Source organism: Notamacropus eugenii, chromosome 1 (assembly GCF_028372415.1).
Source record: "Notamacropus eugenii isolate mMacEug1 chromosome 1, mMacEug1.pri_v2, whole genome shotgun sequence".
Taxonomy (NCBI): domain Eukaryota; kingdom Metazoa; phylum Chordata; class Mammalia; order Diprotodontia; family Macropodidae; genus Notamacropus; species Notamacropus eugenii.
The window spans coordinates 383,753,438-383,825,526 of NC_092872.1; the positions used below are offsets into that span (position 1 = coordinate 383,753,438).

Genomic DNA, 72,089 nt, shown 5'->3' on the forward strand with positions numbered 1-72,089 from the left:
TGCTTTGTTTATGATGTGACCTTTCACACATGATTCCTGTTTCTACTTGTAGATTATTTTAGTAGATGGTGTTAGATATCAGTCTGAATCTAATTTTTGCCAAACTGATGTCTAATTTTCCTAAAAGATTTTGTTGAATAGAAAGTCCTTATCCTAGTTATTTGGGTCCTTGGATGTATTGAACATTAAGCTACATTGTTCATTTTTTTTTGATCTTAGGCTCACAATATATTTTACTGATTAACTTTTCTATTTTTAACCAGTTCCCAAATTGTTTTTCCTTTTTTAAAATGGTTACTGACATTCCTAAGGCTTCTTCTTTCTGTTTATATTAATTACTCCCCTTGAAATTTTTGACCTCTTGTTTTTCTTGATGAATTTGACTATTTTTTTTAGTTTCTTTAAAAAACCTTCATGATAGTTTGATTGGTATGATATTATTAATTAATATTAAAGTTAACTGATATAATTTAATTGATATAATTAATTAATTGATATATTAATTGATATAGTTTAGAAGAAAAATTAAATTGATATAATTTTATTATGTTGAAACAGCCAAATCATGAGTAATTGACGTCTCTAATTATATGTCAGTCATTATTTCTGTAAATATTGTTTTGTAGTTCTTTTCATACAGTTTATGTATATGTTTTGGTAGGTGGACACTCAAATATTATACATATTCTGTAGTTATTTTGAGTGAAGTTTCTCTCTATTCATTCTATGTTATTTTGGGTAATATATACAAAAAAGACTAATGATTTGTATGGGTTTTAGAAATATCCTGATTATTTCCTGAAGTTATTGTTTTAATTGCTATCTAGGGTACTTTATGTAGATCATATCATCTGCAAAAAGAGATTATGTAATTATTTACCTGCCATAATTATTCAGCTATTATATTTGCTTTCTTGTTATTGCTGTAATTAACATTTCCACAAATATATCAAAAAATAGTAGATGGATATGCTTATTTTATCCCTGATCTTATTGGAAAGGCCTCCAATTTATGCTACTTCTTCATTTTTTGGGGGGGATAAGTTTTTATTTACAGCATACTGCAAGATAGGAAATTCTACATAAAAATAAGAACCCCATTGAGGAGAGGGGTTTTATATAGAAAATGCTGAGTTCAAACTGCTTAAGTCTGCTTTAGTGCTACATTAAAAGTCACATTAAAAAGAAGATCTTAGTGGAGAGAGAGTATGACAAATTATACCAAGAACAAAGCATACAAGACTCGATGGAGTATAAAATCTAAAAGTTAAAGGTCGCAGGTGTGCCATATTGAATCTGGAAGTTACACACATTGGAGGTAGATTCTGGTACAACATTTCGATCTTCCTTTGTGGAAAAATATTTTTCGATTAAGCTTCAGGAAGCCTTATCTACAATTTCATTTTCAAGGGATTGCAATGCTTAATTTCTCTCTAGTCCTCCATATTCTTCAATTAGGATACAGTTTCTCAATCTCATTTAGTTTTTCAATAGCTGGAAAAATGTTTGAAATTACCTTCAAAATAACCAGATCAATTTTGCTGTCTTTTGCAGATAAGAGGCTGATTAAAGTTTCCATAATTCCATTTTGAACAAGATGCACAATCTGTTTAATTGTTCCACCACTTGTGTAGTTTGTGACAATCCATACAGCACCTTTCTGTGACTCAGTCTCCATTTCACAGAATGCCAGTCAAGTATGGAACTAGTTCATGATTTATAACTTGCTGTACCTGATTCTGATGGCCAGCTGTGATGTTTGAGATTGTCCATGCAACCTCCTTCTAGATATTGGTTTTAGGGTAGGTAAGTAGATTAGGAAAGACAGCAAATGCTCTTGAGTCTGTGACAATCAGAGTTTGTTCATTTGTCTCAGTGACAATGTTTCCTATAGCTTATAAGGAAGGAGACACTACTGACATTTTACAAGATCCTAGAAGTTTCACTAAGTATGGGCCACCTCCAGTTTTCACCATTACTTCAATCCAGCTATTGGAACTATCTGTGAGGTAGGAAATAACCTAATAGGCATTTATCAGAGTTTCTGGATCACTGTGAGGCAAAAGGTGAAGTGAAGTGGGAAGAATTTGCTTAATGGTTTCCATTACAGGAGCAGATTCTCGTGGTCACAAAGATTTGAAAGTGACTAGGTAAGACATCTTAAGTGTTAATGATGACATTTCAGGAACTACACATATAAAGTAAGCAGAGCTAGAATAGGGTCTGTTGCACCATGTTTGATAACCAAGTCTCTATAGGTTTAACCATTACCTGCAATGTTTACCAGAACCCTGCTCATTTCCTGTTCACTGATGTGAGACTAGGGAGAGGCCAATAGGGCAACAGCCTCAACTACAGTCTCTCTACATCTACCACAGTATTGGTTTAGTCTGATGTCTCAGAAGCAATGTTGTTTGATAAGTGACCAAGCAGATTAAAACTGAATAAGATGGCAGTTTGTCCTGCCCAAGAAGCCTACAGGTTTTGGAATCATACCAGCATCAATTGTTTGGGTGTGTATGGGGGAATGGCGGGGAAGGAGGGAAACTATTTTTCCTTAGAAAGGAGTTTCTTTGGGTAGTCTGAAGTTGAACCTCCAGAGTATTACTATTTTTGTCTTTGACAATTTCTTCAATAGACCAAAGGGCAGCTAGGTGGTGCAGTGGATAGAGCACCAGCACAGGAGTCAGGAGATCCTGAGTTCAAATCTCACCTCAGATACTTGATACTCACTAGCTGTGTGACCTTGGGCAAGTCACTTAACCCCAATTGCCTCATCTTGGGTCATCTCCAGTCATCCTGATGAATTTGTGGTCACTGGATTCATATGGCTGTGGAGGAGAAGTGAGGCTGGTGACCTGCACAGCCCTCCTTCTCTCAAAACAAAGTCAAGTGCAAGTCATGTCATTATTTCTCTGATGGCATGGTCTTCTTTGGCAATGAAGGATGAACACATACACACACACACACACACACGCACACAACAGACCAAAGCCCAGAGCCCTGCTTATTGCAGTTTACTTGCAAGAAAAAATAGTATCATCAGGAAATATGGTGATAGTTCTTTTTAGCATTTGGTCATATTTCTTAGCTTTCCTCAGTTTCACATTCATTTCAACATACTGACACCTTATTCCTGTGATGTCTTTCTATTTATTTTTCAACTACTAAGCCAGGCTGCTGGTGAATTAGCAGTTTCATCAGTGGCCTTGGTTGTGTTTAACACTGGCAGAAATGCAAGGAAGAGAGGTTGTTAGAGGTCTCCAGGCCCTGAGGGGAAGCCAGATGAGGCTGCTGCTAAGTCAAGGTTAAACTTCCAGCAGCCACTACAACTCAACCCCATAAGCTGTGTGTTTGGGTCTTCATTTTAGTTTTTAAAGACAATATTTACCATATTAAGGCAAAGTCCATTTATCCCTAGGTTTTAAAAATATTTTTTAAAAACATAACTGGGGGTTATATTTTGTTAAAAGCTTTTGAAAAAAATATAATCATGTGATTTTAATAGGTTTTTATTATTAATGTAGTCTACTGTATTTATAGTTTTCCTAATATTGAACCAACCTTGCAGTCCTGGTATAAATTTAACATGATTATAGTTAGAAGCTTTTTAATATATTGCTATAGCTTCTTTACTGACATTTAATTTACATATTAATTTCAATATTAATTAGGAATATTAGTATGTTTATATCATAGAAGGAATTTGGAGAGATCTCTTATTTTCCTCTGTTAGAAAACAGTTTATGTAATATTGGAATTAATTGTTCTTTGAATATTTGATAAAAATTTGATTGTAAATTTATCTTGCCCTAGGGTTTTTGTGTTTGGGAATTCATTTATGTCTTGTTCTTTTTCCCTGTGAGTCTGTCCCCCAAGACTGGGCTTTAAATTATTTTTTTCTTGTTTTGTCAATCTGAGCATTTTACATTTTTGTAAATATCCATCCATTTCATTGAAATTGTCAGTTTTAAAAAATGTTTATTTATTTTTAGTTTTCAACATTCATTTCCATAAGATTTTGAGTTCCAGATTTTCTCCCTGTCACTCCCACCCCAAGGCAGTATGCATTCTGATTACCCCTCCCCCCAATTTGCCCTCCCTTCTATCACATCCCTCCCTTCTCTTATCCCCATCCCCTCTATTTTCTTGTAGGGCAAGATAGATTTCTATACCCCATTGCCTGTATACTGTATATCTTATTTCCCAGTTGCATGTAAAAACTATTTTTAACATTCATTTTAAAAACTTTGAGTTCCAACTTCTCTCCCTTCCTCCCTCACCACCCATTCCCACTAAGGAAAACAATTTGATATATGTTATACATGTGCAGTTATGTAAAAAATACTTCCATAAAAGTCATGTTGTGAAAGACTAACTATATTTCCCTCCATCCTATCCTGCCCCCCATTTATTCTGTTCTCTCTTTTGACCCTATCTTTCTTCAAAAGTGCTTACTTTTAATTGTCCCCTCCTCCCACTTGCCCTTCCTTTTGTGATTCCTCCCCCCCACTTATCCCCTTCTCCACTACTTTCCTGAAGTGTAAGATGAATTTTCATATCAAATTGAGTATGCATGTTATTCCCTCCTTGAGCCAAAGGTGGTGAGAGTAAGGTTCACTTTTTCCCTCTTACCTCTCCCTTCTTCCTTTCCATTGAAAAAGGTTTTGCTTGCCTCTTTTAGGTGAGAGAGCATTTGCTCCATTCTATTTCTCCCTTTCTCCTCCCAATATATTCCTCTCTCACCTCTTAATTTTATTTGTTTTAGATGTCATCTCTTCCTGTTCAACTTGTCCTGTGCCCTCTGTCTATATGGATGTAATTCCTCCAACAACCCAAATACTGAGAAACGTCTAAAGAGATACAAATATTGTCTTTCCATGTAGGAATGTAAATAGTTCAGCTTTAGTAAGTCTCTTATAATTTCTCTTTCCTGTTTACCATTTCATGCTGCTCTTGATTCTCGTGTTTGGAAGTAAAATTTTCTATTCAGCTCTGGTCTTTTCATCATGAATGCTTGAAAGTCCTCTATTTCATTGGATGACCAGTTTTTCCCCTGAAGTATTACACTCAGTTTTGCTGTGTAGGTGATTTGTGGTATTAGTCCTTTAACTTAGTTCCTTTAACTTCTGGAACATCATATTCTAAGCCCTTTGATCCCTTAATGTAAAAGCTGCTAGATCTTGTGTTATCTTGACTGTATTTCCACAATACATGAATTGTTTCTTTCTGGCTGCTTAAAATATTTTCTCCTTGACCTGAGAGCTCTGGAATTTGGTTACAATATTCCTAGGAGTTTTCCTTTTGGGATTGCTTTCAGGAGATGATTGGTGGATTCTTTCAATATTTATTTTATTCTCTGGTTCTAGAATATCAGAATGGTTTTTCTTGATAATTTCTTGAAATATGATGTCTAGGCTCTTCTTTTGATCATGGCTTTCAGGTAGTCCTATAATTTTTAAATTGTCTTTCCTGGTTCTGTTTTTTAGGTCAGTTGTTTTTCCAATGAGGCATTTCACATTGTCTGCTATTTTTTCATTCCTTCAGTTTTGTTATATAATTTCTTTATTTTTCATAAAATCATTAGCTTCCATCTGCTCTATTCTAATCTTTAAAGAATTATTTTCTTCAGTGAGCTTTTGGACCTCCTTTTCCATCTGACCAATTCTGTTTTTTTAGAGCATTCTTCATTGAATTTTTGGATCTCTTTTGCCATTTGGGTTAGTCTATTTTTTACAGTGTTATTTTCTTCAGCATTTTTTTGGGTCTCCTTTAGCAAGCAATTGACTTGTTTTTCATAATTTTCTTGCATCATTCTTGTTTCTCCTCCCAATTTTTGCTCTACTTCTCTTGATTTTCAAAATCCTTTTTGAGCTCTTCCATGGCCTAAGACCAATTCATATGTTTTTTAGAGGCTTTGGATGGAGGAGCTTTGACTTTGTTTCCTTCTGTTTGCATGTTTTGATCTTCCTTGTTACCAAAGTAAGATTATATAGTCTGATTCTTTTTTTCAGTTTTTGCTTATTTCCCTAGCCATTTATTTGACTTTTGAGCTCTTTATCAAGGTAGATCTCTGCTTCCAGTGGGGGTGAAGAGTGTACTGTCAGTCCCTCGATTCTTCCACAATCTGTGGGCTTCCAATTCCAGAAACAGTTACTGCTGCTGCCCCTGCTCCTGCTGTGGCTGCTGCAAGTTCCTCAGCTCCCTCCCCCCTCCACCACCCTGGGACTGAGGCTAGAGCACTCTACTTTCCCACACTGGTCCCACAGGCTTTTTCCACTGACCTTCCAACTTCAGCATCTTGGGGTTGTGAAGTCTGGAAATCACCACAGGTGCCTGAGATTCACTCCCTCTGAGGCCTACTCAGGTCTCAGCTGTGCTGGTGTGGCCCACGCTGGACTGTACCCTGCCCCTACCATGGCGCGATGGACACTTGCTAAGGACCTTCCAGGCTGTCTTAGGCTGGTGATTTGCTTCACTCCATTCTGTGTCCAATTTATTGATCTGCTCTTTCTCAATTTTGTAGATGAAAGTGTATAGAGCTATAAAATTTCCCTACTGTTTGCTTTGATTGTATCAATACATTTTTAGCATGTTGCTTTGTTATCATTTTCTTTGATAGAATTATGTATTGTTTCCATGACTTGTTCTATAACTTAACAATTCTTTAGGATTAAATTATTCATATTCTCTAATTAGTTTTTCTTTAATATTTCTTGATTCCTCACAGAATCATTGACTTCTATTTGCTATATTTTAATTTTCATAAAATATATTACTTGTGAAAAGTCTTCCATCTCTTCTTCTAAGCAATTTTCTTTTAATGTTTTCTTTTATTTCTTCTCAAGTTCTTATTTCATTTATACTTTTTAAAAAAATTTCTTGCTTCATTTTTTTTTTCTGCATTCTCTTGTGATTCTAATGGCCAAGTCAGTTTTTAACTCTGAGGCTTGACTTGTAGTTATAGAGTTGTTATCTTCTCTTGAATACACTTATTGGGAATCTCTTGACCCATTATATTTTTTCATAGCATTCATATTTTTCATTTTGGCTATTCATATCTCCAGCTTCAGTTTCTGTTTTGGATTTTTGTTCTAGGTTTACCTCTTCCTGTACTCTTTGATGAGATGGTCAGGTCCTATTTGGTCCTGATCTTGATATCTTGGGTTCTGACTTCTACCTTTCCTGGAGTGTCTGTCCTCAGAGTGCTGCAGTGTTCAGCCTCCCCTGGATTTCCCAGATTCAGGGCATTGTAGTCTTAAGGGATCCCTGGAGGAACTTAGGTCATATTGCTATAGATTTATAACTGCTTGGAACAACTGCTTGGAATGAGAGCTACTGGCTCTCATTCTGGAGTATGAGGTAAGAGAGGTTAGAGGGCTGCAGGTTTCCCATAGCTCTCAGGCTATTCCCTAGTATTGAGCTCTGCAGACTTCAGGGCCCTCTGAATATCTTGGGTCTGATAGGAATTAATTTCTAGTATCTGGGTTGTCACATTTAGGGCAATGTTTGCACCTTGTCCCCAAATCTGTGGCCAGAACAGTCAGAGCACTGCAAATTTCTTCTTTCCTGGGCTTCTCTGTCCATTTACTGTGGATTTTTTTTCTCTGCTTTCCTTACAACTCCCCCTTAAAGTGATTTGGGCTTCAGGTGCCTCTTGAAACAACTCTGGTCTGATAGCTGACAGGCTTCTGGCTTATTTACCTTCTCTCCTGCTGGCTACCCTAGTCGACTGGTCCCTCAGCATTCTGCTTATCTTTTTGAATACTTTTAGACTGACTAAAGGAGCTTACTGTGGTTTCTCTTTGCATGTCTTAATTATACATTGTTTGGTGTTATTTTTAGACTTTTCTGGAGGATATTGGGGAGACCTGGGCTCCTCTGTGACTTTTTGTTCAGCCATCTTTCCCAGAATGCTTCCTAATTGACTTATTTTTTGACCTTTTTTAATGTTTAGAATATCATTTTGAATGTATTTATTTAGTGCATTTAATAGATAACTATGGAATTGAATGGAAAGCTAAGTATGTTGGGGACACATCTCCAGTCTTTTGAGGTTATAATATTTCAAAGTACTGTCTTTCTTGAGCTCAGTACTCCAGTAAGACTTAACTTCTTGCCACTGGGCAATCTTATTCTACCTCTTTTTGCCTCTGTTTCTTTGTATGCACCTACCTGGAGCTAGGAATAGATGCTCTCCACCCCATCCCCATCTCTGCTTAATGAAATTGTTCTTGCCTTTAAAACTTCAGTTCATGTGCCATCTATGCCATAAGGCATACCTTGAACCCTCCGGCTAGTGATGATGTCCCCTTCCTTGAATTTTTCAAGGTTTTCTGTTTGATTTCTCTTATGTACTTATATTGTAACTTGAATGAATAGTTATTTGCTGTTTCATTCCCTTGATAGACTATGATCTACTTGAAGTCAGGGTCTTCATGTTTCATCTTTGTTTCTCCAGTGCCTAACACAGAGTAATTTTTTATTGGCAAAAAAGTATTTATTTTCCTTACATGTACAACCACAGACTCTCTTAAGGAGGGGGAAGTTATTCCACAGAATAAGATGAAATTGGGAGGGGGAGAGAGAGAATTGCCTAGGTGGGAATGGGGATGGAGAGGAGTCCTTGGGAATGGAAATCAATAGATCAGAGTTGGAATAAGTAGAAGAGTGATAGTGATGGGCAAAAGTAGTTCAGGAAACTCAGAGCTGGGTATATCTGTCCATGTCTTGCTCATTATAAACTCCAGTTCATAAAGAAGATTTGGAGTAGGCAGAGAAAAGGAATCTAGAATAATAAATCTTAATAAACATTTGAATTGAATTGATGTTATAGAGGTCAATAGCATCAACTGACCTTTTTATCCCCAAAATTGTTTTGGAGAATATTGGACTGGGTGGACCAGTAGTCTGAACCACCATGATAGTACCTGACTTCATTCAAAGCCCCATTTACTTATTCCTTTATTTATTCAACTGTCACTTATTAAATATCTCTTATGCCCATTGCCTTTTTCTGATGAAAGGGTTCTTTGGATGACAAATGATCTCCTCACACCTCATCAGTATCTTTAGTATCGTTATCCTTCTGCTTCTCTGATAAGAGAACTGGAGGCTGAAGTAAAAGCCTCCTCCTGTGGACTCCTTTATGTCTCAAATGCCAGTCATCTCTTCACTTGTCACCAGCTCCATTATCATCTCTTCATCTCGTCCCTGTGCTGGGTATCCTCTTACAGTCTCTGTCCCTTGTTTTTCACTTTTGTTTATTGTCTTCCCCAATTAGATTGGAAGCTCCTGGAGGGCAGGAACTACCTTTTAATTTGTGTCTCCATCCCTTAGCAAAGTTCTTGACACATAGAAGGCACTTAATTAATGTTTATCACACTATATCATAGGAATTAGATTAGACATCAGAAAACCTAAGAGCTGATTGAGATTCTGCTCTATAATTTTGAACCAATAGCTTTAGTACTCTGAGTTTATTTTCTCTCTGTGACATGAGGATGAAGTCTTAGTCCTTACTTCATAAAGACTTGAGGCAGATGATGCATGTAAAGCACTTTGCAAATAACTGACATTTCTATAGCACTTTCTGTTTGCCAAAGTGCTTGCAGACATTATTTACCTGAGCCTCATAATAACTCTGTGAGGGAAGTGCTACAGGCATTATTCTTATGTTACAGATAGGAAAATTGAGGTGGAGAGGTTAAGTGGTTTCCTCTGGGTCACATTTGTGGAAGTATTTGGGGACAGAGTCAAACCCAGGTCCTTATTCTATCCACCAGGCTATTTGACCCTTTTAATAAACATGAACATGCTTGACATCAGGGGGCTGAGGTGTTTTGGTAGGGACAACAATAGTCCATAGCTTATAGAGCGATTGGGAGAATCATGAAAATAAAAATGCTTGGTCCAGCTTAGTGCTGTAATGATCTCAGGACTGAGGCATATTGGTCCGAATACAGACTTCCTCAGAGTACCATGTTTCTAAATTGAGAAAGCTTTGATAGAAAAAAATGTACCCAGTACTGTACTTCCCAAGATCCCTGAGCTCACTGGTCTGTGCATTCCTTCCATTGGTACAAAACAGAACTCACCTCCACGCCCCGACCTGTGTGATTCTTGTCAGGATCTTTCTGTAACTCCTCCACTGAGAATTTTCTTAAAGCCCCAAAGGTCTTCTGTTGGTTCTTTTAGTAATTATCCTGCAGAATTCAGGCTGTCTATCTGCTATCCTTCACTTTTACTAGATGAGGTCATCTCCACACATCCTGATCTACATCTTGCCACTGGACCCAGAAGGCTCTGGAGGAGAGAGTGAGGCTCATGACTTTGTACAGCCCTCCCTCACTTATATACAACTCACTTGCAAGTCATGACATCACAAGAGATGAAGGAGAATGAAGGAGAAATCACAACTCTTATTAGATAACATGAATACTTTTTTGTCTGGTTCTGTGTCCTGAGAAGGTTGTCCTCGTTACAGTCCTCTCCTTCTCTGACTTTCCTATATTTAAATATCTTGTCTTGGTTCATATTCATTCCCTTTACATTTATTCTGTATACTCTTAAATATGTATTTCTTGTTGTCTCCCTGTAAGAATATAGGCTCCATTCAATAGGAACTGTTTCATTTTTTGTCTTTGTATCTAAAGCACCTAGAATGGTGCTTGGCACATGGTAGGCATTAAATAAATACTTGCAGATTGATTGATTGCACATTTCCTCTCCCATTAGATTGTGAGGTCCTCGAGGGCAGGGACTGTCTTTCACTTTTGTTTGAATCTTTGGTGCTTATCACAGTGCCCGGCACATAATAGATGTTTATTGGCTGACTGATTGACTCCTATGTGTAATATACTGGGCCAAAAAGCAGGGAAGGTAGAAAGATAAGTCTTGAGTGTGACTCATTGTTTTACCAAAAGTGTGAGAGGAGGAAAAAACACATAAACATAGGGGAGGGGGAGTGAGAGAGAGAGAGAGAGAGAGAGAGAGAGAGAGAGAGAGAGAGAGAGAGGGAGGGAGGGAGGGAGGGAGGGAAGAAGAAGAAGAAGAAGAAGAAGAAGAAGAAGAAGAAGAAGAAGAAGAAGGAGAAGAAGAAGAAGAAGAAGGAGAAGAAGAAGGAGAAGGAGAAGAAGAAGGAGGAGGAAGAGGAGGAGGAGGAGGAGGAGGAGGAGGAAGCAAAGAGACAGAGACAGAGAGACAAAGAGAACAAGAATACATGTATATTGGTTCATGAAGTGTGTGGTCTTGTAATTGACGATGAGTCAGGATGAATCAGGTCCCCAAATCCAAGGTAAGAGAGATGAGGCCAATGAGCAGTTTCTTTCATAGTTTCATTGGGGGTGGGGCAGGAGGTGTGTAGGAATAAGAACCTCATCATTATCGAAACACAACACTTACATGGAGGGGTGAAATAATTTATCGTTAAATTACAGGCTGACCTATTCAGCATTGTAATTTTAACGTAAGACTAACCTTTGAAAATAGATGGAACGATATCAATTATTAAGGAGAAGACATTCATCAGTTAGATGGTGTCTATTAGTAATTTTCTGCCTGAATAGTTATCTCATGGAGTACAGTTGCTGCTGCCTCTGAGCTGGGGAAAAATGAAGGGCCCAGTTACCCTTTCATGACTTGTATGGTTCTTTTTAATCAGCTTCTCCGCTGTCAGATGAAATGAAGAGACTGAAATATGATCTAGTGTGCTGTATCGCTGTATACTCACAACTCCTTCTGACTGCAACACTAAGCATTCCCTCAGTTTGGGGGCTGAAAAGGAGCTTGTACGTTCTGAGAAGAGTTGGTTTGCCTTGGCTCAGTCAATTAAAACAGTATTTATTTAGCAGCTACCTCTCACCTGTCTCTATGTTAGGATTGTGAAGGCACTTCTCTAGTTCCAAAGCACCCACAATTTAGTTGGGGAGACAAAATTCACACCTATGAAACAAGACATATAGCTGCTACTATGCACCCAAAGTCCTAATCATTTGTAAATGGGAGAGAATAGAATGAGATGGAGTTATCAATACTGGGCAGTCATACAGGCCGAAAAAAGAATGGATCTGGAAGCAGGAGGCCTCAGTTTGAATCTTGACTTTGTCACTTAATTGTGGTGCAATGACCAGCACATCACTTTCTCTAATTGTCCCTTTCAGATCTAATATTCTGTCTTCTGAGGTCTCTTCTGGCTCTAACATTCTGTGATTCCAGTTGCAGAAGACTCCAGGTGTGACCAAACAGCGGTGACATCCTGCAAAATGAGCTACTACTAAGTATTTTTACCAGGTCTTTGTCCTTAATTCTATGAAGGCTTGTCTGAGGGTGTCACATTCCATCCCAGGCCAACTACTACTGCTCTTAGAATAAGCTTTCAATTTCTCTCTCTCTCTCTCTCTCTCTCTGTCTCTCCCTTTTTTCCTTCCTTTCCTTTCCCCCCAAGGGAGACCAGGAATGAAGGATTCATTCACAGCAGGGGAACTGTGAAGTAAGCTAGGCGAAGAAGAGCCACCTCCCTTTAGGCCCTGTGGCTCCAAGAAATGGGTTTGGCATTTCTATCTGTTTCATTTGTCCTTTTCAGTTCCAAGTACAGGGATAGGAGTCCTCAATCCAAGAGCTCAAGTCATGGTGAATCTTAGAGGCCAGGACTCCAGATCAGATGTTACCTCCAGTTCATCAGTGGAGAAAGAGAGAGAAAGAGAGAGAGAGAGAGAGAGAGAGAGAGAGAGAGAGAGAGAGAGAGAGAGAGAGAGAGAGAGAGAGAGAGAGAGACAGAGAGAGAGACAGAGACAGAGACAGAGACAGAGAGACAGAGAGACAGAGACAGAGACAGAGATGTGCTTCCTTAGGTGATATGAGCCTGCATCAAAGTTCTGTTATACAGGAAACATATGCAACCAAGAAACATTTATGGATGGAGATATGCATAGGGAACATTCATAGCGGGTCAAATCATTCCTTCAGTGTTACAGTGATCAATGCTGATTTTTTTTTCCTGATTGTATTTAGGGCTTTCTCTATTGAGCTGGGATTCTCTGCAGTTTTGTTCTTTCTGCTGGACATCTCTACTTTTTCTGCTACTTTCTGTTACTGTCTGCTGATTTTGGGTCCTTGTGTAATCTCTTCCCTCACTGGAAGAGGGGTCTGCTCACTCTATCCAGAGGTCCATCTTTTCTGTGATGCCACACTCACCCAGATGCATCTACTCAGCTAGAGAAGCCATTAGACATTTTTGTATTTGTCTTTTTAAAGTGTTTTATCTCTGGCTGTATTCAGAATTTCTGATCCCCTTCTGATACCCTGGTCATTAGTCCGCATCCTTCAGGTCCTCTTGGGGATTCTGCTCAATAAAACTAAAAAGGAGCTATGTGGAGTTAGGGTGACTCTTTTCAACTCCCACAATTCTCTGGTTGCAATGAAAATCACCTTGGGGCAAGACTCACAAGGACTCAGGGCTAGTAAGCTCTACATAAGTGCTTTTGTTCTATGTTATTTCCTTAGTTATTTATTCTGTGCCATCAATAAAATCACAAGTTTCCTTTCAAGATGAATTTTTAGAGAATATTCATTGGGCAATGCTCTTTGAATAATGCCAGGAATCTAAATCATCAATAGCTTTTCAATTTGATGTCCTTAAGACATTCCCTGAATTTTCATGTTTTAGCTCAATATTGCTTAAATTTTTACCTTGCATTCTGAATATTTGTTGAGAAGTTATAAAGTTAGGGTCTGGTAATCCCAGAATTAAGTATTTTGACAAAAACATTGGCGATAATGATGTAATGCCCCTCAAATATAAGAATAATACCTCATCTTTGTATAGGATTTTTAACTTTTGAAAGGGTATCCCTGTGTTGTGATTCTCACAATGATTCTGAGAATTGTTAACACATTTGACAGAAGAGGAAACTGAGACCTAATGAGGCCAAGTAATGAATCATGGAATATTAAGGTCAAAAATGTATTTTTCTAGTAACTTTGTGAGGTAGATAGTATTACTATCCACATTTTATAGATGGAGAAAACAAGATCCAAAGAAGGAAAATGACTTGTGTGTGCACATGAAACTAGTTAATGCCTAAGAATTAATTTTAATTTGTCTCTTCTGGCTCCAACTCAAGCACCTTTCCTACTACTCCATGCTACTCATCTATCAGCCCTAGGTTCTTTTCATTGCATTACATGTTCCCTACAGTGCTAGTCATCCATACCTTGATTAACCATGATTTCTCTTGGGGAAATATAGCCATGACTTCTAGGCTCCTAGGCCAGGGTCTCAGCAGTGCAAAATGCCCCCTGTGCTCTTCAGTTCATAATTTCTTCCTTCAATAAGGAGTTTCCCAGCATTGGGTAGGAGATGGAACAAAGACATAAAATGATCCTAAGCTTGGAGAGGTCATAATAAAAAGAAAAAAATGTTTAATAACTTAATATAAACAGGGAGCAAAGAGTATAAAGAAGAAAAAGAATAAGAGAATATAATGTAGGGAAAATAAGTATAATAACTGTGAATGTGAAAGGGATAAAGTCACTCGTAAAATAGAAGAAGTTAACAGACTAGACTAGAAAGCAAAATTCAACAATATGTTGTTTTCAAGAAACACGCTTGAAACATAACTACTCACACAGAGTTAAAATAAGGGGTTGGAGTAAAGTATGACTTATCTGGCAGCTAAAAAACAAGGTTAGCAATTATGATTTCAGACAAGGCAATAGCAAGAATAGGCAATTAAAGGAGTTAGAGGGAAACAACATTTTGCTAAAAGATAAAATCATGACAGAATGATTTCAATATTTAACGTAAATACATTCAATACCATGGTTTCTATATTTTTAAAAAGAAAAATGTATGAATTACAAGGATAAGTAGAAAACAAACTCTAATACTGAGGGATCTCAATTTACCCCTATCAGTCCTAGATAAATCTAATAAAAATGAACAAGAAAGATGTAAAAGACATGAATAGACTTAAAAAAATTAAATTTGATGGACCTCTGGCAAATATTGAATGGAAATAGAAAGCAGTATACATGTGTCCAGCTGTGCATGGCTCTTTTACACAAATTGATCATGTCTTAGGCCATAAAAACCTTAAAAATAAACAATAAAAATCAGGAATACCATCCTTTATTGATCACAATGTAATAAAATTATATTAAATAAAGTGCCAATGGACAAAAATATTGAAAATGAGTTATATAACTCAAATTAAAGAATTATTGGGTCAAAGAACAAATAATACAAATTAAATTTAATCAAAAGCAATGATGGTAATATGACAAAATACCCAAATTTTGGACATGTAACCAAAGCAGTCCTTAAGAGAAAATTTATATCTCTAAGCATTTTTATTACTAAAGAAGAGAAAGAACATATCAGTGATTGGGACTGTAACCAAAATTCTTGGAAAACCAATAAATTAAAAACCTCAGTTAAACATCAAAATAGAAATTCTAAAAGGGAAGAAACTTACAAAATTATAAAAACCTCTATTCAACTAATAAATAAAACTAATACATAATGTGGAGAAGCCATTAACTAATTTGATTTAATAGAAGGGAAAGGAAAACCAAATTACCAATGCCAGAAATGAAAAATGAGAATTCACAACAAAAGGAGAACAAAGGATATTAAATAGAAACTTTTTCTCATCTATGTGCTAAGTAAACCAATCACTTAAATGAAATAAATGCATATTTATAAAAAAAACCCGAATGAACAGAATAAGAAATAGAGAACTTAACCCAGTTTCAGAGGAAGATATTAAATAAGTCATAAATGATTTTTAATTTTTTTATTGTTTACTTATTTTTAGTTTTTGATGTTCATTTCCACAAAATTTTGAGTTCCAAATTTTCTCCCCATTTCTCCCCTCCCCCATGCTATAATGCCTTGCATTCTGATTACCCTTTCCCACAATATGCCCTCCCTTCTGCCATACCTCTGCCTTCCAGTATCCTCATCTTCTCTCTTTTCTTGTAGGGCAAGATTGATTTCTATGCCACATTACCTGTATGTCTTATTTCCTAGTTGTATGGAAAAACAATTCTCAATATTTGTTCCTAAAACTTTGGGTTCCAACTTATCTCCCTACCTCCCTCCCCACCCATCCCCACTGAGAACACAAGTAACTCACTATAGGCTATATATGTATGGTTTTGCAAAAGACTTCCATAATAGTCATGTTGTGTAAGACTAACTATATTTCCCTCCATCTTATCCTGCCCCCCATTAATTCTATTCTCTCTTTTGACCTTGTCCTTCCCCAAAAGTGTTTACTTCTAATTGTTCCCTCCTTCCATTTGCCCTCCCTTCCATCATTCCCCCCAACTCCACTTATCCCTTTCTCCGCTACATTCCTGTAGTGCAAGATAGATTTTCATACCAAATTGAGTGAGCGTGTTATTCCCTCCTTAAGCCAAATGTGATAAGAGTAAGCTTCACTTTTTCCCTCTCACCTCCTCTCTTTTCTCCTCCATTGAAAAAGCTTTTTCTTGCCTCTTTTATGAGAGATAATGTGCCCCATTTCATTTCTCCCTTTCTCCTTCCAATATATTCCTCTTTCACCTCTTAATTTAATTTTTTTTAGATATCATCCTTTCTTATTCAGCTCATCCTGTGCTCTGTGTCTCTGTCTCTCTCTATACATACATACATACATACATACATACACACACACATATATATACACACATAGATATATGTGTGTGTGTATGTGTGTGTGTGTGCATAATCCCTCCAACTACCCAAATATTGAGAAAAGTCTCAAGAGTTACAGATATTATCTTTCCATGTAAGAATGTAAACAGTTCAGCTTTAGAAAGTCACTTATGACTTCTCTTTCTTGTTTACCTTTTCATGCTTCTCTTGATTCTTGTGTTTGAAAGTCAAATTTTCTATCAATTCTGGTCTTTTCATCAAGAATGCTTGAAAGTTCTCTATTTCATTGAATGACCATTTTCCCCCCTGATGTATTATACTCAGTTTTGCTGGGTAGGTGATTCTTGGTTTTAATCCGGATTGCTTTGACTTTTGGAATATCATATTCCAAGCCCTTCAATCCCTTAATGTAAAAGCTGCCAGATTCTGTGTTATTCTGATTGTATTTCCACAATACTTGAATTATTTTTTTCTAGCTGCTTGCAATATTTTATCCTTGACCTAGGAGCACTGGAATTTGGCTACAGTATTCCTAGGAGTTTCTCTTTTCGAATCTCTTTCAGTAGGTGATTGGTGGAGTCTTTCAATATTTATTTTGCCCTCTGGGTCTAGGATATCAGGGCGATTTTCCTTGATAATTTCATGAAAGATGATCTCTAGGCTCTTTTTTTGATCATGGCTTTCAGGTAGTGCCATAATTTTTGAATTGTCTCTCCTGGATTTATTTTCCAGGTCAGTTGCTTTTCCAATGAGATATTTCACATTATCTTCCAAATTTTCAATCTTTTGGCTTTGTTTTGTAATTTCTTGGTTTCTTATAAAGTCGTTAGCTTCCACAACTGCTCCATTCTAATTCTTAAAGAACTATTCTCTTCAGTGAGCTTTTGAACCTCATTTTCCTTGGTTAATTCTGCTTTTTAAAATATTCTTCTCCTCATTGGCTTTTTGGACCCCTTTTGCCAACTTAGTTACCCTATTTTTAAAGGTGTTATTTTCTTCAGCATTTTTTTAGTTTCCTTTAGCAAGCTGTTGACCCACTTTTCAAGCTCTTCCATGACCTGAGACCATTGCATATTTATTTTGGAGGTACTGGATGCAGAAGCCCTGACTTCCTCTGACAGCATGCATTGTTTTTCCTTATCTGAAAGGATGGAAGAAAATACCTGTTCACCAAGAAAGTAACCTTCTATAGTCTTATTTTTTTCTCTTTTTTGGGACATTTTCCCAGTCAGTTACTTGACTTTTGAATCCTTTGTCAAGAGGAGGGTATACTCTGGAAACCTGAAAGTTCTCAGTTCCTCCAAGGTGGCACAATCAAGGGAGAGGGGTTTACTCCTCTCCTGGCCTGTGCACTGGTCTGGGAGCAACCAAAAACTTTTCTGCCCAGAATTTGTGAGTTGTAGAATTCTCTCTCCACAAATTTCTCCAACTTTGCCATTGCTCCTCCTCCTCACCTCTGGGCCAGGCTCAGGGCTGAGATTCAGATCAGCTCCTCAATTCTCCCAGGAATCTTTTAGGGGGAGGGCTCCAAAATGGAAGCTGCTGCTACACTGGCTGCTACAGCACATTCCTTTTACCAGATGAAAAAGTTTTCTCACTGACCTTTGAAGCTTTCTTTGGTGCTTATGGATTGAGGGATTTGAGAACCCCTGTTACTGCTAGGGATTCTGCCCCAAGGCCTGTTCTGGTCCTGTTCCTGCTGGTGCTGAGTGGCCAAGGCTGAGCTGGGCTCCGTGGGCTGTACTCCACTCCATACCCCACCTTTCCTTTTGGCTTTCAAGGTTACCTTGGGCTGGAAGTCTCTTTCACTCTGTCATTTTATGGCTTCTGCTGCTCTACAATTTTCATGATTTTTTAAAGAAAAAAATTCCAGGACCAGATGGAATGACATGTGAATGCTATCAAATATTCAGAAAATAATTGATTCTAATATTACATAAATTATTTGCAAAAATAATAAAAGATGAGATCCTGTCAAATTTCTTCTCTGATAGCTATGGTGTTGATATATAAACCAGGGAGAGTAACAACAGAAAAAGAAAACAGTAAACCAGTATCCTTAATAAACATAGATGCAAAATATTTTAAATAAAATGTCAGTACACTAAAACAATATTGTACAAAGATAACACACTTTGATCTTGTTGGATTTGTATGATTCATCATATTAATAACAAGAACTACAAAAATCCTGTTGATTTTATCAACATATGCAGCAAAGGCTTTTGACAAACTACAATACTCATTTCTTTCAAAAGCACTAGAAAACATAGGAACAAGCGAACCTTTCCTTAAAGTGATTAATAGCACACATCTAAAATGAAGAGCTAACATTATATGTAAAAGAAATAAACTAGAATCCTTTTCAAGAAATCCAGAAGTGAAACAAAGATGTCTGCTGTCACCATTTCTATTTGACATTGTACTAGAAATGTTGATTGTAGCAATAAGTCAGGAAAAAGAAATTGAGGTAATAATTTTAGGTAAAGAAAAAACAACATCTTTTTTGCCTATGGTATGATGATATACTTAAAGAACCCTAAATTAAAATTATTTGAAGCAGTAACTTTAGCAAACCTGTGAATATAAAATAATCCACACAGATGATTAGCATTTCTATATAATACCAGTAAAATCCATGAGAAAGAGAAGGAGAAATTCCATTTAAAACTACTACAAAATATATAAAATACTGGAGTCTACCTTCCAAGATACATGTAAGAACTATATATAGACAACTACAATTTTTTTTACATAGAAACATAATTAGATAATATTAATTGAAAAATATTAATTGCTCATGGGTGAGATGAGCCAATATATAAAAATGACAGTGCTATCTAAATTAATTTACTTATTCAATGTCATGCCAACCAAAGGATTAATTTTTAGGGGGAAAAGTAAGAACATGATTCATATGGAAGAAAAAAGTTCAAAGAGAAATAATGAAAAGAAATGAGAATTTTGTTTTGTAGTGCTAGATTTCAAACTATACACAAAACAATAAATATCAAAATAATTTAGAACTGTTTTAAAAGTAGAAAGATTAATTAAATTAAATTAAATTAAACAGATTAGGTATATAATATGCAGAAGCAAATGTATCTAGTACCTTAGTATTTGATAGAGACAAACACTTCAGTTATTATGACAAGGACTTACTATTTGACAAAAGCTACTGTGAAAATTGGATGGGAATATGGAAGTATTTAGATTTAGACCAACACCTCACATGACGTTAAAGATAATGGGTATGTGACCTAGGTATTAAAAGTCATATCATAAATAAATGAAAGAAACATAAAAAAATTTCCTGTCAAATCTATTGATAGGAGAAAAGTTCATGACCAAACAAGGGAGAGAATCACAGAAGATAAAATGAATAATTTTGATTATGGATAATTGTCATAATTATATTATTTAAAATAAAATTTTAAAAAGTTTTTGTAAAAACAAATACAATAAAGCTAAGATTAAAAGGGAAATAATTAACTAGGAAAACTCTTTGCCACAGGTTTCTCTTATAAAGATGTCACTTCCAGGCTATATAAAGAACTACTTCAAATTTATAAATTTAAAAATTTATCCAACTGATTAATGATCCAATGATACAAATTGGCAGTTCACAAGGAAAAGTACGCTATCCATAGCAATATGAAAAATGCTTCTAATTAGTAATTAGAGAAATGCAAATTAAAGCACTTCTGATATTCTGCCTTTCAGACCATCAGACTAACACAGATGACAAGAAAGGAAAGTGATAAATGTCAGAGAAGTTGTAGGAAAAGAGACACACTTGTGCACTGTTCATGGACCTGTGAATAGTCCACCATTCTGGAAAGCAAATTGAAATAATACACAAATATATTGCCAAATTGTGCATGCCCTTTAACCCAGCTATGCCACTGCTAGACCTACATACAAGAGATCAAAGAAAGAGGAAGAGGTCCTATATGTAGAAAAATATTTACAGCTATTCTTTTTGTGATGGCAAAAAACTGGAAACTAAAGAAATGCCCATCAATTGTGGAATAGCTAAATAAATTGTGAAATATGATATGACGGCACACTATTGCATTATAAGAGATGAAGATAGAGATGACTTCAAAGATATGTGGAAAGATATGAATATGAACTGATGCAGAGTAAAATAAGCAGAACGAGGAAAATAATTTATAACATTAATATTATACCAATGAACAATTTTGAAGACATAAATCGATGAAGAATGAAATGAAGTAAAAACAATTTATAAAATGACATAAACATCATAAAAACAAACAATTTTGAAAGCTGTAAGAACTATGATGAAAACAATGGCCACCCATGTTCAGAGAGGCCTGATGATAGCACATGCTATCCATGACAGAGAGGTAATGGATTTAGGGTGCAGAATGAGACATAAATATTTTTGTGTACAGCTCCTAGAGGAATTTGTTTTGTTGGAATTTGCTTACTTGTTACCAGGAATTAGCTTTTTTTTTTCTTTTTTTAACGAAGTAGGGGAGTGGGAATAGATTTCTGTTAATTAAAAAAATAGAGGTAGAGATGGAATGTTGTATAGACTTTTAGATGAGGTCACTGTATAATTAGTTTTACTTAATTGTTTTACTCTGTTTCAAGAGCCCTCTCACAAAGTGGGGGTAATCTGTTAATGTTTGTAATGTAAAAACAAAGCACAACAATGAAACTTTAAAAAAGAGAAATTGACCCAAGGAAGGCATTCAAGGTTTTTCTTCTTTCTTCAGTTTTCCAAAAATGTAGCTGCTTTAGTCCTTTTCAGCCTTCCTGGATCCACTGTTCTAGAACATTTTGGTGTGGCAGGATAAGAGAGCATCTTAATTAAGAAATGGACTTTTAAAATGCAATTAAGTATTTATCCAAACTGCCCAGGAGGTCAAACTGCAGACTGTTTCCTTCAGGTTTTTTTTCTCTCTGTCTCTCTTTTTCTCTCTGTCTCTGTCTCTCTCTCCATCTATCTCTGTCTCTGTCACATTCTCCCTCTCTTCCTCCACTCTCCCTCCCTGCTTCCTATCTCAAAATGTGGAGTCTGGCCTAAACCATATTATTATTTCATTTCCCTGCAAATTACAGATAAAATATCAGCAGATTGACAAATAAATCAGGGACAAGTCTTCCTGGAGAGACACTGATGTAAATGCTATTTGCTGAAATATGTCCTCTGGAATGGACCCTGGGAACTATTCTGAATCAAAAAAACTGGAACTGGCTATTGTTTCATCCTCCCTCTTACACTACAGAAACCCTCGAATGCAGCACAATGAGCCTAGTGGACAAATGCCAGGATAGGGGCTAGGAGACCCGAGTTGAAGTAGCAATTATTTTACATATACCATATTGGCTTGAATGTAGGTTGTACTTTTTTCCCTTTAAATCTGACTTGTATAAAACTTGAGTCTGGCCTACAAGTATTATTTGAAAATGTATCCTCATTTATAGACATACACATAAGGTATTAAAGCTTAAAACTGCATTGAGATTTTAGGAACATTTTGTAAAAAATATATACGTATATGTATATATGTATTGTATACTTGTGTGTATATATATGTATATACATATATAGTCCCTTATATGTATTTGAATATACACATACATATATACATATGTGTGTGTGTCTGTGTGTATATATATGTGTATATACACAGAGACACATACAGACACATGCATATGAACATACCATGATCTAATGAATAAACCTTAGAGTGAAGAAAACCTGGGTTTGAATCCTGTCTCTGACGCATACTGACTTTGGGCAAGTCACTTAACTTTTCAGTACCCCAGGCAAAGATCTAATACTTTAAGTTGCAGATAAGGTGACTACCTGCATTTGTGGAGAGTTTTGTCATTTAGAAGTTACCAGTGGAGTCATAGATTCTCTCAGTCTCTGTCTCTCTGTCCGTCTCTCTGTCCGTCTCTCTGTCTCTCTCTGTCTCTGTCTCTGTCTCTGTCTCTCTCTGTCTTTCTCTCTCTCTCTCTCCCTCTCCCTCCCCTGTCCTTCCTCTCCGTCTCTCTTTCTGTCTCTCTCACATCTACCTTCAAACATGTCACATATATGCAAATATAGAACTAAGATTAGGAAAATCTATGTGATCCCTTCCAGCCTCATGATCCTGTGAAATCTCATGTTGGTGTATGTTGATGGAGTCTTCCTGTGTGTTGCCCTCCTTTTTACTGCCCTCCCCCTCTCTTTTAGGTTGGCCTTATCTTGTACTGTAAGGGAAGACATGATGACAAATCCCACGGTGATTTGTCCAGCCTGGGTCATGGAGCAACACAAAGAATGATGCATTACAAGTGCTGCAAATGTTCCTTCCCCGTAATGACATAAATATTAGATTTTGCTGAAAAATGACTTGTGCTCAGTGGAGCCATTAAGAATCCTCACGGAAGCGGGGAAGCCAAATGACCCGCTAACATTCTCTTAATAAAGTGTGGTTTCCACTGACAGCCCCCAGGAAGAAACCTGACTGGACAGAGTCTTGCCCACATATTGATATGCTTATATGGTGGACAAACTCTGGTTTGCTGACTCTGGTTCATGCAGTTTAGACCTTCACGCTCACTGATAGAGGTGAATTGGATTCCTTTTCATTGCTGTGAGCAAAACAGTCCCACGATTCTATAAATTTTTATATTTTTAATCTTAATAAGAGCTCACATACATGTTCTCCCATACATTAAAATTCTCATAGTGTTTGTTTTTATTGCAGCACTTGGAGGTGGATAGTACAAATATCGCTGCCTCACAAATGAGGAAACTGAGGATCTCAGACAAGAAGTGACTTAGCCAAGGTCACAGAGCTAGTAAATAGAAGATTCAGGGCTGTTGTGCTCACTGACCTTGCACCAATTGCCACAATTTCCAGGTCAAAGGAGAGAGGTTGCATAGCTTACCTAGAGTCATGCAGGCAGGAAGTGTCAGAGCTGAAATTTAAACCCAGATCCTCCAACTCCTCTTCCCCCACCTTCTTCTCCCCAAAACAAGCAAACAGAAAAATAGCGTTCTCTTTGGTGCTTTCTCCTCAGCTAGTATTTGTAAGTCTCTTTGAAAAGCAAATCAGGGGACAGAGATAAAGCTATTTTTCCAGCTCTTGAGCTACCAGATCCAGGAGCCAAGGTGCAGAATTGGGAGATGAGGATACTTGTTTCTTGGTTTCCAGTTCTGACTGTTGCAGAATGAATAAGCATAGTATGTCATCTAATCTTTCTGCTTTTCATTTTCTGCATCTCAAAATAACTAATCCTATCAAATTACTTATTTGTTGTTAGCATAACTTAACCTAAACAGCACTCATTGATTAAGCTCCTACTGTATTCAATATCCTGTGCCCAGCATTTCCGGAGCCACAAAGACAAATGAGATCTGGTACCTGCCATCAAAATCTTTGTAATCTAGTGGGGGAGGTGAGACACACACACAGATAAGTGGCTATGGTAGAAATATGCTTCATAGGATCAAGGATTTAGAGCCAGAAGGGACTTTAGGGATCACCCCCAGGCCAACTTTCTGGTTTTACAGATGAGTAAACTCAGGATCATAGTGGTGAGGTAATTTGCCCAATATCACATAAATAGCACTGGAGAACAGACCTCGGTCTAGACAATTATAATAGTCTTCTAGTTGGACTCTCTGCCTCAAGTCTCTTTCCACTCCAGTCCACAACCATTGAATTGATCTTCCTGAAGTGTTGATCTGACTATGGCATCATTCCATTCAATTAATTCCAGGATCAAATATAAAATCCTCTGTTTGACTTTAAAAATCCTTCACAACCTGATCCCTTCCTATCTTTCTAGTATATTTCTTAATACTTTTCTCTTTCCTCATTCTCCTCCACTCTCCAAGTACTCCAAGTGGTGGAGTGACATTGGCCACCTTTCTCTTCCTCACATAAGACACTCCATCTCCTGGCTCCAGGTGTTTTCACTGGCCACCCATTTGTACCTGGAATTCTCTTCTTTCTCCTCTCCTCTTCTTGGCTTCCTTCCAGTCCCAGTTAAAGCTCCACCATCAGCAAGAAGTTGTTTCTGGTCTCTCTTAATGCTAGTGTCTTCTCTCCATGATTACCTTCAGCTTATCCTGTCTGTATCTTTTTTATACATAGTTGTTTGCATGTTGTAGATTGTGAGATCCTCAGGGACAGGGACTGTCTTTTACCTTTCTTTGTATCCCTATTACTTAACACAATGTCTGACATGTTGTAGATGCTTAATAAATGTTTGTTGACTTGGCTAGATTATAGAACTAGATTTAGAGCTGGAAGGAACCTCAGAGGTTATCTAATCCAACCCTCCTATTTTGCAGATGAGTCAACTGAGGCCAAAGAAGTGAAGTGACTTATCTGAGGTCACACTAGTAGTAAGTTATGGATCTGAGATTTAGACTTAGGTCTAGACTGTTGGAACATAAATAAGGGAACATAGGGGCCATATAGGGCAACCCCTCTCCCTCCATTTTAGAGATGAATAAACTGACGCTCAGGAGGGTGTATACAGAGTATATTCATCAGAGGTGGCATTTCTAACTAGGACTTCTAACTCTAAATCCGGTGGTCTTTACATTGCACCACACTGCCTTTTATAAAATAGATGAAATGCTAGAAGTGGGCAGAGGAGTGTTGGTCTGACCTTTGTGCTAGGGAGGTCAGAATAGGCTTCATGAATAATGTCTAGCAAGTGCTTTGAGCTCCTTAAAGAAAGGGCTACAGGAGCAGAGGCTCTTTTATTCTAAGGTGCCTTCTCTTAGGGGGCTCAGAGGCTTGTCTTTTTGCCACTTCCCACCTCTGCAGTGACTATATTGTTCTTACAAATCCATCAACTGCTTTTTAGACCAGGGATGGAAAATGGATTAGCTGATGTCTGTCAGCACTGTGTGAATGATCAAATGTGTCTTACCAAGGCTGGGGGTTGTGGGAGGGTGGAGAATGCACATTTGCAAAGGTAGCAATCCCTTGATGACAGGTCTGCAGCTTGACACAATTGTTCTCCCTCCTTCTTGCTCTGCCTAAGCCCAGACTGCTTTTACTGCTGTGTCCCTTTCATTGGAGGGGTCATCTCTAGTCCTGGAGGAAGACTCACTGGACCCAGATGGCTCCAGAAGTGAGGCTGGTGACCTTGTGCAGTTCTCCCTCACTTAAATTCAATACACTTACAAGTCATGGCATCACCTTCCTGATGTTAAGAAAAAAGGACAAAACAACAAGCAGTCCTTTCTTGACTGAGTGACCTTGGATAAGTCACTTTACTTCTTGGGAATTTCATTCTCTCACCTGTAAAATGAGGAGAATGATACCATCGTACCTTCTTTGTCTATTTAGCAGAGTTCTAGGGAGGATCATAGAAGAAAATAAAGGTTATGAAAAGCCACATCTTTGCATGGTGTTTTTAATGCTTGGGCCCAGGGCCTCTGATGGGTGAGATGTCAAAATGTCTTGCTTGATCTGCTCTCAGGCCCCCTTCTAGCATACAGTAATCATATCAACAAGGTCATTTCTGCAAAGGACACACCAATCTATTGTCTTATGACTGCACTTACCCACTCTGTGACTTTTCTGACAAAAATACCCTTTCTTAGCTACCACTCCCCTATGTGTGCTGTCTTACCCTAGTAGACTATAATGAATCAATCAGCATTTGAAGTGCCTGGTTTGTGCTCAGAAATGGAGATGCAAATACATGAAATGAAACAATTCTTGCTCTCATGAGACTTATATTCTATCAGTGTAGACAACATATACATTTATAAATAAAGATCTATAAAAGTACCAGCGATGTGTGGAATGTTTCATTATACATAAACAGGGTATGTCTTCTTGTCTCTTTAGCTCACATATAAGAAAGACTTGAGTAAACAACAAACCCTGAAAAGAGCTTTCTGTGCAAGCTTCTTGTGGGTGGGCACTATTTTGCTTTTTGTATTTGAAGCCATAGTTTAGAGTAAGCCTTAAATACTTTATAATTCATTCATTCTTTAGGAAGGCATGAAGTCCTCTAGCTATTAGAAGAAGCATCTCTAAGCCTACTCTCTGCCAGAAGATAGTGAAAAAGAATGCTTGGGGACTACCTCAAAGCTATGAAGTCCCTTTCATATTGTACTCTTGCATGACTGACCTATCTGAGTTCCTCCAGCATTCTTTTCTTTAGTTCTGGTGATGATTCCCACAAGGACCCTGGCCAGAGTCTCAGGGGAGATCTGATTGAGCCCGCAAGTCTGGGCCCAGGAAATCTTGTGCCTCTGTCCAACAAATCCCAAGAATCTTGTAATCACACAATCCTGGAACTAGAAGTTTCCTTAGAAATTATCCAATTCAATCTCCCCACTTTATGGAAGATCATAGCGGTAGGTATCTTGTTTAAAGTCATGTCTCCCATTAGTATCAAAGTACCACCTTCCCAGCTGTCTCTCCTTCAAGGGGACACCAGACACGTGTCATCTTGAATTTTCCTTTATCCTTTTGAACAGAATGGAGAGCACATCAGTGACACAATTATTCTGGAGGTCTCTTTTTTGGAACTCTTTGAGCAGAAGTTTCCCTGATCCCCTGGCCTTGCCAGGAATCAGTAAAGGGGTTTCCCCTCCCCCTGCAGACAGATCTTCCATGGTAAGGGTTTCTGCTTATACTTTTGAGTGCTGTTTTCCATTTTTGTTTTAAACTAGAGAGAGTTCAGTGAAAGCTCTTCTCTCCCCTCTCCTACCCTCCCCTTTAGCTGTGGAGTAAAGTAGTTCATGCATTTTAATTAGCAGAGTATTCCACAGCTAAAGAGGGAACATTTGTTTACCTCAGGCAAACTGGAGGAACATCAGACCCGCAGGTAGCATAACTTAGCTCCAGAGAGGCCCTGTCTAAAGCCAGACCTTTAAAATGCTTCATGCACATAGAGAAGGGATATTCAAGCAACTGTCTGGAAGCTGTTGAGCTGAAGATATGTTGGGATTTCATTAGATTTAGGGGATGGGACTGTAGCTGCTCACTTCCTGCATTGCAGTCTCCTTCCTCTTCAAATAGTTTTCTTTCTTGTAGAATGGAAAGAGTCCTGGCCTGGAAGGAGTTTTTTTTTTTTTCCTATCCACTTGTGTAACTTTGAATAGTCCCTTCTCCTCTGCTGGTTTCAGGTTCCTTTACTTTCAAATAATAGGTCTAGACTAGATAGATAATCTCTAATCATTTTTAGCTCTTGACAGTGTCATTGGCTTATGTCAGGTATTGGAGATGCTTTCTTCCTTTGGAGATCAGAAGGGTACAGAGGACACCACAGGACCCCATCAAAGCCTTTTCTCCTCAGGCAGTGCCCCAAGCTCTGGACCTCTCCTAACTTCCTCACTTATCCCTTTTCTCTTTCAGTCAGAACTCTGATCTCTGTTACGCCTAAGATGATCAATTTGTAGCTCAAGTGCTAATGGCTGGTAATGGTTTCAAGTGTCAGAGAGTACTCATGTTCTTTGGAAGATTTTCTCACTCTCTTGGCTCATTGCTCTTACCCAGGAAATGTGGGAAAATATGTGGGTGATATTCCCTGGTTCATCCAATCTCAGACTGATACCCACTTGGGAGCATCCAGTTCATAATATTACAGCAGAAAGTTTTATTAAGAGGAAGAAAACAGACTATTGAGGTACAATAATTTAAGTATTCCCAAAGACGGAAGTAAGTCCTTAGAGGCAGACCTAAATATGAGAGTTTCTTTGATGGCGCATTCCCCATTCCACCGAATCCAATCTTAAACTACTTTCTTCTCCCTGATGAAAGAGAAGTGGAGTAGCTTTCTCTCTTCCTTCTTTTTCTTTCACCCTTCCCTTTCCCACCTTCCTTCTTTTCTTTCCTCTCTCCTCATACTTTCTTCTTCTCCTTCTTCTCCTCTTCCTCTTCTTTCTTCTTCTCCTTCTTCTTCTTCTCCTCCTCCTTCTTCTTCTCCTCCTCTGTCTTCTCCTTCTTCTCCTTTTTCCTCTTCTTCTTCTTCTTCTTCTTCTCCTCCTCCTCCTACTTCCTGTTCTTCTTCTTCTCCTCCTCCTCATTTCTTCTTCTCCTCTTTTTTCTCTCTCTCCTTTCCCTCTCCTCCTCTTTTCTATTTCCATCTCTTTCTTTCTCCCCCATTTAGTAAATTAATAAGTCAAACCCTCTTTCTCTTCACTCTCCCTTTCCCTAACCCTCCTGTTACTCTTCATGGCTCTCTTTCAGTGCTATGGTTCATAGTTTCTCAAGGCAAAAATGAGTCTTTGAGTCTTTAGCGTTTTCTAACCTTTTGGAGCCATCTCCCTGCGTAGGATGAGCACAAAACCTCCAGATTTCTCCTCTCTCAGAGCTCCTCCTCCCATCTCCTCTGCTTCCTCTTGTGCTTGACTGCTTGTCTCAAGTCCAGTTACCAGCCTCATCTGCAGCCATGTGTACCTTTAGGCAGACAACACTCAAATGTGAGGGATCGGAGGAAGGAAGAACATTAACAGAAAACCCAGGATCTACTACAAACATGGTAATGATCCCAGAGAACACTTGCATTTTGTCACAGCATTTAATGTCTTAACTACAGGGTGTAAGGAATGGAATTGTGGGCACCAGGGCAGGTGAGCAGGGAGATATTCTCAGGTGGCAGCAGGGTCTGAGGACATCAGTGCCCCTTAAGTCACATAGTGCCTATTTTGCCCATGGAAGAGACTGGCTCTGATACAAGTGATAGGAAGACTCCCTTTTCGCTCCTCCTTCCTTTTTTCTCCTACCCTGTCTGTTCTGATTCCAGATGAAGGTGCACTACCAACAACAGTTAGCAAACCTCATGGCTCTGTAAGCATCATGATTAAGGGTATCTCCAGTGTGGTGAAGAATACCACCCCTTTTCACCCATCCAGACACCAAGGAAGCAGACTCAGAGATTCCCCACAAGAAATCTTAGGAGTTGGTCTATTTCTTACCCCTGCCTCTCACTGAGTCATATGCTAGGAGGGTATCCCATAGAGTGGTTATAATGATGATATATTTAACATTTATATAGCACTTTAAGATTTGCAAAGCACTTTACATATGTTAACTTATTTGATCCTCATATTAACCCTGTGAGGTAGGTATAATTACTATCCACATTTTATGGATGAGGAAACCAAGGCAGACAGAAGTTAAGTGATTTTCAAACTCACTTCTTCCTGACACCAGGTCCTTTTGTTGTGTAGTCATTTTTTAGTCATGTCTGGCTCTTCATGACCTCATCTGGGATTTTCTTGGCAAAGATACTAGAGTGGCATGCCATTGCCTTTTCCAACTCATTTTCCAAATGAGGAAACTGAGGCAAACAAGGTTAAGTGATTTGCTTAGGGTCATATAACTGGTAACTATCTGATGTCAGATTTAAAATCAGGAAGACTGGTCTTTCTGCCTCCAGGCCCAGCACTCTATCCCATTGTGCCACCTAGCTCCCTGATTCCAAGTCTTATGCTCTATCTAATGCATCACAGAATATAGAATAGAGAAAGTTGAGTCTGTAACATACCTTAGAATATAAAATTCTAGAATCTGAAGAGGGAAGCTTTAGAATAGCGGTGTTAAACAAATAGAAACAGATCCCTGCAGGCAGCATATTGATATAGAAATGAATTGTATTTTTATTTATTTTATCAAGCATTTCCTAATTATATTTTAATCTGGCTCATACTTCACTGGGGAGTTTTGTGAGCCATGAGTTGAACAATCTTTGGAGCATTAAATGTCAAAACTGGAAGAGATGCTAAAATATACCATGTCAGAGTTGAAAGAGACTTCAGAGCATGCAACATAGAGGGTCAGACTTGGTAGAGAGCTTAGAACACAGAATGTCAGAGTGGAAAGGGCCTGACAGATTATTTAGATTTTCTCTCTCTCTCTCTGTTTCTGTCTCTGTCTCTCTCCTGAGGATGTGAATTTTCCTATGGATATATACAGGAATATATGAGTATTGTGGCAGCTAGGTAGCACAGTGGATAGAGTGCCAGGTCTGGAGTTAGGAAGACTTACCTTCATGAGTTCAAATCTGGCCTCAGATACTTACTAGCTGGGTGACCCTGGTCAAGTCATTTAACCCTGTTCTCAGCTTCCTCACCTGGAAAATGCGCTGGAGAAGAAAATATCAAACTACTCCAGTGTCTTTGACAAGAAAACTCCAAATGAGGTCACAAAGAGTTAGACAGGACTGAATACAACTGAATAACAAAAAAATATACAGGAGTGTTGTGAGACTCAAATGAGATGATGGATAAAAAATGCATTTTACCTATAATTGTGAGGTATTTATTATTATAATTAGCCTCCAGTCACCAGGCCTCCAGTCTAGTGAGGACTGCATTCTCTGAGCCTTCTATTTTACTCCTGATGAGCTCAAGCAATGTTTATAAAGCAATACAGGAGTGTGTTGGTAAAAGCTGTAACAACTGGGGTGGGCGTAGAGGTGGGAATATTTGTACACACTTTTAAGTCTATTTTGTATTATTAATACTTTCCTAAGCATTGGCATTCATTAACCCTTTCCTAAGTTTAGACAATCAGTAGAACAATAAGTCAAGGCCTTATTTCTGGCAGTTGCTGGTTTCTTAGTTGTGAAATGCTCATGCTAAAAATTTAACAATCGGCTTTTATGCAGCGATTACAGTTGGCCTCCCCTTCACCTCTTCCCATATCTAATTAGTGGTGAAGCCAGGACTCAAACACAGATCTCCTAAATCCTAGTCCAGGACTCTATCTCCTCTACCACTGTCTGAGTTTTATCCTATTGCTCGTTTTGCTTTGAGATGCTAGTCTAAGGCTCTTTGTGTTCAGAGTTATACTTTGGGAAAGTGCATAAAGGCAAATAGAACATTAAATTGGAAGCTGAATGAATGGTACTTTATTTGCTCACTGACCTTACCCAACCTCACATTGTCTCAACTCCTCTATCTGTAAAAGGGGATAATTGCTTTGCTATTGGTCTCCTGCAATATTATAAGAGGTAATGATTCTAAATTGTCTTAATTGCTGCAGCTTATTGGAAAAGTGTGGATACAAACGTAGGCCTCATCCCTAAAATGAGATGTGAGGCTCAAAGGAGCATACCTTTAGAGCTAGAGGAGACCTTAGGGGTCAAATTAATCTGAACCCTTCATTTTACCTATGAGAAAATTGAAACTTGGAGAAACTAAGTGACTTGCCCAAGGTCATGTAGGTCACAAGTAGCACAGCTGGGATTCAAATCTTCTAGGGTCTCTATTTAAAAGGAAACTAAAAGACATAAGTATACGATGGAAAATAAAGTGACAATAAGCTGTACTCTGCTTTTCTACAAGCCAGATTTAGAGAAAAAAAATGTGGCCTATATTTGGACCAATACAGTATTTGAGCAATATGTATCATTAGTGGTAATTAAAAATTTATTAATAATATTAATAAAGAAAAACAACACTAGCATGATTTTTCCCTTGGCATCATGCCTAAGTACTTCCTCAAGCTTATTTGATTTGCTAATAAAAGTATTCATGGATGGAAAATGGTTTCCCAAGGCATACTCAGTACTGCAGGTGTAAGATCTGTCTTTAAGCAGCTTGGAAAGATTCATTGTACACAATCTACCCTTTCACTCTTTGGCTATTCATGCTAATTCAGGCTGGGTTCAAGCCATCTGTTGGCTCTACTTTTGCACTCATTTAATGTCATGGTTGTGTCCTCATTTCCATATTAAATTACCACAGTTTTCTGAATATGTGTTACTACCATAAGTGCTTCTAAGATTAGATTTTTTTAAAAAAGGAAAAAATATGTAAATATACACTGAAAATGTTACGGATAGGTCATATTTAAATTTTGTAGGAGTAGTTGTGATGGAGAGGGACTATATATATAGTCTATATTCAGACTAATATATTGTATTAGGAATAGGTACATCTCTTTCTAAAGTGTTTTACATTTTATTTAGAAACTATCAATTCCTTCCTCAAAATGTAAGAGAGGATGGAGGAGTCTAGAGGGAACAAGAATTTAATAAGCACCTACTGTGTGCCAGGCATTGTATTAAGTGCTTTACAAATATTTTCTTATTTGATCCTCATACAATCCTGGGAGATAGATACTATTATTATCCCCATTTTACAGTTGAGGAAATTAAGATATGCTTCGAGCTTGCAGATGAGGAAAGAGAGACCTTAAATGATCTGGGGGAGACCATTTAGATACTTTGAAGAATCTGTGACCTCATTAATCTAGGTACTTCCTCACAAGTAGTTCAGTTTTCCATGTTTTTCTCCTCCTGTGTGATTGGCATCTATGTACTTCCACTGCATTTTTTAACATTCCATGAGAAGCACTTGGGTTGTCTATCACTTCCCACCAAGACTGACCCATCTCCTTGTCTAGTCATATGCATCTCTTGATGGTATTTTTCTTTTATGCCTCTTCTTTTATTCAAGTGGTTGTTACATAGACTATTTGTGCCTGAACTGTGGTAGAACCTTCTGAGCTCATACTGACTTTTTCAGCCAATGGTGTACATCGCTGACAGTGATGCCACTTTGGTCCTCTTCAAGTGTGAAAGACAACAGTTATATTGGTAATATGTTACAGCCTGCTTAGAACCATCATGGATTTTTAAATGTCTTGTCTTGAATAAAGTAGGTGCTCAATAAATTTTTGATTATTTGATTTGTTGGATAATAAAACCATTTAGACTGTTACCTTTTCTGCTTTAATAGTCTTGACCACACAGAGTCATTATACCTGGATTTCATGGTGACACTCAGGGATTCCTGATCATTACTCCTTCTCCCTCAACTTTTAGAGCTGGATAGGATCTTCAAATATAGACAGCAGAGGTAGAATAGATTATGAAACATGTGAATTGGAGGAAACTTTAAAGCACAGAATGCTTGGCTTGGAAGTAACCTTAGAATATACAATGTCAGAGGTGAAAAGGACCTTATAATGTAGACTAGAATATGTTAGAACTAACCTCAATTGAGCAAGGAGGAAGTTGAAACCTAGAGAAATTAAATGACTTACCTAAGATCCTTACAGATGTAAGCTGACCTTACAGATCAATTTGTTCAGCTCTTTTCCCCTACGGAAAAGGAAGCTGAGGAATTCTGTTTTTCCAATGACCCTGCATGTCTTTCCCACTTATGGAAAGTCAGTTAAATGGTTCTTTGCACCATCAGATTTTAGAACATGCATGGCTTTTATATATTCTCAGCAGGGCCAAGTACATTATTGCTGCCCAGTCAATCTCCACTTCACAATCCAACCCCAAGTCATTTTGGAACCCAGAGCATGAATGAACATTTTGTCTAAGGAATGCTTTTTTTCTTTCTGCCAATGCAAGAGGAAAAAGTCATCTTTAGTTATTACTTCCAATTTTTTTTTGAAGTGTGCCTGTGTGTGTTTGAATGATTTTCCTTTAGGTTTACTGCATTTCACGTGTGCTTAGCAGGTCTGAAATGTTAACAGAAGAACCAGAAATAACATTGATGTTGCCAGGGCCCGCCTGTGTATACAGGCTCTAATGGCTTCTTGTTTTCTCATGAACATCTCTGAGAACAACAGAAGGAAACAGGAGTGATGGTAATTCTCTGTTTATTCCACTTATCAGTAAGTAACACACTTGTTGCTAATAAATGTGGATGACAAAGGAGCAATTTTTCGATGCTGCTTTTGCCTGCGGAGGTGTTTTGCCACGTTGCTAAGCTACAGCCATTGCAGGGTTTTACTTGGGGGAGCAGAAGTTATTTTAAAACGTCTAATGAACATATTACTAGAAACCCCCCTAGCCATTTGGCAAGGATTCACAGCATACCCAGGGATGGGATGGAATTATGAATGGGCCACAGAGTTTCCCCAGGCAAAATTCCAATAGCACATAAGACATTCTAATCACTTTGTCTAATCATGCAGAAGGGTAAATCAACAACAACAAAAAAAGAGAATGTCTTCAATATAACATAAGTTGAAATGATTAACAACGAGGTTGCCACCTGCCATATTGAAAATTTGATGAACTGTGGGGGGGGATTTCATTTATTTTTAGAAGGAAACAATGAATATTGAGGTTACTTTGGCGGTGCTATTGGGGGGGTAGAAAAGTCAGTAAGTCAAGTCAACAAGCAAGGAGGATACTAACATAAGTATGAGCATGATTTTGAAAATTACAAACAAAAGCTTTCTTCCTTTGAGACAAGCAATCAACAAAGTACTTGGTACAGTCTCAAAACACTACAAGCTGGGATACTACTGGCTTTACCACTAACTAGTTCTGTCATTTTAACTTAAAGTCATTTCATCTCTCTGAGAGTTACACTATTTTCTCTGTATAAGCAGCAGGTGATCTAAGCGTACTCAGACAGGTTGAACTGTCAATCATTCACTGACCAGTTCTTAGCACAATGCCTGGAACTGGAACAAAGTAGACACATAATAGATGTTTACTGATTGATTGATTGATCCAGTGAACTTAATGATCATACTTGTACAACTAGTTTCTCCTCCATTTGTGTAGGCAGAGTTTCCCCAACAGTTCATTCTTCTTTGGGAACATGGATTCTTTTTCAATCAACTCACTCCCTCTCCTTTTGTGCAGCAGGGTTTCCTTTTCAAAGTCTGTAGAGGCAAATGGAATCTGCCAAGATAATGGAAAAATAAAGGAAAAATGTCCTTGCTCTACTCCCTTCACAACCTGCTATTCATACTGATTCTCAATTTTATTTGTAGAGTCATCTGAATTCCATATTCATTGACTTGTACCGTCCAATATTGGTCTTTCCCCTTTGTCTGATTGTTATAAATTAATTCAGTCCAAAGATTTCATCTCTCTAGAATAAGGACTCTCTCCCTTTTTCTTTATTTCTCTTTTTCTCCCTCCCCCAACACCCCTGCCTTAGTATTTCTGCTGGCCAACATAGTTTTGTGGTGGGTAAGTGATATCTAAATTGAAAATAATAGATAAGGAACAAACAAGTGTGCCTAGATAGATAACCAGAAGAATCATAATTAGTTTTCCTAGGAAGTGGAAGAGGTCCCAATCAATGGTCACCTCTCACTTCCCTGTAGCTGTGGAGCCTTTCCATTGCTATTCTCACCATATTGATATTGGAGCATAGGAACTGTCCAAGCCCTCTGAAAAGTTCTCATGGCTTCTCTCTTAGCAACTTCCTTCTTCCAAGCTTGTGCGCATACATATCTTCTTTCTACTTGCTTGACTATTCTATCTTTTCCCACAAATCTTTCCCCCCCACAAAGGTAAGGAAGTGAGCTAGCTTAGGAACCAAAACCTCGGTTGGTCCAGTGCTCAGACACCTAACCCAAGTTTCTATACCTCCAAAGGGAGGCTACATTTGTGAAATGGGGGATTTGGACTACATTATCACTGAAATTTTTTACACAATGACTCAATAAATCCTTATTGATGGATAAGACAGCACAGAATAGGATGCTAGTTGTGTGGCATAGGCAAAAAATGTGAAAGGAGTTAGAATCAGAGTCATCAGGGAGAGTTCCAGGGCAAAGTTATCTTTGAAGGATGGGTACAATGTGGATCTGTGAAGACAACTATGGGTAGTGCCCGCTTAGTGGAATGTGGCACATCCTCTCGCCACCATTCAGGACTTACTTAGGTTCATTATTTTGCATTCTTTCATTTCATCATAGGAAGCCATTGACTTACAATGTTAAGACTGACGTACAAAGCTAAAATACTAAAATGGAACTTTAAAAGAATGCAGTCAGATTTCTTTCTTAGCTTAAAAGAGGATAGTCTATGAAAATTTAAATGAGCACATTATTGAGAAACTAGTCCATGGGAACTCCCATTAAGAAGATGGAGAACTAGCAATATTTGAAAAACCACCATAGAGTCATTGGTGGTTTAAAATTCATTCATTTGAAGGTGACCGGAGCCCTGAAGGAGCACACTCACTAGCTAAGTGAATGATGGGCAGGCAGGGGCTTGGTGAGAATACCCCCGTCAAGAAACTATAACCTATTAAAGCAGAAAGGGATCTTAAAGATCATGCCCTTTTGATGGCATTCCCATTTGTTTTTTCTAGCAGATTTCTCCTTTTATTATCCCCCACTCTGTATCTATAAACTCCATCTCTGCTGCCTGCAAACATATCCATATCTCTCCATCCTTAAAATGGATCCAGTTATCCCTACTTTCTTATATCTTTCATCAGCTAAACTTCTCAAGGAAGCCAGAAATTTGCTCTTCTCACTCTTCTCTTAACTTTCCACAGTTTGCCTTCCTACCTCATCCTTTGACTGAAAAGCCACTGCTCAAAAGTTACCAGTGATTTCTTGATTCACAAATCTATACACCTTTTCTCAAACCTCATCGTTCTTGACTTTTCTGTAGTATGTGTCACTGCTGATCATCTTCTGCTCCTGGATATTCTTTCTTCTCTAGGTTTTGGAACACTGCTCTCTCCTGGCTCTCCCTCTCCTAAAGTATTCCTTATCAGTTCTGTTTGTTGAATCTTCATCCATGAAGATTCCATCCATCCATCCATCCATCATTAACAATGGATAAGCCTATGCTGGGCCTGTTTCCCAGGGCAATCACTTGATGACTTTTTTAAAATAGTATTTTATTTTTTTCCAATTACATGTAAAGACAAATTTTAACACTCATTTTAAAATAAAATTTTGAGTTTCAAATTTTATCTCTGCCTTTGTCCCCTTCCTCTCCTTAAGATGGTAAGCAATTTGGCATAGGTTATATATGCAATCATGTAAAACATGTTTCCATATTAGTCATGTTGTGAAAGAAGAAACAGAACAAAAGGGAAAAAAAGCATGAGAAAAATAAACCAATAGTATGGTTTGACCTGCATTCAGAATCCATCACTTCTTTCTCTGGATGTGGATGGAATTGTTCATCATGAATCTTTTGGAATTGTCTTGGATCGCTGTATTGCTTAGAAGAGCTAGGTCAGTCATAGTTGATCATCGCACAATGTTGCTATTGCTGTGCACAATGTTCTCCTGGTTCTGCTCACTTCACTTTGCATCAGTTCATGTAAATCTTTCCAGGTTTTTCTGAAATCTGCCTGCTCATCATGTCTTATAGCACAATAGTATTCCATTATATTCCTATGCTGCAACAACTTGTTCAGCCATTTCCTGGTTGATTTTCATACTTTCAATTTCCAATTCTTTGCTACCACAAAAAAAGCTGCTATAAATATTTTTGTATCTGCTGGTCCTTTTCCCTTTTTTATGATCTCTTTGGGATACTGACCTAGTAATGGTGTTGCTGGATATGCTCAGTTTGATTACCCTTTCAGTATAGTTCCAAATTGATCTCCAGAATGGTTGGATCAGTTCACAACTCCACCAATAGTGCATTATTGTCTCAACTGCCCCATATATGTTCCAACATTTATCATTTTCCTTTTCTGTCATATTAACCAATATGATAGATGTGAGTGGCATCTCAGAGTTGCTTTAATTTGCATTTCTCTAATCAATAGTGTTTTAGAGCATTTTTAATATGACTGTAGATTGTTTTGATTTCTTCATCTGAAAACTGCCTATTCATATCCATTGACCATTCCCCAATGGGGCAATGACTTGTATTCTTGCAAATTTGACTTAGTTCTTTCCGTATTTGAGAAATGAGGCCTTTATCAGAAATACTTCCTGTAAGAATTGTTTCCCAGTTTTCTGCTTTCCTTCTAATCTTGGTTGCATTGGTTTTGTTTGAATCATTTGACAATCTAATCAATTTTCATGGATTCAATTATCATCCTGATGCAAATGATTACTGGATCTATACATGCAGTCATCTTGGTCTGCCTTCTGAACAATAGCTTTGCGTTATCAGCTATCTTTTGGACATTTTGAACTGGATGTCTCATCTTAAATTCAACGTGTCTAAAACAGAACTTGTTATGTTTTTCGCCAAAGGTTTCCGTATTCTAAATTTTCCTATTACTTTCAAGGGCACCACCAACATCTCAGTCACCTAGTCTCTTGACCTAAGTTTCATCTTTAATTCCTCTTTTTCACCTATCTTACATATCCAGTCAGCAGAGAAATCTTGTCATTTCTCTCTTGACATCTTATATATATGTTCCTTTCTCTCTACTCATGTAGCCACCTCTTTAGTTCAGGGCCTCATCATAGCTAACCTGGACTACTGAAATAGTCTTCTGGTTGTTTTCCCTACTTCATGTCTCTCCCTACTCCAATCCAAACTCTACTCAGTTGACAAAGTGATTTTCCTTAAGTCTGACCATGTCACCTCACTACTCAATAAACTCACTTTAGTGGTGCCCTATTATCCCTAGGATTACCTATAAACTATTCTGTTTGACTTTTAATGTTCTTCGCAATCTGCTCCTTTCTCCCCTTTCCATTCTTCTTATATTTTATTCTGATCCACAATGGCCACAAAGGTGGCTGAAACAGGTGCTGTGGAATGCTCAGAGCTTGGTCAGACATTGAAGACACCAAGGTCATCCACTGCATCCCACACCATTGCCAGTTGTCTCTACTTTTGTCCTGCCATTGAACTTGGTGACTGGAAGAGCGAGGAAGGCTGATGATATTGTGCAGCTCTGCCTCGCTTAAATACCGTTCACAAGCAAGACAAAACATCATCCTGCGATATCATTGGTCCTCTTCGAAAACGAAGGACAAACGAAAACAAAACAACATTTTACTGTTGAGCTACTTGTTGTTTCTCGCACATGACTCTCTCTCTCTAGTCTCTGTGACTTTGAGCTGGCTATTCCCCATGCCTAGGATGCTCAGCTGTTGTCTCTCAGTTTCCCTAAATTCCTTCAAACCTCAGCTCAATTCTCATCTTCTGTAGAATGCTTTTTCTAGTCCCTGTAGTTGCTCGTGCTTTCTCTTCCAAGTCTACTTTCCATCTTTGTTGTGCATATCTTGTAAGTACCTAGTTATTTACATTTCCTCTAATTAAAATGTGAGTTTTTATCCTTTGCTATATCCCTAGAATCTGGTTCATAGTAAACATTGAGTGAATGGTTGCTGACTTATCTACCTGAGCACTATAGTCCCTCTCATTTAAAAGATGAGGATACTAAGAGAAGCCCATTACATAGGGGAAAGAGTGATGGCTTTGAATTGCAGCACTGTTACTTAATACCTGTGTACTTTTTGACACATCACTTCTATCTCCAAGTTTCTATTTCTAAGAGACTTCTATCTCTCAGTTTCCTCCTCTATACAATGAGGGGGCTGCACTTGATCATTCAACAATGGACATTCCTTAAGTGCCTACTATGTGCCAGGCATTGTACTAGACACTGGAGAGAGAAAAAATACAAAAATGAAATAGTGTCTGCCCTCAAGGACCTTACATTATATAGGGATGGAGTAGGAAGTAGGGAGAGGGGGTATGTGTGTGCTAGAAGATTTTTTTTTTCCTCCTTCAATGTAAGGAAGAGGTGGGAGGTAGGAGAAAATAAATGTGATTAATTAAAAAAATAAAATTTAATTTTAAACAAATTAAATACCAGGTCATTTTGAGTGGAGACACTAGCAGCTGGGAGGAAGAGTAACCTCTGAGGTCTCTTCCAGCTCAAAGTTCATGACCCTACCTAAAGCTTTGTGAGCACTGAGGCTCAGAGGGTGCCCTGCATACTCATGAATACTAGGATGTCATAGAGCTAAGCCTTGAGTACAAGTCTAAGGATTCCTCAGTCTATTACTTTTTCCTCATGGACATCCTGTGGAGAAACAACCTGGAGGTCGCATGTCTTAGTTCTAAGAGTCTATTGTCCAGTCTAATACAGTGAACACAGTTTTGTGTTGGATTTTTATTGAGATGCTTGCTCTCAGTATCTTTTGGTTCCCGGTGTTGTCAGGGCACTGACCTCTTCAGAGCACAATAGCTCTCTCATCTCACCTGAACGTGGGGAGTTGTGTTGTGTCTCCTATCTGAAGGGGAGGAAGTCCCCACTCTGGTGAACTTGAGAGGTGATTTTCAAAATTTATTTATACAGGTCCTGGCCTTCCCAGAGAGTACTTGCCAAAGGCCCTCTGAGGAGCTCTGGTGCTTTATGAATAAATCAGGGGCCTGAGTCAAACTCTGGATAGCCAAGGGCTGGGAAAGAAGCAGACTTCCTAAGCTTTGTGTTAATGTCCTGTTTTCTTTGGGAGGAGAGTGTGGCAGAATAAAAATAATGGTGAGATAAGTCACAGGGATGCTCTAGGGTGGGAGGGCTCTGGGTCACCTACTTAATTTCCAGGATGTGATGTGGAGGATTAGCTCTGAAGACCAGTACAGCAGGAGTCAGCCCTGCCTTAGTGCCTCCGTTCTCCGTTCAGGCAAACCAGCTGTGGCTGACTGACTCCTCCCCACAGGTTAGAAGTCAGAGTCAATGGCCTGCTTTGTTAAGGGCTTTTGACAGCAGCCCCAGTTTTGTTAGGCTGAGAAAATACAGAGGCTTTCTCGAGAGGAGCTGGTTAAAGAAGGGCTGCTTTCTGAGGAATTAATTGGAATTTCTCAAATATTCCCCGACTTCTACATAAACACACTGTCCATTTTCAGAAGATTACTCTTAATTGGAGAAGGGGGTAGACACGGAGGGCACCTCTGATAACTAATTGATTAATTCTCTAAGATGAGCAGATGGAGGTAAGGTGAGGATCTTGATTTTACCCAGAGGGCTGGGGGGCAGAAAACTCAACTGTGAACAGAGGCATCGGTGAGATGGAAATATAAAGATTTAAGCTAATTCTAGTGAACTTGACAGTGTTTGGATTTAGTTTTCTGAGGCTCTTAATTTTCATTGAACTCCCTTCTTTTTTTCAGTTCTGAGTTCTTTCTTGTCCCTCTTTACAGATCCTTTCATGAAAATAATCTTTTGTAGCATTTGTTCACCCCCATTTTGTATGTTTCTGGTCATCCAGTTTCCAGGAGCTGTGAGCTATTTTTCCAGCAGTTCTAGTAAGAGTTTTGTCATTCTGTACTGCCTCTCCATCCTCCTCCACACAGTTTTTTTTCTCCTTAGGCCATTGTTCTAAGTGTCCTCAATCTGGGATGTGAAGGTACAGCTACTTGGCTGATTGAGTTGCACTCAGGAATTCAATCAACTGCTTCTGAAGCTTAGCAAGTATTATAGCTCAGCTAGTTTTTCTATAGGACTTTGCAATTTACAAAGCGCTTTCCTTTCAACAACATTGTCAGTGCAAGTAGTATTGGCCTGATTTTTCAGATTAGAGGCACTGGGGTGTCATAGCTAGAGATGTGGTCTTTTGAAACCAAGAAGATTGGGAGTTCCGTCCTGCCTCTGAGGGGTACTGGTTGTGTGACCTTGGATAAACCAGTTAAAGTCTTGGCACTCTATGTAACTCTGTAAGACTGTAAATTGGAAAAAAAAGGTACTATCTTGCATTGGTAGAGTTTCCTTATAGAGAGTGCCTATGCCAATTTAATCACAAGTCTAATACCTATCACTGATCTGTTTTACAGATAAAGAACCTGAGGCTCATAGAGAGGTGGGATTCAAGATCACATATGTAGCAAGTAGCAGAATTTAAAGTCAGGTGTTCAGACTTGCTTATAAATCAGTGCTGGTCCTACTGCATTATATTTATCTTCTCTGGCTTACTCTACAAACCCAAATAAGCTCAAGAGAAAGGAGAGGAAATGCACTATATTCAGAAGAACCAGATTTAGGGGCTCCCCTAAAGACTCCCCATTGAGAGGAGGGTTTGGATGTAAGAGATGTTGTGGAAGTAAAATCAGTAGAAACTGGCAGTGGCTTGGACATTGGGTGGAGGGAGAAGTCAGAATTAGTGACAAGTTTGAAAGAACAATGTTGTCATCCATAGAAATAGGCAAATAGGAAGGTGGTTCGATGAGTTCAGTGTTGGCCATGTGAGTTTGAGTTTTCTCTCATCATTTATTCCCTTAGCACTTGTGGTTCAATTCCTACCTTTTGTCACTTGTTTCAATGTTCCCTTGAATTGTCCTCCATGTTTTCATATTTACTGATGATACGTTAAAGAGAAATATGGTATATAATATATAGAAAATGTCAGTGAATTGGATGCCTGAAACCTCAGTTCTGCTCTGCCTCTAACACATTAGCTTTGTGACCTTAGTTAAATCTTTATCTCTTTCTTGTCCTCAATTTATGTGTCCTAAGGTCTCTTTCATTTCTCCAATATTATGATTTTATGATACTACTCTGAAGTTTTGTGTTCCTGACAGGACTCTAAGCTCCATGAGGGCAGCACTTAGCACAGGGGTTGATCTCTAGGAGGAATGCGATATGTCTTAATGGAAATAAGTTTCCATAGAGAGATTCTGCCAAGATGATCCCAAATGCTGAATTAAGGTTTTATGATAATAGCACTTATGTAGTTCTCTTCATATCTTGACTCTTCTACCCTTTACTTCTTCCTAACAGCAATGCTGTACTTACATTCTTGTGGTTTTTAAAAACAATGTTCAAATTCCTCTTAATGGCATAATCTAAATAAGCAGAAGTTAGAAGTAAGAATAGAATTATAGAATTTTTAATGCCAGAAGGGAACTTAGAACAAAGAACTCCAGGGCTGAAAGCGACCTTAGAACATAAGAACATGGGAGGGACTTCAGGACCCAGAATGTTAGAGTTAAAAGGGACCTTGGAAAATATCTAGTTCAACTTTCTCATTTGACAAAAGAGGAAACTGAAACCCAGGGGGGGTCTCATATTGAGTTACTGTCAGAGAGGCGTCTATAGTCCATGTCTCCTGGTTCCTGAATTCCAGTGTTCTTTCTGTTAAATCCTAAACATTGCAAACATATGATGGTAGTTGACATTGTTCCATTTAAAGAAAAATAGGATTGATGATTGAAATTAGCATTCAGAGGTCCTGGCATCTGTTCCCTTAAAACTGAGCATATTTTCAATGTCATAAAACATTTGATATTGGGTTACTGAATGAAAATGAAAAAGAATTAGGAATGTAATGTGTTAGCTAATATCTCCTTAATCACAGGAAGCAGAATTCCTTAATTTAAACTCCTGATTATACATGTTGGAGCAGACAGAGTCATTATGATGTCATTAGCCTAAGTTGTAATGTGCAGTTATTATTCTGGTGTGCCATACATAGTCCAGGGCCTTCACTTCTTACTTATGTGAACGAATCTTTTTCTCATTGGCAGTACTGAGGTGAAAAAGGAGTGATGGGAAATAGAAACAAAAGGCCACAGAGTCTGCTGGAAGGGAGCATGATGTGGTGAAAAGAACACAGGATGTGGTGTCATAGGATCTGAGTTTAAATCTCATCTCTGATTCTATCTGTGTGAATTAAGGAAAAGTCATTGAACCTCCCCTGGATTCAATATTCTGGACTGTTATTGTTACTGTTGTTGGACCTTTGTACTCCAAGAGGACTAATGACATCACAGGGTGATATCTTGACTTGCCTGTGAATTGGATTTAAGTGAGGTAGAGCTGCACAAAGTCAGCTCCTTAGCTCTCTCTCCTCCAGAGTTCAGTGGCAAGATAAAGGTCAAGATTGGTAATGGCCCAGCATCCAGTGGATGACCTTGACTTTTCTAAATTAAAGTCTTTTGGGGAGAGGTAGATTCAATGGTTCCTGGGGCCTTTATGGCTCCAAATGATCCCATGATGACTTCAAGTTTCTCTGAAAAGAGCTGCTAATCCAGGCAATAACCATGTTAGTCCTGGTGTTCATAAATTGTCATTCAATGTTTCCACTCTGGCTTTTGACTTTGCACTAGAAAGTTATTGGCACTCAACTGGCCCACTGAGCTGCTCTGGAGATGCTAAGCTAGGTACCTTTGGGGCTGTATTAACTCTTTATATGCAGTGGTAGCTAGGTGGCACAGCAGATAGAGTACTAGGCCTGGAGTCAGGATCTCATCTCTCTGAGTTCAAATATGGCCTCAGACACTAACCATGTGACCCTGGGCAAGTCATTTAACCTTGTTTGCCTCAATTTCTTCATCTGTAAAATGAACTGGAAGAGAAATGACAAATTACTCCAGTAAAAAACCCCAAGCAGAGTCACAGGGAGACAGAAATGACTGAACAATGGTAACTGTGAAATATTTTAAATAAATATTTTATTGATATTTTTTTCTTATCATTGTGACTTTCCAAGTACCACTAAGCACTGGGAGATTGTCTTTAGTTTATCCTATCTTTCTCTTGTTTCTATGTAGTTTGCATGTTGTCTTCCTGTTAGATTGTGAGCTCCTTGAGTCAGTGACTGTTTTTCTTTTAGTTTTTCTTTGTATCCCCATTATCAGCACAATATTTGGTACATAGTAGGTGCTTAATAAAGGCTGTTGACTTGACTTAAGTAAAATGAACCAACTGATTTGCATATTTTTATAGTTTCCCACTTCTCAACCAAGAAGACAGAGACATAATTCACTGTTAAAACTGGCTACTATATTGGTGAGAATTCTCATGTCTTTCCATGCTATTTTCCTTTGATCAATATATGGATTGTTCTGCTGATCTGCTTACTTTGCTCTGCTTCAGTTTATTTACATCTTTTCAAGTTTCTCTGAATTCTTAATATTTGTCATTTCTTATGGCATGATAATACTTCTTTATATTAGCATACCACAATTTGCTCAACCTTTCTGTACTTGATTGACGATCATTTTCCATCTTGTTCTATGACATTAATTTTTTCACTGATTCCTAACCTTGGCTCTCTCTATTCCACCCAGGTTACTGGTGGTTAGTTAATGGGATGAGACATTGGATAAGTGACTTAATCTCTTTGAGTCACAGGACTTCAGATTTAGAGTTGGAAGGAAACTTAGGGGCCTTCTAGTCCCCTCCCCCACTAATTTTATAGGTGAAGAAACTAGGACTCAGAGAGATTAGAAAATTTGCCCCCGGTCTCTCAGGTAGTAAGTGACAGAGTGGTACTTAAACTTAGGATCTCTGACTCTAAATTTAACATGCGTTCTACTGTATCATGTAGTATAATAACTCTTGTACTATATATCTCACAAGGCAGCTATAACCTTAAAGCACTATATCAGCGTGACTTACTATTGTGTCTACAATTCATTTTAATTTAAAATATCAAAAAATAGCAAAAATGGTTGCAGACATTATGTCATTTGATCCTCACAATAGCCCTATAAGGTGTTTAGAGCAAGATTCTCTTCCCTCAGATGAAGGAATTGAGACTTTGGAGACAGCATAAAGTCAAGAACATTTGTTTGGGATTTAGTAGTGTGGCCCCATTGTGCTCCTAACTTCTGGCTCCAAGAGAGTCATCATGGCCCTTACTCCTCTGAGACTGAGATCTCAATCTATTCTCTGGGATGAGAATGATAATGTTATAGCCCTATTCTGCTTGGCCTTGGCCCCTGCTGTTCAATAGAAAGAGATCTACTCTAAGCACTTCCTTGTGGATTGACTTTATGATCTTATTTGGGAAAGATGATATTCTGGTTTTTCCTTAAAATCACTATCATCAATCAATCTTATACTCTTTTGACATGTTCCTGGAAGTAGTTGTTTGGGGAGATGGGCTATCCTGCTCTGCCATCTTGACTAGACTTCCTCTCTCTGTCTTGTCTTCATTCTCCTTTCCTTGAAGCTCTGGATGTCTTTCTTCATTCCCTCATTAATGCACCTTTTCTCCTTGGTTCTCTATCTGATACTGCCTGCTAGGAGCACGTGATTCTCTTTAGTGGCCACAGGGAGGTACTGGCTTCTCTCCAGTTCTACCAGCAGCCTGGTGTCTCTGTGTATGTCATCCTCTTCTGTACTACTTCTGTACCTCCACATGTGCTTGACTCTTCCTTTCATTGATGTGATCCTATGACAAGTCGAAAGTACAAAGTCACTGGTAACCTTACATAGAACTGGAGGAGGTCACTACTCTTGTAGTGTGATTCTGTTTCTTTCTTTTCTTTTTCACCCAGGTTGGAAGTACAGTAGCCTCTCATTGTTCTGATCACATTACTTAGCCACATGGAGACTTTGATCTGTTTTATTTCTGACCTGGGCCAGTTTATTCCTCCTTAGGCAGCCTGACAACCCTTTGCTCCTGGGTGCTTACCATATTAATGCTAGATTTTGTGTGAACACCTGCTCTGCTCTAGCTCTGTTGTAGCTCAGAACTCCTAAGTTCAAGTGATCCACCAGCCTCAGCTTCCCCAGTCACAGGGATTACAGATTTACACCACCCTATCTAGTTTGTGTGATTTCATCATATGAGTAGTGTACTTTGATATGCTCTGTGGTGCCAGAAATATCTTTCATGGGAGACAAAACCTTTGATTAAATAGTTGAAAATCAGGCTGAAAGTTCAAACAACTTATAAGTACTAACATATCAGAGCAGTAAGGTACTTTGGAGCATGGAATGTCAGAGCTGAAAGGCACCTCAGAGACAATCTTGTTCAAACCTCTCATTTTACATGTGAGTTGAAGTTCAGAGAGGGAGAACAAAGTGACACACTGAGTCTATTATATAACGGACTCTAAGCTCCAAGAGGGCAGGGGCCATTTCTTTGACTTTTTTTACCCAGCCTCCTACAGTTTTTTGAAAATAAATAAATGATCAACAAATGTTTATTGAATTGAACTGAGATAAGACACAATGACATGTTCACTCTTAGGTGCAATTGACTTACAGCAGACATTTTCTTTATAATAGAATTTGAAAGGTGAAAGTTAAAGGGAAATATGAGGATAGTGACTGCTTGAAGTAGCAGACAATGGAAATCTCATACAATTCAATTCACCAATACCCTGTGCTGGGCACTGGAGATATAATGATAAAAGCTGGCACAGAGATTGAAGGACTTCTGTTCTACTAGGGGTTATATGATACATACATACATACATACGTACGTACATACATACATATATATATATTTATACACACACACACAAGTATGGTAGATAGTAGGATGCAATGAAGACAAGAATGGATCCACACAAACTTGTTTAGAAAATTTTGAGGAGAGAGAAAACACTTTCAGTTTGAGGATGAGGGAAGGCTTCATTAAGAAGGTAGTATTTGACCTTAGCCTTGAAGAAAGTAAAGTGCTTAAGTGGGAGAGATAATAAATCATATTTATTTCACAATTTAAGGTCCTCAAAGGGCTTCCCTTGCCACAATTCTTGATACCTTCTGGTCTTCCTGTCTCTTTAGTATCTCATTTACATGGAGACCAAAACAATCTTACTCAGGTACACTTTTGACACTTTCCTGCTCAAAAGTTTTCAGTAGTTCTCCACTGCTTTATGATTAAAAAACCCAACTTTTTAATCCAGATATTTAAGAATATTACAAATATTAAATGTGAGCATTATTGTCCCTATTTTAAAGTTGAGGAAATTGAGTCTGGGAGAAGTTAACTCAAGATCACACATCTAAAAAGTATCTGAGAAAGGGTTCAGACATGTCACCAGACCTAGCTCTCATTCTACTACATCACATTTTATTTAATAAGCTTCTTATTCACTTTTCTCTAAACTCATCTTTCTATTTCCTCCCTCTACATAGTTTTACAAGCCATTTCCAGTGCCTGGGAGTACTTTTTCTTTGCCTAATTAGAGAAGCAGTATGGTTAATTGGGTAGTTCAGTGGATAGTACACCAGGCCTGGAGTCAGGAAGTTCTGAGTTGAAATCCAGCCTCAGACACTTGCTAGCTAACGTGACCCTGAGCAAGTTATTGAGCCCCTGTTTGCCAGTTTCTCATCTTTAAAATGAAGACACTGAAGGAGAAGGAAATGGCAAGCCACTCCAGTATCTTTGCCAAGGAAACCTCATGGACAAAAGTCCATGGGGTCACATAGAGTTGGACATGACTGGATGACTGACCTACAACAATAACAGCATGGTTAGGTGCATGGGATGCTAAACTTGGAGTTAGGAATCTAGAGTTCAATTTGTGCTTTAGACACTAGATGTGTGATCATAGGCAAATCACGCTCTCTCAGATGTTGTTTCTTCATGTGACAATTAGGATATTTGAGTAGCATTCCCTGGGGGCTATTTCCCTAACTTAATGGCACTGGCAAGTTAGATCCCAGAGGGACAATACTCCTCTCAGGGTGGCAGAAATGAACTTGAGAAGTCATGGTCCTGAATACTGTTGCTTCTAAGTTTCCATCTGGTGTGCCTCCCAGCATAAATCAACTAATTGACGTTAATTAGCATTTAGGAAAAGGGTATTTGCTGAGAAGGTGCATTAAGAACAGTAGTTACAAGGTATTTTCCCCAATCCAGGGGCACACTCTCCCATTGCACACTCAGTGGGAAAAGTGAACTCTAACTTAAGGTACAATGGGAGTGAGATATACATGTAGAGAAAATGAGTGGCCAGTGGGTACCTTCAGGGCCCAGTCATCTTTTTTTCCCTCCATGAAATCCTCTTGAATTTCACTGTAAATGTATCTGTCTTCTGGGCTTCATAGATCTGTGCCTTTATGGACCCCATAGCTGGTATTTTTTCTCTCTCATGAGAGGTCATTATCCATGAAACCACTGCCATCCTTGCGGACTGTCTTTCCATCCCCTTTATAAGTGCTTCTTCCATCATCAGTTATTACTGCTTTGTTAAACTTCACTACCAGTTCTGGTTACCAGATGACACTCCCCTGATGGATCTCCCAAACTTACCATTCACTTAGTCATTCCCATCTCAGGATACCCATTCACCTAAGACCAGGAAAGAATAAACTAGCCTCTTAGTCATCATGATTAAAACTGATTTTCCAAAATTCCATGTTATGAATCAGAGTCAGGTAATGAATGGTCATAAATGTTCTATATAAATCAGCAGGAAGTAAAAATATGAATATGTTCTAATGACTTGACCCTCACTGTTTAGTCTCTCCATTATGTATGTTCCCTTAGAACCTCTGATTAACTCTCTCTCTTTCTCTCTCTGTATGGTGACTTGGAAAAGTTAATCACTTATTATGTGCCAAGAAACATACTAAATGCTGGGATAAATGAAAGGCAAAAACGTTTCCTTCCCTAAAGGAGCTTACACTCTAATGGAAGAGATAACATATAAATAATGATGTCCATATGATATATATGTATACAGATAAATACATATATATGCATACATGTACATGCACTTAGCAACCTGGAGTAGTTTCAGAGGGAAGGCACTAGCATTAAAGAGAGTCAGGAAAGTCTTCCTCCAGAAGGTAGAATTTTAGCTGACACTTCAGGAAAGATAAGAAAGTTAGGAGGTAAAGGTAAGGAGGGAAGATTCCAGGCTTGGGGACAGCTAGTGAAATGACAGTCAGGATATAGAGTGTTTTGTGCAAGGAAGAGCCAGAGGTCGATATTTCTGAATTGTAGAGTAAAAGAGGCAAGCAAAATTATTTAGGAAGGCATCAGGTAGTGAAGGATTTTAAAAACTAAACAGAGGCTATTACATTTGATCCTGGGGGTAATAGGAGGGCACTGGAGCTTATTGAGTGTGTGACATGATCATACTTTCACTTTAGGAAGATCTGTTTTTCATTGGAATAGAGGATGGACTGGATAGGGAGAGATTTGAGAAAGGGAGACTAACTAGAAAGTTATTTCAATAGTGTAAGTTTTAGTGTGAGGAGGGTTCATCTGAGTGATGGCAGTGTTAGACGGAGAAGAGGGCATATACAAGAGTTATTGTGAAGGTAGTATCAAAAGACCTTAGCAATAGTTTGGATATGAGAAGGGGGTTGAGAAAGTGAAGTGTTCAAGATGATAGTGAGGTTGTGAGCCTGAGTGATTGCGAAGATGTTCCTCAACTGTAGTAGGGAAATTTGAAAGAATGGAGAGCTTGGGGGGAAAGACAATGAGTTCAGTTTGAGATATGTTAAGTTTAAGATGTCTGTAGAACATGCAGATCAACAAGCATAATACTCAGTTCAAGATATGAGACTAGAGTCAAGAGAGAGATTAAGGCTGGATAAATCTGAGAATTATTTACAAACAGGTGATAAGTGAAACCATGGGAGCTGATAGGATCACCAAGTATAATAGTATACAGGGAGAAAGGAATATTGCCCAGGACAGAACCTAGAGAAGATACTCATGGTTAACAGGCGGAATCTGAATCATGATCTAGCAAAGAAGATTGAAAAGGAGCACTCAGATAGGGAGGAGGAAAACCAGGAGAGATAAATGTCATGCAAACCTAGAGAGAAAACAGTATCAAAAAATAGATAATCAAAAGTGTCAAAGACTGCACAGAGGTTAAGAAGGACAAGGAAGAGAAAAGGACATTAGATTTGGCCAGTAAAAGGTTTTTGGAAAAACAAAGCCAAGATTAAGAAGTAAGCAGAAAACTAGGAAAGTGCTTTCACAACTAGGGTCTGTGATAAAGGCATCATTTCTAAAATATATAGAGAATTTTGTCAAATTCACAAGAATACAAGTCATTCCCCAATTGATAAATGGTCAAAGGATATGAACAGACAGTTTTCAGAGGAAGAAACTAAAGTTATCTATAGTCATATGAAAAAATGCTCTAAATCACTATTGATTAGAGAGATGCAAATCAAAACAACTCTGAGGTACCATGTCATATCTATCAGATTGACTAACATGATGAAACAGGAAAATGGCAAATGTTGGAGAAGATGTGGGAATGTTGAAACACGAATTCATTGCTGGTGGAGCTGTGAGCTGATCCAGCCATTCTGGAGAGCAATTTGGAACTATGCCCAAAGGGCTATAAAATTGACCCAGCAATGACACTCTAGGGTTGTATCTCAAAGAGATCATAAAAATGGGAAAAGGTCCCACAGGTACAAAAGTATTTATGGCAGCTCTTTTTGTTGTGGCCAAGAACTGGAAATCAAGGGGAATGCCCATCAATGATGAACGGACAGACTTCGGAAATACCTGGATAGACTTATATGAACTGATGCCAAGAGAAGTGAGCAGAACCAAGAGAACATCATACACAGTAACAGCCACAGTGTTTGAGGGTTGTTTCTGGTAGACTTAGTCCCTCACAGCAGTGCAAAGACTTAAAGCATTTCCAAAGGATTCTTGATGCAAGATGCCATCCACATCCAGAGAAAGAACTATGGAATCAGAATGCAGAATGAAGCAGACTATTCTCTCTTTTGTTATGTCTGGTTTTGTTTAGTTTTACTCATGTTTTCTCCCACTTGTTTTAATTCTTCTATGCAACATGACTAATGTGAAAGTGTTTTTAATAAGAATGTATGTGTAGAACCTATATAAGATTGCATGTCATCTTGGGGAGGGAGGAGGAAGGAGGAGAAAATTTAAAACTTATGGAAGTGATTGAAGAAAATCAAAAACAAATAAATACATTTGGAGAGAAAAAAAGAAAAGAAAAATAAAGAAAGTGAAAAAAAATCATTTGGAGAACTTCCTTCCAAGGTATTACTCAAATATCTGGGCTTATAGTGATCACAGAATCATAGGTTCAAAGGTGAAAAGAGTTTTAGAGGTAATTAATTTCATTTATCTCATTTTACTGATGAGAAAACTGAGGACAAGAATAGTTCAGTTGCTTGCCCAAGGTGACAGAGGTCATAAATAGCACTGATGGGATTTGAACCGAGATCAAGTGAGTCCAAACTCAGAGTACTTACACACTGTGCCATGTTTAACCGTCACCTGCTTGCTATGCCTCTTAGATCTCCTCATTAGGCATCCAGTGAACCCAATTCTAGAGACACCTGTGGTGAAATGAAAAGAACCTTGGACATGGCGTTAAAATATCTGGGTTCCAGTTGTACCTCTTCCATATACTGGACATATAGAGTAGGAAAAATTTTATCACCTCTTTAAAACTGTTTCTTCAAATATAAAGCAATGATAATGCTGACTATCTCCCTCACGGGATTGTTGTGAATTTCAAGTGAGATAATTGAGATAAAGTGCTTTGTAAATCATAACACTCTATGTAAGTGTTAGTTTGCTTTTCCAATCCCCAGCTCTGCCACCTGCTCACTGTTTGATCTTGAAAAATGTGCTTCACCTTTCAGAGCTTTTACTTCCTCACTTGTAGCATGAAGAACTTGGACACAATGAGCTCTAAAGCCCCTTTTCCTCAAAATACAAATTCTTTAACTGTAATACATTGAACTTGAACAGTGAACTAACATTCTCTCTCTCTCTCTCTTTCTCTCTCTCTCTCTCTCTTTCTCTCTCTCTCTCCTTCTGTCTCTCCCCCCTATATCTCTTCCTCTCCTTCTCTCTCTTTTCTACCCCCCCATGAATGGCCTCTGCAGATCTCAGCCCCCAGTGATCTTCCTGAATTGCAGCAGAAATGGCAAATTCTTGCCCATGGCAGATAGAGTACATGTACTGGCATAGATGGTGTCTATGGCTTTGAATCTTTTTGTTTTGTTTGTGACATTACCATCAAAGAATGTGGTTCAGTGGGAATAATAGCCTAAATCTCTACCCTCAATTTCCCATATGCCATTTAAGCTAATTTTTTCCTTAGAAGGTATTGAAACAATCTTGAAGACTTAATTGGAATAGAGGTTCAAGCTACTGACATCACTTCCTGGATATCTAAGTACAAAATAACACTAAATAGTGCCAGGTACTTTCTGCCACTTGGTGGGCAGATCATTTTGGGCAACCAGGCTGGGGAGTTTTGTTCAGCTGAATCAACTTGGAATGTTCTCAGGGTATATCTTTGTTGAATATTCTTCCGATGCCAAGGCAAAGTAAATCTTCTTTTGATAACTGTTTAATCACATATGAATTTCTCATTTCATTCCAATATCACACATTAACTTCCAGGGGATTGGCCTGAGTCACAATAGGTACAGAGTATGGAGGGAGTATGTTGCAGACCATTCAGCAAAGAGGAATAAATAGAAAATAAATTTGGAAAGCAAATCACAAATGTGGTATGGCACCAAACTATAGTAGTGAAACTGCATCCATCTATTAACATGCTATAGCTTCCTATCTGATAATAAAAAAGCAGAGCAGTTGGTTAATCTTGATTACCTTAATGATAGTCTTCAAAAGTGGGGGAGGTTATGAGGAGGGTATTTGTTTGAATCTGACTAAGAAGAAGGGACTGGTTGTTGAAGTACAAATAATAAGAATTTTGGGAGGAAGTGATTACTCCATTTTAGAATTCAGGTTAGAATATTGGGGGAAATCTGGGACTCCTCTTACATCATAGATTTTGAGGAGAGTACTTAAATCAATTCAGAGGAAAAAGATAGAATTCCTGGTCTAACGTTCAATAGGGCAGTCAGCCTAAGGGGACCTGAAAGTTCTGAGCAATGAGATTCTGACCCTGCTGACAGGAACAGTTTTGAGGAAGAAGAAAGAGGGATAATTTTTCAAGAACTCTTATGGGGAGATCTAAGAAACATCACCCAGTGTAGATTTTTAAAATACCTATTTTAAAATATCTAAAGACCCTGGAGGCAAGGGCAGATAAAGGAAGATGAAGGCAAATGGTGACATAACCATTTAAGAAAAGAATCAAGAGTGCTAAAGCTCTGAATGAGTGAAGGTTGGCAATGAAAATGAACATTTCCCTCTATTATACTGAACGCTGGAGGGAAATTCCCCAAGGGGATTCTAACCCAAAAGGTTAGAACTACTACTCCAAGTGGATGGGATGAAAACATTTGATGGTGAAAAAGAAGAATGAGAACTCTTTCGCCTCCTTTTTTTGATGAGAAAGTGACAAGTATGGAATTAAAGTGGTTTGCAGTGAACTGAAACTTCAAATAAAATAACAAGACAGGAGAGTTCCTTGTTTGCCCTTAACAAATTCAGGTCACCAGGTCGAGATAAGCTACCCCGGAAAGAGCTAGCTGAATTGTTAACTAACCTGATGCAGGTGACATTTGAAAAATCATGGAGGTGTCGCCGTCTGCCATAACGCGCTGCTGACTCCTGGCCTTCCTGAGTCAGAATGGGTGGCAGAAGAGCATGGAGAATGCCGCGGATCAGCACGATGGGAACAGGAAAGAGAAACCAACCAGCTTCTCAGCTGTTAGCCGACATTTCTACAGCCTCACAGACCCAAAGGCTTTTTCACATTCGGGGGCGTCGGACTTCCAGCCCCCTTACTTCCCACTGCCCTACTAGTCCTTGCCTTACTCACAGTTTATCTTGCTGTATTCGTTCTAGATTCAGCCCCCTCGCCAACGACCAGCAGCAGATTCAGGAGCCAGCTGACTTAAGCCAGAACCTGTCTCCCACCTATTCCCCCTGGATGTTGTGATGCTGGGGCGAGGATGGAGACTGACCAACGTTCTAAGCATTTTCTGCAGCCTTATAGCCAGGGGCTAGATGAAGCACCAATGGAAATCCTGGACACGCAAGAGATGGCCCATCAAATGGAAGATGCTCAGAATGTGGAAGACCAACGTTTGCCATTGGGTCGTCAGGAAACGTCCTATTTCCATGACCAAAAACAACTTCTTGGATCTCCCCTGTCAGAAAGATGGGATGCTAGGAGCAGTGGTTAATCATAATGAAACATTTTACTTTGTTTCTGGAAGTCTCTCTCTTCCTTGCCGTTCATTCAAATATAGTGCCTGTGGCCGAGGTCCAGAGAAGAATTTCTTCTCTTGAATGCTTAAATATGTCCCTGTTGTGTGGTGTCTTGAGATTATCCAAATCTAGGAATGTGCCCAAATCTTTTCGAGAAAAGTTGGATAAAGTCGACTTAAATCTTCCAAGCAGAAGCAGAAAAGCTGTTAAAGTGGCATTATTGACTTCCTTGGTAGAAGGTGAAGCTTTGCATTTGGCCAGAGATTTTGGTTATGTCTGTGAAAGTGAGTTTCCTTCTGAAGCAGTAGCGGACTATTGAACCAGACTCACATTTAGGAAGGACTGAAATCAGTACCAGAAAGAACATACTGCTTGCTACCAAACAAATCTGCAAGGAATTCACACATCTTCTCATTTGGGACCAGGCTCCCCTTAGAGATGCCAGACCCAGCCCAGTTCTGGATGCTGCCATCCAAGGCCACCTGACTCATTTCAGTCTCATAACACATGGTTTGGGGAGTGCAGCCATATGCATAGCCATGATATCTGTCTAAAACTACCTAAATGAGACATTAAAAATAATAGACATGATCTACATGAGCCCTGGCTACTAAAGCTCTGACGAGTATAACAAAACTTTTGAGAAAATGGATAAGCACCAGAAATAGAAAGGGTGAGGGTGGGGAGAGTACAGCCTGGAGAAAGTTAGGGACCCAGACTATCTTTCTTAATATGGCCTGTAGGTTCATCTTCTTGCCTGGGGATACTGCAGAAAAATGTTACTTTATTACACATCACCTTATTCAGGATCATCAGGATTTATATACCTATTCCAGAGTCTTGAATTTCTCTAAAGCTGCAATATCTCCAAGCTTCGTGGACAAGTTATCGGAAGACTACAATCTTGGGTCCCTGTTGGGTATGTCCTCCTTAAATCTCTATCCCCTTTCCCTTAGTTTAAAATTGTGCTAAAAAAGTTTTCTGAACCTCTAAAATTTTCAGAGCTAACAGCCAAGTGTGTGGAGTATTTTAGATAGTATTAATTAAAAATTATTGCTTTTTAAGTGAAATTTTCATGAGTTTTCCATGCTAACGCTATTTTGCAGTATTAGATTATGCTGTTGAGACCTTTCACCATTCAATGTTTATTTAAAAGTTTGTCCATTTTCCTAGATAAAAAATTTAAAAAGGAATAAGGTAAGCTAAATATGTCTTTTTAGTCTTATGCATAACAAGTGCATATGTTATATAGGGTATTTAACATGTTTTGACTTTTGGAGAAGGAATTCCAACTCTCAATTCTTGCCACTGAAGTTATTTAGTCAAAGCTTTCTGTTCACAGGGCAATAATTGGAACACCTTCCTGATGACTTGTTTCTTGCAAAAATGAGTGAGGCTTCAGTGCAAGTGACAGAGATTTTGAATAACCACTTATTGTTCTCAATATAATGTTATAAAATGATTCTCATTAGAAATAAAAAAGAGAAATCATTGCATAAGGAGACAGAAAAGAATTAAGAGTCTTAACTTTTAGAAGAAGGAGGAGGAAAAAGATCTTATTTCCAGGAGAAAAAATTTAGAATGAGATAGTTGTTAACATTTGCCTTTAACAAATTCAGGTTGCCAGTCCTGGATGGACTAAATTTAGTTTTTAAAATTTATTTAATTGTTTTAAGTTTTCAACATTCATTTCCACAAAATTTTGAGTTCTAAATTTTCTCCCCATCTCTCCCCTCCCCCAGCCTCAAAACACCAAGCATTCTGATCACCCCTTCCATCAATCTGCACTCCCTTCTAACACCCCTCCCTTCCCTTATCTCCATCTTCCCTCTTATCCTGTAGGGCAAAATAAATTTCCATACCCCATTACCTGTATTTCTTATTTCCCAGTTGTATGCAAAAACAATTCTCAACATTTGTTCCTAAAACTTTGAGTTCCAACTTCTCTTCCTTCCTCCCTCCCCACTGAGAAGGCAAGCAATTCAATATAGGCTATATATATGTAGTTTTGCAGAAGACTTCCATGATAGTTATTTTGTGTAAGACTAACTATATTTTCCTCCATCCTATCCTGACCCCATTTCTTCTTTTCTCTCTTTTGACCTTGTCCCTCCCCAAAAGTGTTTACTCCTAATTGCTCCTTCCTCCCATTTGGCCTCCCTTCCATCATCCCCCCACCCTGTTTATCCCCTTCTCCCCTACTTTCCTGTAGTATAAGATAGGTTTTCATACCAAATTGAGTTTGCATGTTATTCCTTCCTTGAGCCAAATGTGATGAGAATAAGCTTCACTTTTTCACTCTCATCTCCCCCCTTTCCCCTCCATTGAAAAAGCTTTTTCTTGCCTCTCTTATGAGAAATAATTTGCCCCATTCCATTTCTCCCTTTCTCCTCCCAATATATTCCTCTCCTTAATTTTTTTTTTAGGTATAATCCCTTCCTATTCAACTCACACTGTACTCTCTGTGTGTGTGTGTGTGTGTGTGTGTGTGTGTGTGTGTGTATAATCCCTCCAACGACCCAGACAGTGAGAAAAGTTTCAAGTTACAAATATTATCTTTCCATGTAGGAACATAAACAGTTCAACTTTAGGAAGTCCCTTATGATTTCTCTTTCTTGTTTGCCTTTTCATGCTTCTTTTGATTCTTGTGTTTGAAAGTCAAATTTTCTTTTCAATTCTGGTATTTTCATCAAGAAGGCTTGAAAGCCCTCTATTTCATTGAATGACCATTTTTCCCCCTGAAGTACTATACTCAGTTTTGCTGGGTAGGTGACTCTTGGTTTTAATCCTAGTTCCCTTGAATTTTGGAATATCATATTCCACTCCCTTTGATCCCTTAATGTAGAAGATGCTAGATCTTTTGTCCTCCTGATTGTATTTCCACAATAATCAAATTATTTCTTTCTAGCTGCTTGCAATATTTTCTCCTTGACCTGGAAACTCTGGAATTTGGCTGCAATATCCCTAGGAGTTTCTCTTTTTGGATCTCTTTCATGAGGTGATCGATGGATTCTTTCAGTATTTATTTTGCCCTTTGGTTCCAGAATATCAGGGCAGTTTTCCTTGATAATTTCATGAAAGATGATCTCTAGGCTCTTTTTTTTTTTGATCATGGCTTTCAGGTAGTCCCATGATTTTTAAATTGTCTCTCCTGGATCTATTTTCCAGGTCAGTTGTTTTTCCAATGAGCTATTTCACATTATCTTCCATTTTTTCATTCTTTTGGTTTTATTTTTTAATTTCTTGGTTTCTCATAAAGTCATTAGCTTCCATCTGTTCCATTCTAATTTTTAAAGAACTATTTTCTTCAGTGAGCTTTTGAATCTCCTTTTCCATTAGGCTAATTCTGCTTTTTAAAGCATTCTTCTCCTCATTGACTTTTTGGACCTCTTTTGCCAATTGAGTTAGTCTATTTTTACAGGTGTTATTTTCTTCAGCATTTCCTGGATCTCCTTTAGCAAGCTGCTGACTCGCTTTTTATGGTTTTCTTGCATCTCTCTCATTTCTCTTCCCAATTTTTCCTCCACCTCTCTTATTTGATTTTTACATTCCTTTTTAAGCTTTTCCATGGCCTGAGACCACTGTATATTTATTTTGGAGATTTTAGATGCAGAAGCCTTGATTTTTATATGTTCTCCTGATGGTAAGCATCATTCTTCCTCATCTGAGAGGATGGGAGAAAATACCTGTTTACCAAGAAAGTAACCTTCTATAGTCTTATTTTTTTTTCTTTTTTTGGGTATTTTCCCAATCAGTTCCTTGACTTTTGGGTCCTTTTTCAAGAGTAGGGTGTACTCTGGGCACCTGTAAGATCTCAGTCGCTCCAAGGTGGCACAATCAAGGGAGAGGAGTTTACTCCTCAATGGTCTCCAGTTCTGCCACACAAGCACTCCTTCTTACCCCAGGACTGTGCTCAGGGCTGAGATTCAGATCAGCTGCTCAATTCCTCCAGGGGCTTTAGGCAGAGAGCAGGGCCACCACTCAGGCCCAAGGTTTAGATTAGCTGCTCAATTCCCCCAGGGGCTTTAAGCTGAGGGTTCCAACAATGGATGCTGGCTGCTGCCTGCTGCAGCTAGGCCACAGCTGCCTGCTGCTGCTGCTTCTGCCTCCTTACCACCTGGACTGGGGATAGGGGAGGACCTTGCTCCTTTCTTGCCATTTGGAAAAGTCCTCTCACTGACCTTTGAAGCTGCCTTTGGTGTTTGTGGGTTGAGGGATCTGAGAACCTCTGTTGCTGCTAGGGATTCTGGCCCTGCTCCAGTCCTGCTTCTCCTGGTGCCATGCTGCCAAGGTTGGGCTGTGCTTCACTCTGCATCTGGTGTGACAGACTTTCCCATTGGTTTTTCAGGTCACCCTGGACTGGAAATCTCCTCCATTCCATTGTTCTGTGACTTCTGCTGCTCTAGAATTTGTTGAGAGTCATTCTTTATAGGTATTTTATGGGCTATGGGGGAAGAGTTAGAGTATCTGCATCTTTCTACTCTACCATCTCAGCTACACCCCCCCCCCCCCCCCCATGGACTATATCTGAAACAACTGGCTAAATCCAACTACATTGATGCAAGTGATTTTTGAAAAATCATAGAGAAACCAGAGGTGCCTTAGGACAGAGAAGGGGGGAGGAAAAGGATATTGTTTCCAGGAGAAATCTAGAATGTTGGTTGGTGAACATTTACAAAGGAAGATGGTAGTTACTGGGAGTCAGTATAGTTTTATCAAGAGCAGGTGCTTTGAGGCTCACCTTATTTAGGAGCAATGAATGGCTAGAACCTGAGGAGAGGCAGATTTCAGCTCACTGTGAAGGGAAATTCCTTAACAATTAGAAGTATCTTAAAATGGATTTGGCTTCCAGAGGAGATAATGAGTCAAATAGAGTCTGAATGACCATTTTGGGAGCATGTTGTCAAAAAGCATTCTGAGTCAGCACCTATGAAGTCCCTTCTAGCTTGGAGGAGCTATTCTGTTAAACCTAGACATGTGATATCAGTTCTACTATTTTGTTCTTCCAACTGAGCTTCAGTGGTGGACAGCTCCTGGTAGTTCCTAAAGTTCCCCACACGGGAAACATGGATATCTGAAAGTCAATAGAAACTTATTGGACTAAGTAATTATTCAAGCTAGCTTCCAGGCTATAAATTTAATACAGAAGTCAAAATAGCTTCAGACAGTAATAATCCTAATGCTGGAAGTAGGGAGCCTGCTTGTCCCATTAGAAGACAGTCCATAGTCAACATCTTGGGCAGAGGAATATTACAATGTCCCTATTAGAAGGAAAAAAGAGGGCTTCCTTTTTCTTTGCATTCTTTTATGGCTTCAAATAGTCATCTTCAACAGCATTGTTCTTTGGCCCTCAAGTTGATGATTCTCTCCACCTACAAGGCATGCATAACTTTCATTTGTACTGCACTTCATAGTCTACAAAAAAAGCTATCTTTAAAAAAAAAATCACCCAGATAAGCTATATATGGAATCCCCCATTTTTCAGATGACAAAACTGCTCTTCAGGGAAATTAAGTGAGTTGCCCCAGATCACACCAGTGGGGTCACAGAAGCATAGATTTAGAGTTAGAAAAGACCTCTGAGGTCATGTGGTCCAATTCCCTTAAAGTATAGTAAAGTATAGCATGGATAAGGCTGCAAATAGCTAAATGATTTGTCCATATTCACAGAGTAGTGATAGAACCAAACTATATCTGTACTTTTACAGCAACCCCTCCTGTTTTCCTTTTCACTTGTAAGGATATTGAAAATCTCATGTTTACCCTTAAAAAAGACCATTTCAACCACTCATTTTGGGGTATCTCGTCAAGTCTCACCACAGGGAGAGATCATTCCTCACAGCCACAGCTATACATTACTTGGAGCCAAACAGGGCTTTTCAATAGGTGGTTGAGAGTGGAACATCGTAGCTGAAAGATTTAGTGGAACCTTATTTATACTCTAAGGATCTGCAAGTTCAACTTTGTGAGTATTTCCTCTCCCCATGCAGCTCACAATCCATCTGTGCCATAGGTTGTAATAACAGAAGCCTAGTATCTAGAATGGGAGAGGAGACAATCCCAGTGAATCTGGAGAAGGCATTTCTACCCTTTCAGCAAGGTTTGGATATTATGCCTCTTGGGTGTTACTGTCCACTGAAGGCTTTAAGTCTTTACTGCAACAATAACTGTATTTAACAACAGCTACAACAATATATCCCAAAGACAGGATTTTCTGATGTCAAGAGAATATGTACTCATAAAACTATTCCAAATATGCCAAAGGATCTGTAATTTCATTAATATACGTAATAATAACAGCTAGCATTCATATAGCACTTTTAAAATTTGCAAAGCATTTTACATGTGCTATCTTGTGTGGTACTGGTGTGAGGCAGGTGCTATTATACCAGTTTTCCAGATGAGGAAACTGAGGCTGAGAGAGTTTAAGTGATTTGCCCAGGGTCATGCAGCTAGTAAGTATCAGATAAAAGATTCAGACTTAGGACTTCCTGACTCTAAGCCTAGAGTTCTATCTGCCACAATACCTAGCTACCTTGCTGTAATATTAATGGGACAATAAGCTCTTCCCCACCTATTAATAGGTCTCATGTGGAGCCCTTTGGGGGAGGGACTTGCCTAAAGAGGAGCTTGCTTAGGGGGAGGTTTAGTTGTAGGAAGGCTTCCATACCTTTTGATACTAAGTTGATTAGGCACTGAGTCAAGAGGGTTGCGAGCCTTCTGGCTCTGATAAGTGTATACATACTCTGAGTTGGTGTTTTGCTTTGGGGGTTTGCTTATGAGAAGGACTGTTTGATTCCCTGGTTGAGACTCAGAGTAGCCATATGTTCAGGACCCCTGATCTCAATCCAGTAGTATATTTAAAGTGTACAGTAATATTACTTTGATTCAGGCAGTCTATTGGTCTTTATGCTAATTTGTATTTTCTCTGTTTGTATTTTCTGTCACTTTTAGGGTGCTGACTTTTCCCCTGAACTAGTGGATGTAATTAAAGAAGATTGTTGACCCCTTAAAAGTTGCTTTTCTTTAAGAAAACAGGTACAAGAATCTGTGCTAGCAGGTCATCCTGAGTGTGTCAGGGTGCTTGCTGATATGCTTGCTTCTTCCACAACATTACAGATAGGAACCCATTTATAGGTACATATGCCTATATATCCTATTAGACTGTTGTTCATATCCTACTCAAGAGAGTACCTGGCCTAGAGTCAGAAAGACCTGAGTTCAAATCCAGCCTCAGAAATTTACTAGCTGTATGACCCCGGCAAGTCACTTAACCTCTCTTGGCCTCAGTTTTCTCTTAAAGTGGGGATAATAATAGAACCTACCTTACTGGGTGTGATGAAGCTCAAAGGAGATAATAACTGTAAAGCACTCAGCACAGTACCTGGCACATAATAAGCACTATATAAATGTTAGCTGTTCCACTGTAAACCTACCACAAGGTCATATTAAAAACTATTCCTCAATGTGCCCCACTGCTCTACCCTAGATACTATATTCTAGATGTCCTCTGCTTCCCCTAACCTTGGTCACAGTTCTGTTCTTTTGCTCAGTTTGCTTTTGGTTACCATAGCTTGAATGTAGCACTGGCAAGCTAGAGTTTATGCAGGGGAGTGCTCTCAAAAAAAAGTATGCTCAACATGCTTTTAGTTTTATTTTGTATTAACATTTTCCCTAAGTTTGGATAATCACCAAAATATATCTATATCTCTATCTCTATCTCTATATCTCTATCTCTATATCTATATATATCAAGCCCCTATTTGTAGCATTTGATGATTTCTGAGGTATAAATACTACACCTGAAATTTTAACAATTGGTTGTCCAGAGCCTGCTTGATCTGGTTCCAGAACACCCCTGAGTGTATTCTAAGTATTATAACATGGATGGTTCTGAGATTGTGGAGGGATTATTTTATATAATGAATGGCTTGTAGAATGGCAGACAGCTTGGAGAAAGACACTCTGGGTGATTGGAGATGGAATTGGTGGGGAAATGATTTCTACATTCACATATATGAAGCATCATCCTGCAGAAATGAGGGTTAATTTTATGTGAATCTATAGGCTGAGAGAAAGTAGAGAGTAGTACTGAATAGTGTTAAGTGCACTAGACTTGGAGTCAAAGGAGCTAGGTCCAGATACCACTTATCCATGTGATCTCAAGCAGCTTGTTTTATTTCATCCTTCCTCTTCTGTAAAATGCAGGGATAAGACCAGATGGCCTCCAAGACTCCTTCTAGCTCTAAATCTGTGAACCTGTGCAAACTTACAGGGTAGAAGATATTGGCTCAATGTAATCAAGAATTGTTTAATAATTAGGGCTGCCCAACCTAGAGAGAGGGTGCTTTGAAAGGAAGGCAGTGAGATCTCTCACTGCAGGTGTTTAAGCAGGACCTGTTTGTTACCAAATATGGAGAAGGGCTGGGTGGGGTAGGGTACGGGGGTGGGGGGGTGTGGGGGGTGGGGGGGGGGAAGGGAGGAGAGGGAGTGGAGAGAGGGAGAAGGAAAGAAGGAGGTAAAGAGAGGAGGGAAGGAAAGAGGGAAGGGGTCAGAGAGAGAGAGAGAGAGACAGAGACAGAAAGAGAAGGGGGGAGAGAGACAAAGAGACAGAGAGACAGAGAAACAGAAAGAGACAGGGAGAGTTCAAGCTTTGCATGAGAGGAGGGCTAAGAGAACTCACAGGTTCCTTCTGACTATAATTGCATGATTCTTTGAAAGCTAGTATCCATCTAGTCAGTTTTAATGAATCCCATCATGTTTTTCAGCTGTTTATGGTCCTCTCTGTTTCAATGACTGTGCCTTCCTTTTCGTGATAAGGGGTGGGTAAAAGGCCCCTGGCAGGAGGATTCCTATAAAGACTTAACATTTTTATTACAGCATAAAAAAAGTCTTCATGTTTTATCAAACTCATCTTACCTCTGCTATAGAAAGTGAGTGTTGGTGGAGGGAATTAATATCTCTAGGACTTCATTCTGTTTTGCCTCCCAGGTTTGGAAAGCCCTTGGATAAGCTGTGAGAAATACCTTAAAACAAGTTGCACTGTATTTGATGGATAATAAACCCAAACCCTCAAAATATGTAAGCTAAATAGAATTTACTTCTCAAAAACAACTGCAAGGACAATAGCAGACAATGGTTGTCTCACTCACAGCTGAAAAAACTTTTCCCCACATCCTATAACTACAAATCACTAAACAGATACTTCTCAAGAAGTGAAATTCTTCCTTTATGGAGGATTGAAATGGTGTACTTGTAAATGAGATGGTTAGCTATCAAATGTTTGCTTTAATAAAAAAATGATATGGATTTTGGATTAAGTGTTTAAAGCAGAAAACAGATCATAGATTTAGAGCTGGAAAGGATTTTAGAGGCAAGATGATCCAACCTCTTCATTTTATTGATGAGGAAACGGAGGCCCAGAAGGGTAAGTGACTTGCCCAAGATCACAAAGAAAGTGGCAGAACTCTCTCCATGTCTCCAACAGACTATTGTCTCCACTGTACTAAGTTGTTGTTGGAGATATTTGCTTCTTTCTCTATATCCACATGTAGCTTTTAGATACTTTCTCTAATTCAATTCAATGCAGTTATTAAGTGCTCTGTATGGGCTAGGCACTGGTGAAAGAAAGATGGCTATGGTACAAATCTTGCTCTCAAGGGGTTCACCATCTAATGGGGTAGTTTAAGTATGAAGAAAGGAAGGAAAGAAGGAAAGGAGGAAGGAAGCAATGAAGGGAGGAAGGAAGGAAAAGAGCATGTAGTGAGTACCTGATATGTAACAGGTATTTTGCTAAGCATTTTTTACAAGAATTATCTCATTTGATCCTCACAATTACCCTAGGAGGTAGGTGCTATTATTATCCCTATTTTACAGATGAGGAAACTGAGGCAAGCAGTTTGTGTCATGCCCAATGTCATGCAGCCAGTAACTGTCTGAGACCAGATTTGAATTCATATCTTCCTGACCCCAGGCCTGGTGGTATATCTATTGCACTATTCAGTTGCTCCAAGATCAAGCTATCTTTAATTATATCCTCTAGGAAATTATTATAATCAGTGTGTTAAAAGCAGCGACAGAATTCAATTGATGGGAGTTGTCAAGACCAGCCATGGTGCTCTGGAAGACCAAAATATGTTATAGCAACACTGGGGAGACTGTTGTAGACAACAGGTTCAGAAAAGTCAAGATTCTTCACCCTGAGTTGATGTTGCATTATCTACTTTTTCCTTTCATTGATATGTTAATTTTGCTGTGGGAATTAACAAAAGTCTATCAGTCTTGTTTTTATGTATCTAGGAAAGTGGATATCTCTGAAGGATTACACTAGTTTCGTGGGTTTTGGATTGTTGAAGTGATATGATAATTCACCAGAGATCAATCACTGGATTTGCCTATACTAAGTTTTTACTATAAGCCCTTCTGGTTAGTGAGTTCTTGAAACAAATCTTAAGAAGTGTTCCTTTCCCCCAAAAGTAGAGACAGAAGCATAGGGGAGAATCAGTAGGGTAGGTGACAGGATACACTGAGGAGCCCTTGAGAAGCCTATGAACAGCATGGAACACCAGGCATGCAGTAGACAGAATGGAAAGGGAATGTGGGGGGAAAACCAGTAACAAAATAAAGACTGATTTAGTAGATTTCATAATTTTGCCAAAGGCTAGTCCTAGAATCTAGTCTCCAATCCTTATGTCAATCAATGTCTCCTTATCTATAATAATTACTATGCAAGATGGATTGTTCAGAAAGTTGTTAGGAACTATAGACTGTCATTCTATTTATTTGCAAAACATCATTTCTGGGTGTAGCATCTCCTGTCCACCAAGTTTCTGCTAATATAACTGCTATACAGCTAAGTGATTGACACCCACAGAAGTCGAGTTGTTTGCCCAAGGTCATACTATAAGTGAGCAGCTCTGCCAACACATAATCCCCAAATCTTCTTGGCTCTGAGCCCTAGGCTCTAACCACTAGATCAAGGAGTCACCTTTAAATTGGAGGTCAGCAGTAAACAGTTTCAGAGTAGCAAAGGAGGAGTGCTTTATGTACAGTGGGGCCACAAGCCATTAACTGTATAATCAGGAGCTGTGATTGTGGACTGCTGAGCTGCCATCATTTTCCATGGCATGGTTGGTTACTGCCCGGTGACTGTCATTTGTAATATCCATTCCACAGTGGTGGCCGGCATCCTGGCTGCATTTCAGGAGAGTTCAGTTTTCCCACAAAAAATAATGTTGGAATATCATACTCTTGGTCATATCAGGACATTAGGCAGTTTCAAAATGATGGCTGAGGCAGGAATAGAATAACATATATATATGTATATATACATATAAGTGTGTTTATATGTGTTTATGTATGTACATATATTATATTTATGTGTATATGTTTTATATGTGTGTGTACATATATACACATGTATGTATGTGTATATATATATATATATATATATATATAGCGAGAGAGAGAGAGAGAAAGAGAGAAAGAGAGAGAGAGAGAGAGAGAGAGCACGCTTTCCTATTTATAAAGCACTTTACATTTTTATACTTTATTTTATTGGATTCCTACAACAACCAAGTGAGTTTACTGAATACTTTTCAATAACCTGGCTTGTCAGTAAGAATGTTTATCACTTCCAGTTTTCATGGGAGAAAACGGAGCCCCAAAGAACAGAAATTATTTGCCCTAATTATTTGGGTAAAACTACTAGTAAGGAAAGGAACAAGCATTTATTAAGCACCTACTGTATGCCAGGCAATGTGTTAAATACTTTACAAATTTTAACTCTCTAACTAATGAGTAACTAATAGTAACTAGTATTAGTATAGGGATTTGAACCCTAGCTTCTAAATTCCAAATCTAGCACCCTTTCCTCTGCACTATGAAACCATCATTCCATTTGATCAAAATGTTCTTGCTTTTCCTTGTAGTGATGTGCTCCACATGAGCCTGGTGAGCCTCAGGGTGAAGGTGGGTCACCAAGGCCCTCATTGGCTATAAATATGACTTTATCGTTGGTGGAAAAACTCTTAAAATGACTCAGCAGCATGCAGCACTGCTCGGCCATCTGTCAGGATTTCCAAAACACCACTCTGAAAAGGCCAAATGACCACAATATACCTAATTTGTCAATGACCACAAAAATCCATCTGCTAAAGTGGCACATTATAGAGGACTGGTTTATAGGCTGTGAAGTGTGTGGACCCTCTGTGTCTAGACAATGAATTAAGGGCAGCAACAGGTCCGTGCATCACAAATGAAATCTTATCCCATTAACCAGCAGCCTGAGTACCTAAGACAATAGCTCTTAAAATTACCATCCCTTCTGTGTAATGGGAATATAGATTGGGTGATATATATGTATTATTGATTTTCCCTTAGCATGTTATACTGAGTCATTTCTTAGCCATAGGAAAGGATCCTCCTGTGGAATTGACTCATTCATCAATTCAATAACATCCTTCTACCATATTGGTATCTAAATACAAGGTACTCTTAAATATAGGCCATGCCCCTAAAATGAAACATCTCTGAAAATAAAAAAAAAATACACATTTAGTTATCTATTGAAAAAGTGACACTGATTGTAGGTTGCACTTAGGTTTCATGAAACTCAGATTTGGAAAAATTGTAATCTATATTCAAATCAATATGTTTATTGTCTGCCTTAATGGTAGTAGTCAACATTTATATAGCACTTTAAGGCTTGTAAAACATTTTATATATGTTATGCTACATATTGGTGGAAAGATATAAAGATAATGGAAACATGATCCCTGTCCTCACAGAGCTTAAATATGACTGGAGTCACTATACTATATAGACACATTTCCTGTAACAATCCACTACCTAGCACATAGGAAGCATTTAACTGACATTTATAAAATGAAATTGAATGACTGGCAATATGCAGAATAAAGCATGATAAGATTACCAGAGTTATTAAGAGATTTTCAAATTATAAGGTGGGCAAAGGCATTACTGTCCTAGACAGTAGGCTTCGTGGAGCAGGGGGCATTTCAGTTATATATTGAAAGACTTGTAGGATTTCAATAGGCCTTAGTTTGCATATAGGTATGTGGGTTCATCAAGGAAATAGCTTGAGTTGAGGCATAGAAGTGAAAAAGTTCCAGGCACTTATGTGAGACAATAGTGCTGCTTTTTAATATCTATGTGACCTTGGATAACTCTTCCTCCTTCTGGTTCTTGGAATCATTGAATTTCACAAATGGAGTAGACAGAAGGGTCATCTGGTGTCAAGCCCTACTTGAAAAAGAATCACCTTCCTCGAAGACTTCCAATGAAGGGGGATGCCCTACTTCCCAAGGCATCCTTTTCCACATCTGGATAGCTCTAGTTGTTAGAAAGGTTTTACACTTATCTAAATTAGCTGCTTTACAACTTCTGTCCATTTTGTTCACAGTTCTTTCCTTTGGGGTCAAGCCAGACCAATCGAATTCTTTTCCCACCTGATAACCTTTCAGATAATTGAAGATAGCTATAATTTTTCCCCTTGAGTCTTCTCTTTTCCACTTTAAATAGCCCCAGTTCCTTCAACTAATTTTCATATGGCATGAATGCAAGGCCTTTCACTGTTCTATTTGCCCTCCTAAGTTCTCCAACTTATTGATTGTCTTTCCTAAAACATAGCGCCCAGAAATGAACACAATACTCTAGATGTAGTCTCATTAGTATAAAGTGGGACTATCAGTTCCTTATTGCAGATGCTAGGTCTCTTTTTAATATAGCTCAGGATCATACTATCTTACTTGCCTGCAGTATCACAACGTTGGCTCATACTGAGTTTGCAGTCCACTAAATCTTCCTATATCTCGTTCAAAAGAATTATTTTCTTACTATATCTCCTTAAAATTATTTGTGAAGTTGATTTTTCTAAACTTAAACATATTCCTTCCTTCTTTCCTTCCTTCCTTCCTTCCTTCCTTCCTTCCTTCCTTCCTTCCTTCCTTCCTTCCTTCCTCCCCTTTTTTTCATTTTCTTCTTCTCTCTCCTTTTTCTTTCTTTCTTTTTATTAAATTTCAGCTTATCTGGTATGTCCCAGTGTTCTAGCCTGTTAAGATAATTTTGACTCTTATATAGTATACTAGCTGTTCCTCCTAACTTTGTGTCATCTGTAGATTTGATAAACACGTCACTTATACTTTTATCCAAATGAGTGATAACAGTGTTAAACATCACTGGACCAAATACAGAGCCTGGGGCATTCCACTGGATTTATCCATCAAAATTGGATGTTGAACTTTTAGTGACTATTCTTTGGATGTGCAATTCAACCAATTCAAAATGTACATATTTAAAAATAAATTTTTATTGATAATTTTTGCTTTTACATTGCCTAAATTTTTTTCTATATTCCTTCCTCTGTATCTCCCAGAGATAATCTTTTATAACAATGGCTTTCTTTTTAAAGAAAAAGAGGAAGAAGAGGAAGAGGGAAAGAGGAGGGAAAAAATCCGCCAAACCAATCAATACAGAAAAGATCTGATGTTATATGAAATCTTCCATATCCATGGGTCCCCTACCTCTTCACAAAGAATTAGAGAGAGGTATCTTCTCATATATGTTCCTTGGGGCTAAGTCTATTCTTTGTAATTTAGCGACATTTATTTATTTTGTGGTTGTTTTTTTCATTTAAATTGCTGTGGCAATTGTGTATGTTGTTTTCTTTACTTTGCTTATTTCACTTTGCATCAGTTCATATAAGTCTTTCGTGATTCCTTGAATTCATCATAATCATTATTTCTTACAACATATTCATTTGGCTAGTTGGCTAGTCCCAACTGATGGACATTTACTTTGTGTGCAGTTCTTTGCTCCACAAAAAGTGCTGCTAGTAAATATTTTGGTGCATATGGAATCTTTCTTGTTATTAATGACTTCCTTGGAGACATATGCCTAGCAATGGAATATCTTGGTCTAAGAATTTTAATCACTTTATTTGCTTGATTCCAAATTGTTTTTCAAAATGTTTGTACTAACTTACAACTCTACCATCAATGCATCAGTGTGTCTGTCTTTCCACAGACTCTCCAATATTGACCATTACCATCTTTTCTCATTTTTGCCAATTTGATGGGTATATTTTGATATGGATTTCTCTTATGTCTAGTGACTTGAACAATTTTTTCAAATGGTTGTTAATAGTTTGCAAATGCTCTTTGGAGAACTGTTTGTTCATATCTTGTGGCCACTTATCTCCAAATCCACCTAATTAACAGCATGAGAGGTTATCAAATGCTTTGCTAAAATCTGGATAATTGATCACTACTTTCCTGATCTACTGATTTAGCATTCGTATTTCCTCTTACATAAAAGAAGAGGAGCAAGACTTAACTGTTCCTTGCAGTTTTAAAACTCATGATTTTAACGTAGGGAAATGTAGCATCTCTCATTTGCCCTAGAAAAGATCATTTGACAGTTATAGTTTGTGAAAAGTAAGTCATTATTTATTGCTTTAATACAAAATTTGCAGGCATGTCTGGGAGTTCCTGAGAGTAAACAGATCATAACAGGTAAAAAAGGAGAGAGGGAGCATGAAACACTGCCAGATTGCATTGTTAATAATGAATCCTTGCAGGAGGAGGTTCTTGTAATTTGGTAGGCACCTCCTGTGTCCATCAACATCTGGGCCAAGAAAACCAAACCCTGGAAGGAAGCCAAATTCCTACCCAGGTACAAAGTAACACTGCAGGGCTATGGATTATGACATTTTTGGTGAATTGATTTTCCGGAAGAGACGTAGCAATAAAATACGAAGAAGTTTAGAGAATGGAGACCTGGAAGTCAGTCTGAAATTCTTAAAAAAAATGTGTTTGAAGTTAGTGAGTTATGTCTATAAGAGGCAGTATAGTATAGTGGTAAGAATACTGGATTTCAGTTCAGAAGACATGGGTTGAAATCCTGCTCTGCCACTTACTAGCAGTATGAGCTTGATCAATTCACTTAACAATTTTGAGATTCAATTTATTCATCTGTAATGGAGGGGGCTTATATAGATGACCTATAATCTTATTTCCTATTCTGTGCCCTATAATCCAACTCTATAATTCCATAGAATGATGAGGAAGCCATGAAAACATTTTTCCTTTTCACTTTTCAGTTTCCAGTTTCACAATGGAGATGACCTTTGTTTAAAGGTCAGCTGATATTTAGATAGCTGTGATTATATTCTTTTTCCCACTGGGGTATCTCAGACCATTGGATGACGTGTGGATTCTTGTTTATCTGATCTCACAAGTATCCCACTAATTCCACTTTCTGTCCCCCTCTCAGAAGGATGGTCACTCTCCAATGAAAAAACCCAGGCTGCTTGAAAAAATGACTGTACTTGTCTAGTGTGCCATACTTCACATTCTTCTTTCCTGGTCTCCATACACATGGCATTAATGTTAGAATTAGTAGTCATAGCTTACATTCTCATTTATGATTCATGGTCCACAGAATACTTGATACACATTGTCACATTTGATCCTTGTAACAATCCTGTGATGTAAAAATTGTTTCATTTTTGTCTTTGTATTTTTAACACCTAACAGTACTTGGCATATAGCAATATTCAACAATTTTATTTAATTGACTGATTCTCTGCATTAGGAGCTACTCCTTCCCATATTACTAATAAAAATAGAAATGCAGCAAATACTGCTATAGAGAGGGGCCTTGGGCTAGTCTCTTGCCTTCTCTACCCTTCTCTCTCCTTTTCTGTAAAATGAAACCATTGTAAAAGATTATGTCTAAGAATATTATTTCCACGTTTGAAATGATTTGTAAGGACTCTTTCAGTTTTAATTCCTGTGATTCCATGATCTATTATTATTTGCTGTATGAATTCCCTCCTCCTGATATATAATCTTGACCTCTGACTTTCCTTTCTGAGAAACCAGATCAGTTCCTTATCCCTCTTATCTCATGATATTATGTATCCAGAAGGTTATGAGAAATGCCATTACCAACGCCGGTTTG

The 72,089-nt window shown here is 38.4% G+C and overlaps 2 pseudogenes; one reads left to right on the plus strand and one right to left on the minus strand.

Annotated features, from left to right (window-relative positions):
* Nucleotides 1-1,260: 1,260 nt before the first annotated feature.
* LOC140517796 (importin subunit alpha-1 pseudogene) lies at nt 1,261-54,488 on the minus strand (annotated as a pseudogene).
* A 52-nt stretch (nt 54,489-54,540) lies between these two features.
* Nucleotides 54,541-55,775, plus strand: LOC140517801 (transcription factor AP-2 gamma pseudogene; annotated as a pseudogene).
* Nucleotides 55,776-72,089: the final 16,314 nt, after the last annotated feature.